The sequence below is a fragment of the Dermochelys coriacea genome, chromosome 13 (genome assembly GCF_009764565.3).
Source record: "Dermochelys coriacea isolate rDerCor1 chromosome 13, rDerCor1.pri.v4, whole genome shotgun sequence".
NCBI classification, from domain to species: domain Eukaryota; kingdom Metazoa; phylum Chordata; order Testudines; family Dermochelyidae; genus Dermochelys; species Dermochelys coriacea.
In genome coordinates this window covers 3,594,440-3,655,387 of record NC_050080.1, presented here as the reverse complement: position 1 = coordinate 3,655,387, position 60,948 = coordinate 3,594,440, and the positions used below count along the sequence as shown (strand labels likewise).

Here is a 60,948-nt window from a genome sequence, read left to right as displayed (position 1 = left end):
CACCACACGGTGGCTTAGTTTGCCTGTCTGCTCCATGGGGATCACATTGCCCTGCCTTGCAGAGGGGCCGCGAGGCTGCACTGTGAAGCCCCTGAAGCTTCTTGGCTAGAATATGCTTTAGATGTACAAAGCAGCTGTACTCAGCCCTGCAAATTCTTCTCCCCGACACCGCCAAGTGAGGGGCGGAGTAAAACTGGACCGTACATAGAGATGGGGGAAAGGGGTCTGAGAACCTGAATGACAGATTTGCCTCCCCGCTCCCCCAGGGTATCTAACCCAGGAAGGGTATTCTGGCTTCCTTATGGCAGGGGGCCCTGAGCACAGCAGCTGGCATCGACACACAAACAAGACAGAACTTTGAACTTTTTATTACAAAAATATCCTGCAAGCGCAAAAAAAAAATGTAGCAATCTGTACAAGCGGTCATTTAGTTGGTTTTGAAACATCCTATCTAGATCTCCTGGCTTCCCCTTCCTCCCCCCCTGCTTCCTGCAGGATCAAACAGCTAGAATACAATCTAGTTTCCAACATGTCTTAGTGCTAGATTATTTCTCCCTCTTCTGCCCTCCTTCAAAGGAATGGTACCACAAGTCCCACCTTTTCTCTTTAATACTGCTGAGGAAAGGAGGGCAGTGAAAGGGCTTTCGGCCATCACAATAACTGGGCAAGGGGGCCACATTCAGGCCAGGTGTAAACAGGTATAATCCACTGCCTGGAGCACCAGCTGCCTAGCCCAGCTCTTCCTGGCCCTGGAAATTCTGAAACCTGAATCCTAGGGATAAGGTGAAAATTGAAATGGTGCATTATCTGCAACCTCCCATGTAGAAAAGCAGGAAGACGGCTGCTTTTGAAATGTCACTTGCGGTTGCATTTCAGCTTTGTTTGTCACTTTTCTTCGCTAGGCCAGTAAGTCTGCCTGGCAGTGGGGAAGGCCAAGAAGTCAGAAATCCGCATCCCTCCCCCCAGCGCTGATGGAGGGTTACTTCCTTACCAGAACTTCACTTGACAGGGTTGGGATTATCACGCTGACTCTGACACTTAGTTTTGCACGTCTCATCCTAGTAATGAACACACAGCACTCCACCCATGGACGACACACAAGCATTGGCTTTTAACTCTAAAGATGAACAGTTACATGTCAAACAGTCATGGTGACGATGTTCTCCGGGGGATGCCCTCCACCTATACATGAAGGCTTTCTTCTTCCTTCCAGGCACCGAGGCCGGGCGTGCTGGATGAACTGGCCAGCAGGAAGTGCTGAAAGGCAGCATAGCCCGGGAATTAGCTTATGCTCTGGCAGTAGAGGTTGGCTAGCCTCTTCCCCCACCCCGGCTAGCACAAGCTTCTGTAGGAAGCCTGTTAGTTCCAATCTCATGAGGATAAGCTCTGTGGTTGGCAATGAGGACGCTCTGTACCAGGAGAATACAGGCCTGGGAGCGGTGGTACCTAGTAGCTCATGACTAATGTAGCTTGTGCATGGCTCCTGGGTCAGATCAAGAATCTCCGCTCTGCCCAGGGAGCTCCGCAGGCTGCGTTCCCCATCCCGAGGTGCTCTGGGGCTGAGAAACATCCTCACTTTGATCTGATTGCAGAGCCTGGCGCTCAACCCTCAAGGGCACGAGTGGGTCACTGATCTTAACATGCTGCCCCAAGGATGGGATGATTGGGAAGGGGGAACCTCAGGTGGAAACTTAAGGAATTACTTACGACACACTTAGTTTGGAGGGAAATCTGAGCCTAAAAATGAGCAGTCTTGTTCGGACACGGGTTCTGGAGCAGGAGGAGGGAGGAAGTCTGAGAGGAAGAGGGAGTAGTCACTCTGGATCAAACAAACAGTGTCTGCTCTTCACAGAGGGACTCCAACAGGCAAGCTAGCTAGCCTATGTTGCCTTGAGAACAGCAGTCCAGAGCCTGCTGCCAGACAGCTCTCTGCTACTACGTTATCTCCCAAAACAGTCTCCTCTCCTTCAGGTGGCTGATCTGCATCAGCTTGGCTGGTTCTTCCATGCACACAATGTACTAAATTGGTTGTAGAGAAACTCAGGTGTTCACTAGACTGACACAGCCCTTGTCTGGAGAGGTTACAAGATGGAGTAGGCCACTGCATCAGCAAAGCACTGAAAACAGTCTGTCTGCCTAACACATGCGAAAGGAAACTCAGTGCACCAAGCGAAGGACCTCTCCAGTCTTGTGACAAATCACCGGGGGGGGGGGGAAAGGAATAGCAGAGATACTGGTCCAGAAATAAAGCTGTACTGTGTGAGGATCTTAGTTCAGTCTGGCCTCTCCAGGTCTGTTGTGCAAGTTGGTATTAACTCAAGTGAGGACATAGTAGCATGGGGAGGCTTCCGTACGCTGTGTGAAGCATTCCAGGACCCAGGAATGCAGCTACCGTAGCTTGGCACCCACTTCCACTGGGATCCTGGTGCCTCCATTGAGATCCAGTGTTGGAGGACCAGGGCTCCATGTCCAGGTAGGGGCCTGCCAGACTTCACCAAAACCCCAGTGAGCCCTGGACTGCTTTTAGCCCTGATCATTTCTTTTGGATTTGGACGCTGGCGTACTCCGAGATGGCTTCCTCGGGCCGGGGGGCAGGTCTCTTGGGTGCTTTGCTGAGGTGGACCATGTCCAGGTCAGCGTAGGTGAGAGTGTCTTCAGCGACTGCCGGCTGGCCAGTCTGGATGCAGGCGTACTCCGACTGCGGGCTCATCTCCACGAACCGGTGCATGCTCTTCTTCTTCTGCTTGTCAAAGTTCAGATCTGCATAGGTCAGGTTTTTGGGATCAGAATCCTGAGTTGGGGGAGGGAGAAAACATGGAGTCAGTAGGGAGCCGTGTCCACTGCAGCTGGCATACAGATGGGATATGAGCTGTTCCTCCTGAGCTAAGAGTCTGGTCTAGTGGCTATAGCAGGAGATTGTGGCAAGAACTAGAATCTACTCCCAGCTCTGCTGCTGACTGACCCTGGGCAAATCACTTATTAGCCCAGTGCCTCAGTTTCCCCATCAGTAAACTGGAAATACAACTACTTCATTCATGACTAAAGTGCTCTGAGGTCCTTGGATGGACCCTGCTAGGGCAGCACAAGTATGATGTGCTACAACGAAAAGTCCTACTGCCTGAGACCTGGGGTCTGTGTTGATGAATTAGTGGTGCTGGATCCTGAGACAGGTGTCCCCATTCCAAACCAACCCCTCAACTATGTGCATCAATTGCCAACTGGCTGGTTCGTTCAGCGGAGAACAAAGATGGAAATGGCTCTGGAGACTTATCTACCATCCTGGGCAGGATTAAGGCATGCTGGTGGGACAGTATGGGGTACATCTAGCCAGCAGCAGTGCAAGCTGAACTTATTGGATAACTTGCTCTAGAACTGTCACTCAGGCTCCTGGGGACACTTGATAATTTTTCAAGAGGGGCAGAGAATCATGCTAGTCCACAGGGCCTGAGACTAACCAAGACACTCGCTTGCTACCTTCAGGCTTCTCCAGGCAACTGAGATGCACTATTACCATCCACTGCAAGAATTCTCCCTTAAATCTGCCGGCAAACGATGCTCACAGGGAAGAACCAGCTGGCAATACCGAGCCAGAGTCTGCAATCCCTTGCACCCTTATAGATCTGGAGATGCTCCACTGGAGTCAATAGAATTACTCTAGACTTGCAGCAGTGTCAGTGAGATCATGGTCTGGGCTGCTATGTCGAGAATGGATGAGGTCTTTCCAGTGTTAGGCCAGCTGTGTGCGTATGTGAACATGTGGTCGAGCTGGGGCAGGGGGACAGAGCTCAGTTCTGATCGGTAAATTACTCATAGCCGCATCACAGAATGCAAAATAACTAGAAATAGCTTCCCTGGCTTATTGTACAGCTGGCTCTAGTCACAATAGAGCCAGACTTGTTCTTTGGGGAGGGGCGGGGACGCCAGGGATGAAGAGAAGAGAAATTCAGTGCGATGGAGGCAGCTTCCCTATGCAATTTAGCGAGGGAGTGTTTGTCCTGAACTGTGTGTGTGTCTCCCTCCCACCAGCCACAGAAATAGGCTTGTATAGCTGAGATGCTGAGCACTTAATAAACTGCCATGATTTTAGCCTGATGCTTGGTATTTTCATGGTGTCTTCCGTCGCTCTCCCCTCTCCGGTTCCGCAAAGAAAGCTAGTTATTACATACCTGGAGAGCTGTGCTGGGGCTCTTCTTGGGCTCCTGTAGCCTACAGAAAAAGCAACAGAACAGAGTCAAATACTCCCCCTATTTTAAAATGGTAGCACTGCTGGATGACTAAATTTTGCAGAGGATTCTTTCAGGTTAGGATGGCTGAGAACTGACTGACAGTTGATTTCGGGACAGAGGGGAGAACCACTGGATACCAGTGTGTGATAACGGAGAACTAACTGCACCATGCAGAGTTTATCCTCACATAACACACAGACTTAAGTAACCAGCTGGCTATAGGATGAAGATTTGGATTTCCCCAGGCTGCCTGTGTGTGGTATGGACAATAAAGAATAAGTGAACCATAGAATATCAGGGTTGGAAGGGACCTCAGGAGGTCATCTAGTCCAACCCCCTGCTCAAAGCAGGACCAACACTAACTAAATCATCCCAGCCAGGGCTTTGTCAAGCCTGACCTTAAAAACCTCAAAGGAAGGAGATTCCACCACCTCCCTAGGTAACGCAGGTTTACAGCTGTTTAGTGGCTGGTTTACAGCTCAGTTAATGAATGTGTGGATGTACGCTCAGCCAGGAACCTCCGTTCAGCAATGCTATACGAGAACCATCTCCAGCGATGTCTGCTTGCTGGCTCGTAACTGTTTGTACAGAGAGCTACTTCACTGAGCAGTCTCTGGGTGGTAATTCTCGAACAGTCGTGTGCTGAGTCATGGCTCATGAGCTACTTTTGCCTTTACAATGGCTGAGGTGTTTGACCCCTCCACGTCACTAGAGCTAGAGACCATCTCCATAGCACGGATCTCCTCTTCCATCCACTAGTGACTGAGCATCACATCAACCGCCATGTACAGGCGAAGAGCTTTCAAAGTGAAGCGTAAACCATCCTAAACCATGTTAGCCTGCATATGATATAGGAATTAAACTTACAAACTTGACCCCAATTCATCCCTGGTGTCAACGCTTTGACTTCATTAGCTCCTGTGCCTTTAAATTCCCTCACTGATTGACCAACAGTTCAATGAAGAAAGTGGAAATTGGTGCTTACCTTACAGAAGGGGAGCTTTTTCCTGTTTAAAAAGAGAATCACAACTTAAAAAACCTTACTGTAATAATCACTCCTCCCCTCATCATTTCACATTACTTTATATTTTTTTAGCTCCTTTGCACACTATTTATGTTTTTTCTAACTTTTTTGTAGAAGTTGCTAGATCAGGTTTTCCAGAAACCCAATAACAGCATCTTCCTGCAAACTCTGCTGAATGTATTGCAAATCTCCTTTCCTTTCATTGCAGGACAAATCTTTGTGGGTGGAGTCTAAACCTTTCCTATTTTAGGAATGTCTTTTGCAAGACAGAAATTGCACCAAATACAATATTGTGGACAGCCTGGGGATTTTCAGAATGGACCTGCTTTATGAAGTTAAACATGGCAGCATGCTAGAGGAGTGATGGGAAATGGGTCAGAAGGCTGTAAGGGTATCAGAGTTCTGAGAAGGTCTTATTGCTCTTCCTGTTTAAAATGTTATCAGATCCCTTGATGAGATTATCCCCTGGTAATTCCCCTCCCCTCTTATTTTTGGGATGAATCTTCCAATGCCTTCCAGGCACAGTACTGGGAGCTGTGATTCCTCCAGCAATTGGCAGAAACTAGAGGGGGGGATGGGAGCAGTGAGATTTTTCCCATTTAGCCTTCCATCAGACAAGAGGGATAACCCTACTGAGAAACCCTGAGATCGCAACCAGTGCTGATGTTTCAGTGATGTATTAATGGGGTGCTGCATTGTTAGGCAAGAAGATACTGCAACAAAACAGTGCCTGAAACACCCTGAGCTTACAACAAATGTGCAAACACACCTGCATCCCCACATGGGCTGATCTGGACCCTGTACAATCTCTTGTTGGACCAGCTGGTTGAAGCACCTGGAATGAGGTCTTTAGTTCATAACCTGGCAGAACCAGTGAAGTTTATAGGAGTGGTATTCCCTCCATGCTGGGAGTGGGAAAAAGTGGTGCAGCTGCACTGGTCCTTCCCACAGTGCAGTGCTGAAGTTATCCAAGCATCTGCTCCTAGCAGCTGTGCGGGGCTCTATGGAATAGGTGCTAGGCTCTATGGGGTAGTGTTAGAATCTTAGTAGCACCAGTATATTCTAATACATGGGGGTGAGAGTGTCTCCATCCAAAATGGTGTGGCCCAATGGACATGCTAAGCCCATTGCAAGGACACACACTGCAGCCCATCTTTCATGCAGTCAATGCTTTCCTTACTTGGTGTCCATACAGCAGTGCCCTCTAGAGGGGGCGTTAAACCAAGGGTCCTTTTACTCCTCATCTGTCCAGGAGAAAGTCAAATATCCCCTGGGCATTTTTTGAGAGCACTAGGAGAGAACCCTGGTGTCCTGGCCAGGATTCTCCCTCACCTACAGCTTTTAAATTTCCATAACTGCCCCTAGAATCTATAGTCATTGCCCCTACATCTCTCTAGCTTGCATCTTCGGAGATGGGTTTCAGGGTCCCTAGATGGTATATAGAACTAAAAGAGCAATGTAAAGAGAAAAATACGAAGTGTGATACATACATATGATTTCCATGATGCATAACTTAAAACTATTCCAGTGGCTGTTACCCTTAAGCTATAATTGACTTTTCCCTATAGCTGCAAGTGAAATTCTCTTCCCCAGGTGAACGCTATCCAGTTCTGTTCATCCCATCCCCCCCGATGCTGGTGTGTTTTGTAAAGTACTGCCTGCCTGTATGGGAAGAGAGTGATCTAGCCAAGGCACCCCCCTGACAGGCACTCCTGGAAATAATTCATTTTTACCTTTGCGCTGTCGTACTCTGATGAGGTAGATGACCGCAATTACCAATACAACCAGCACTGCACAAACCACTGCTACTGCTATGTAGATCTTTTTTTCTTCAGATAAGTTACCCCCTGTAACAAGGGAGAAATTCAGGGGTCATAGGAGGCCAGTATCAGAATAGTCAAACAGAAAAACTCCTCGCCAAACTGAGTTAGTTAAATGCAGAACATCTGGGCTTATGCCTAAGGGAGTTAGGAGCTCAACTCATGGAAATTCAGACTCCCTTTGGCCTCTTTGAGAATCTCAACCAATGCTCAGGTCTGAAGTTTGGTACAAAGGGGAACTTCCCCGGAGTTTGATTGTACAGACTTGGGATTCCTGCTCATAGCTGTTGTAGAGATGACAGGCCTATTCTGAAGAAGAGCTCTGTGCATCTTGAAAGCTGTCCATTTCACCAACAAAAGTTTGGTCCAATAAAAGAGATTCCCTCCCCAACCTTGTCTCTCTCAGGCCTAGTCTGTGGTGTTTAGGGGAGGATTCAGAATCCAGTTCGCTAGGTGCTCTAACGTGTGTGGATATAGTGACTGCAGTTGGCTGAAGTTTTTCTGGCAAACAGTGAAGTCACCAAAAAGTGTGTGTGGTTGGGTTCTTTATACCAAAAGCCTTGTGAATTCAGGCCAAATTCAGCAAATCTTTCAGCTGAAACAACTAATATGGCTTGTTTTGGCCATTTCAAAATCCAAACTTGGCTCTTGTTTTATTTTGAAATGGTGTTTTGTTTAAATGTTTAGCTAAAGTTTTGTTTAACGTAGAAAAAAGGGTGAGACACCCAAAACAAACTTCCGTTTTGGGTCAAAATAAACAGTGTTTTGAGGGTTTTTTTTTGTTTTTGTTTTTATTTTTGCCCCTGCAGCAGAAAATCCATTATTCACTCAGCTCTAATAATAACCAGTCTCAGTCCATCTGCTGAACATATCTAGTGAAGACCAGCAACTCCAAGTTACCGTGTTCCCATTAGACTGTTCCATAGCTATAGAAAAGGGGTGGGGGAAGCCTTTGGGTCTGAAGTGAGCTGTAGCTCACGAAAGCTTATGCTCTAATAAATTTGTTAGTCTCTAAGGTACCACAAGTACTCCTTTTCTTTTTGCGAATACAGACTAACACGGCTGCTACTCTGAAACCTGTGAGTATAACTTCTGGCAGCACTAGACAGCAATCACCCCGAGTGGCACAGCAGACACTATAACTGTTCCTCTCAACCAACAGTGGGCTGGAGAGGAATATGGGAGAGACCCTTAACCCACAGACACACACAGTGGAGAGGTTATGTCATGTCTTGGGATACAGAGGAAGGAGAAAGATTCAAGAGGCAAGTGATCAGCTGTGCAGAATGTTCCTAGCGAAACCTCCAACAGCCGAGTCCCCAGGTAACACACATGGGCTGGTTCATCCCCAAACCAAACACACTGGTTCAGTCAGTCAACTGAACCCTGCTGCATTTGCCCAGCTCTGGCTGGCAGCTGTTTGCATAAGATACTAGCTGGCCACATGGAACCTCATCCTCAGCTCTGCAGGAGTGACCATGTCTGAGCCCCTCTCCAAGGGACATTCATGCCCCTGCAGGGCTGCTGTGATGATCTGCCCTGGGCACAGAGTGCTGCCAAAGTGACTTTTCCTGCCCTCAACCTTCCCCTTCCGCATCCAGGTCCCAGGAGAGCAGAGCTGAGCAATAATCCTGGAACAAGAGTCGCTGTTACGCTGAGGAGCTCCACTGCCGGAGATGGGCTGAAATGGCCCTTGGGTTCAGCAGAACAGACCTGGCATTTCCTAGCAATGCAGGGGAGGGTTCAGCTGCACATTTACCTGCATCAGATAAAGTATCATCTTTGCCTGGCTCAGGAGGTGGCTGGGAGATTCTCAGCATCTCGCTGGCACTGACAGGAGGCTGGGAATCATGCACAACTCGACAGGTGAACATGGACCGATTCCTCTGTTCAGTTGCTTTGACCTCCAGGGAGCTCTGGAGCGTGTACGTCCCATCTGGATTCTCGGCCAGGGGGGAGGATTTTCCAAGATGCGTCTCATTTCCGTTCTCCAGCCAGGTGAGATTCGCATCCTTCGGGTAAAACCCCTCCACGTGGCAGGTGAACGTCACGGACTCGTTCAGTGTGACGGGCGCTGCTGGGTCAGTGCCCACTCGCAGCCTGGGTGGAACTGAGAACGCAAATATCCAGTGCTTGGCATCTACAGAAATTCTCCTTTTCCTGCTGAGTTACAGGGAAATTTCTGGGGCTGGACAGACTGACCTTCCCCCTGAGCCCACGTTCCACTTGTCAAGTGATATTTTTTTCAAGGGCAAAGATCTTTGGTTATCTCTAAGTTGCCGTCCCATGTGTGAGAGCCTTGGCCCCTCACAGGAATAAACCCAGGGGAAGGCGAATGTTTTAAAATGAGCAGGCTGAAAAAAACCCAAATCTACCCAGTGTTACCAATTTCCCTCTCCTTCCCCCTGGAAAAAACCCTGACAGATCCAGCTTGGGTACATTAAAATGGAGAGTGGTGTCTTACCAGGGTTTAAACAAAATCAAACACCTTTTTCCTAACTCTGCCCTCCACTGGGCTGGAGTAGGGGATGTGCCAGCCCAGGGCGAAGAGTTTCAAAGTTTTAAGGGCACAAGGCAGAGTCCAGATCTGAATTTGGATTTCAGTGACTCCCCTCTTATCCCCCCACTACCCAGCCCAAAGGAACCAAAAGCTGAAGGATCCATCTCTGCCCCTCCCCAGTAGCGGAGCCCCCAGTGGTCACCCCAGCTGGGCTCCTACCTCGCAGGGCATCGCTGAGGTTGTAAGTCCCATGCAGGGGAGCCAGTAAGGTGCTGTGCTTTATCTGACAGGTAAGCTGGGAGTGGGCATCTCCTGGGGTCAGGCTCACCCCCACGGTGCTGGACATGTTGTAGGAGACGCTCTCGTGTTCAGGGAGAATGCGGGGCTCGGGGGCTGGGAGTTTGGCCCCATTTTTGAGCCAGGTCACAGTGATATCTCTGGGGGAGAATCCTCCTGACGTGCAGGTGAAAGTCACTGAGGGATCCGGCTCTGCCCTGCTGGGGGGGCCGGACACGGACGGGGCCGAGGGGCTGGCTGCAGGGAGAAGCGTTTATCAGTCAGATCCCTCTGCGACTGAGAGCCCATCCCCCTGCCCCATGGGGCCCACTTCCCCACAGGGACAGCCTGAGATCGGGGGAGCCACAGCCCCTGCCCCTGAGCAAATGCAGGGCTGGGGTGTAGGGAGGCTAGAGTCATAGGCAGAGGTGCTGAACAATGTGTATAGTGGGGGTGCCGAGAGCTACTGAACCAAACTGTAAACCGTGGATAAAATGGAAACCCCTTCAAGCTGGGGTGAGTGTGTGATATCACCCCTAGTTCCAGCACCTATGGTTATGGATAGGAAATAGCTCCCATTTCTTCCCCAAAAAGTGAGGCTAGATAAGCGCCTTGGACTGCGATCCACAAGATCTACCTAAGCTCATGGGAGAGGATCAGGACAGGCATGTGTGCTGGACCCCAGCCCTCTCGGGTGATCGGTGCCTAAGTTCAGCTTTCAGGGGGTGCCCAATTCTACGAAGTGATCCACGAATGGGAATCCCCGGCCTGGTGTCAGGCAGCTTAAGCACCCTAGGTGGTTGTGGTGTGAATAGGCAGGCGTGTAACTCCACACACAACAGCTGGAGATGGTGATGGGGGTGTGTCCCCCCCCCCCCCCCGTTAACCTGGGATTAGAGCACTCATCTGGGGTGGGCTGACCCAGGTTCAAGTCCTCTCTGCCTGAGGGGGAGAGGAGTTGAACAGGGGTCTCCAGGTGAAGCTGTTCCACTGGGGATAACTAGTCACAGAACCAGAGAGAGAGGAGGAGGCTGGAGTCTGCTGGTTTGGGCACCCAGGTTGGAGGTAAGAGCCCAGGGCCCAGTCCCCCTGCTCCAGTGACTCTCTCTATGCACAATGGGACAGCTTCAATGGAGGGACTAAGGAGCCCCCCAGTGGGTTCCATGGGTGCGGGGGTTAGAGCATTCCCTTGAGAGGGGGGGAGATCAATATTTAACTCCTCTAACAAAGGGGGAAATTGAGCTTGGGGCACTCGCACCCAGGTGAGTGCTCGAACCAACAAGTTTAAGGGAACAGGAGCTGCCTCCACCTCCTTCTCCTCAATTTTGAATGGGACCCAATGCACTAAGTGGTCTCTGAGCATAGCTACCAGCGGAGGGCAACAAAAATGATTAGGGGACTGGAACACATGACTTATGAGGAGAGGCTGAGGGAACTGGGATTGTTTAGTCTGCAGAAGAGAAGAATGAGGAGCGATTTGATAGCTGCTTTCAACTACCTGAAAGGGGGTTCCAAAGAGGATGGATCTAGACTGTTCCCAGTGGTAGCAGATGACAGAACAAGGAGTAATGGTCTCAAGTTGCCGTGCAGGAGGTTTAGGTTGGATATTAGGAAAAACTTTTTCACTAGGAGGGTGGTGAAACACTGGAAGTGTTGCCTAGGGAGGTGATAGAATATCCTTCCTTTGAGGATTTTAAGGTCAGGCTTGACAAAGCCCTGGCTGGGATGATTTAGTTGGTGTTGGTCCTGCTTTGAGCAGGGGGTTGATGACCTCCTGAGGTCCCTTCCAACCCTGATATTCTATGATTCTACCAGCTTTGGCCCTGCTCATGAGGTAGGCAGGTGGGTGCCCATCTTCCCTGGTTTGTGAATTGCTCTGGGGCTGAGGCATCTGAATGGCCAAGGGGAAAACTAGAGGCCTAGGGAAGATCTACCCTGAGTTCAGGCGCCTCCAGGCCTTGGGTGTTCCGTGGGTCACAGTGGACCTTACATCTGGATTGCGGTGCCTAAACCCAGCCTAAGGCCCCCAAGTCATTTAGGTGCCTCAGCATAGGTACTAGAACTGAAGTGGTTTCCATCATATGCAGGGTGTTTACAGTTTGGTTCAATGGCTCCCAGCACCCCCACGATACATATTGTTCCAACTCCGCTGTGCCTCAGTACCCTTGTGAAGCTAGCCCCAAATGCCTCATGACTCATTCACGTACCTGAGCTCAGGCCGGGGGACTGAGCTTCAGGAGAAGGAATTAAACGAGTGGGGGAGGGCGAAGTCACCCCAGGATTGCATCTGGCTTCAGCTCCAGTTGTGCACACAAGGAGCGAACTAGGGCTGAATGCTCCAGCCGCCCAGCTCCTGTGGGGCCTCCCCCCAGCTCTGTACAAGGCAGGGGAAATGGCCCTGCAGGTGGGCCCTGCAGGTGCGAGTGCCAGCCTGGTACACTGGCACCACTGGGGTGATGGCAGAATCAGCCTGCCAATGCCAGCAGCACCTGCATTTTTGTGGGGGAGGAGAAGGGAGGCACTAACCTGACACCTGCCTCCTCCCACCAGACTCCCCCTCCTGGTGCTCATCGCAATGTGAAGCCATCTTCAGAGGGCCAAGGTAGGAACAGAAATGGAGATTTTTGCCTGGTGCCCAGATTCCCCCAGGCCCATCTGTCATGGGGCAAATCTCCACCAGGCCTGCTTCAGCGCCAGTCTAGGTGAATCCCATGGGAATCCCAGCTCCTCGGTGAGTGTCTGGGCTGAGCGAGGTTGTTCCCCGCCCTGGTACCAGCCCCCGGCGGGCAGGGGCGTGTGGCTGGGATGGGAGCTCGCACTCACCTCTCACAGTCACGTTCGTGCCAGCACCGGATTCGATCTCCTCATCGGGTCCCGACGCCTTCTTAACCTTCACACAGCGATAGGTCCCGGCGTCCTTGGGGCGGGTGCCATTGATGTGGATGGTGAAGTCTGTGTTAGAGCCACTCACAGCCCGCGTCACCCGGGGGAATGATCCCAAATCTGCATAAACTAGCTGCCGGTCCTTGCCCAAGCCCTTGAACCACTTCACGGGTCCTACTGGAGCAGGGCCAGTCACAAAGCAGGTCAGTGTGAGGGTCTCTCCCGCTGACACTGACACAGCGCCCTGGGGCTGCAGCAGCTGGAACTTCTGGGCCCCAGCCCCTGTAACAAAAACAACCTTCATAATCCAGCTCTTTTACTCAACACACTCCCTGCCCCTGGGGCCAGGACACAGCCAGTGACACTATTACGGGGGTGACCTTTAGAGTAACATGCAGCACCATTCCTCCCATAGCCAAGGGCTGAGCCCATCACGTCTCCTTTCAGCAGGAGTTTACAGGATTATCCTGCATTACGGCAATGCCCAGAGCTATCGCCCCATCACTCTGGGGCTGAGCTGCTGCCAGCAGAAGACAGGTATGGTCCATCTTAAAAATACCTTCCAGTTTTATCAGCATTGACTGAAAATAGCCAGGCTGGGCCAAATCCACTGGCCAGTGCCCAACCAGGGGACTCTGGGCCTGTTGGTATCACACAAACCATTCCCATCTTCAGTACCCAGGTGATGGGCACCTTATACTTCCCCTAGTTAGTTACACACCTTCAGATTCTGTACCCCTTTAAATTGCACACACAATGAGGTGGAAATGTCAGTCTAGACAAACCACAATTTGTGATTATGCTGGATTATTGCCCTGGAGAAACGAACATTTAGTCATAAATTTTATATGCATGATTTGTCTTTGGGTATCTACAAGTGCCTTATCCCTTACTATAAAAGCCCAGGTGGGGACGGTTTTATCTCTTACTACCTGTCAGGTCATGGTGTTTTCTTTTTTCTTTTGCAAGAAAATATTGTAGGAGAAACAGGGACCCCCAAAACAATGGAAGTTACAGCAGTGCTACAGCATCACAAATTCTTCTGTATATTACTGATAGTAATTTAATTCAAGTAATCCACCTGGGCTGAGATGTGGTGGACATTCCTGGTCTTGATCAAAGAAGGGATCTACAGCACTGAATACACTTCCAACCCAAAACATGGCTGAGCAATCGGGCTGGGCCATCTTGAAAAGTTTCAGTGGTTCCTTGCAAGGCAAGAGGCCTGTCAGCAATAATCCCAGCCTGACATCTGTGGGGCTGGTTTGGGCTTTGTCCTAGTTGTTAGGTAGATGTAGCTTCCATCCAATGCCCATTGCCCGTTATTTATACTTTTCTAAAACTATTCCATTTAAAATCCTCCAGCCCCCAATTGTACAGGTTTGATTTCGGCACAGGAGGGTATCTTCTGTGGAGAGTAGTTATGTCACTTGAGTTACACCTGATGTAGCAGGTCTTATCCCCATATATTCTACCCAGAGGTCTGAATGGTGAAACGGTGGGAGGTTTTTCCAGCCACCATTTCCCTCACCCCAGCTCCTGTTGCCCCAGTCTCTGTACAGGGCTCCCAGGAAGAGAGGTCCTCCTGGCTCCAAACTCGGCAAGAGCAGTAGTAGTGCTGCTGAGTTACTGGTAAACTCCCTCCTGCAGGACTGGGGAGGAGCAGGAGTGAGGTGCCAAGCTGGAGAGCAACATCATCCTGCTAACGAATGAGACGGAGCCCAAGTGATCATCAACAGAGCAGCCAAACTGACGCCATACAAAGTGCTGCCAACACAAACTAAAGAAAATATTTGTCTCCTAATCAGCCAGTTAGTCACCTTATGAGTTTTTTTTGTAACGATATTAGGAAAATAAACTCCAGACAAGTGTGACTTTCCTGGTGACTGTTTAAAGCGATCAGTAGAAATGGCTGGGGTTACAATTAGAGGGGATGTAAGATTCACTTTTGTACTGACCTTTTCCTCATGGGTGACAGTGTTGTCTCAGCTATATTCTCCCGCCAATCCCAACCTGGCTCTGATGCTGCAAAGAAACTAGTTTAACACAGGGGAGGTCTATTCCTTTCAGTGGATAGCATTACACTTCTTAATTATGTAATGAATGCTCAGAGTGGGCACCTTAGAAATGGATCTTGTAACAACAGATGCTGGTTTTACTTGTAAACCATGTGGCATTTCCTTGATGGACCTGACGGTCCTCTTCCTCCCAAGAACTCCGTTGCAGTGGCTCTTCAACGATACTGGCACAAGAGAGAGGCAACTCAGGCCCCTGATGTCTATGGTGTAATTGCTCTAATGATTCTGTGCTCTGTACGTAGCTTCTTTACTCTTAAGTTAATACGGGAGAGTATAAAATACTCCTGCTTACTGGAAACTAAGCCCGTGTCTGCAGCATGTTGGGGTTACACCAAACCTTTCACAGGGTCCCCCTAATTAGACACTTGGTCCTGCAACCAGTTTTGGTAGCATGGAGGCCTGGGCCACGTACCATTGACTTTGTGGCAGTACATGGGCATGGAAGTCCCTGCTAGAGGAACTGGCAGCAGGATCAGAGCCTTCGTGAATAATAATAATCATCAGCACTTACAGCAAGCTTTACAATTCCAACCCACTGTACAAAGATGAATGTATTGATCTCTACGTTAGCCTGTGAGGCAGGTTGGTGTTATCTCTTCTCTATCAGCAAAAGAGCCATTTAAAAAAACACCTCACAAACTTAAGAACATAAGAACGGCCATACTGGCTCAGACCAGTGATCCATCTAGCCCAGTATCATGTCTCTGACAGTGGCCAGTGCCAGATACTCATTGCCCCGTTCTGTTCATTCCCTCTGAAGTAAGTGATCCAACCCTATCATCCAATCTCAGCTTCTGGCAGTTGAAGGCTTCGGGACACCCCAAGTATGGGGTTGTATGCCTGACCATCTTGGCTAACAGCCATTGATGGTCGTATTGTCTATGAACTTATCTAATTCTTTTCTGAACCCAGTTATACTTGTGGCCTTCACAACATCCCCTGGCAATGAATTCCACAGGTTGACTCTGTGTTGTGTGAAGTACTTTCTTTTATTTATTTTAAACCTGCTGCCTGTTAATTTCCTCAGGTGACCCTTAGTACTTGTGTTCTGTGAAGGGGTGAATAACACTCTTTCTCCACACCAGGCATGATTTTATAGACCTCTAGCCTATCCCCCCTCACTCGTCTCTTTTCTAAGATGAACAGTCCCAGTTTTATTAATCTCTCCTCTATGGAAGTTGTTCCACACCGTTCATCATTTGTTCCCCTTCTCTGCATCTTTTCCAATTTTAACGCAAGAGACAAACAATTGTAATTAATACAAATACAAGAATAGGTCTTATTTCCTGCATGTAAATCTTTATCTTTATTTGGCTTCTATTGAATTCAAATACTGAATCTTAGAATAGCAGACCGGGGTAGCACCACTTGGCACTAAGCAGATGTGATATTTATGCCAATTCTTCCCAATTAACCAGAAGTTACTATCATTCCCTGCCAATAGGCTAAGTCACTTCCCTAGGAGACATCCCAATAAAACAGCTTCCCAATTAATCAGAGTATGCTGTATTAGTTAATGCAAGTGGGTACTTTTGCACAGAATTCTCCACCTTGTGAGCCTGAGTTCTCATTTGCACTGCTTATCAAGGCTGTTGTCCATATGCACGTGCAGAAACAAATATTTGTACTGGTCAACTACGTGGGAACTTTGTCCGAGGTCTCTGAAAATGTCCTGAACATTCCGATTTACGTTCAAAAGGTAATAATAATAATTAATGATAAAGCAGCCTCAGATGTAACTTCATTGTTACCCTGACTTGCTGTGCTCAGCTGACTGAAACACTGTCTGGTTATCTAAAGTAAATTAAGTGTTGCAGTACCCAGGAACAATGGGGCAGGCAAGGTGAGAGCTCAAGACCACCAGAAATAATGAAAAGTGCTGTAGTCAAGACCTGTAGAAGCAGCAGGAGGAGCAATATAGGTAGAAATGCTCTGTAGCCTACACAGATATTTGATGTTTTAATTTTGGCAACACTTGTCATCCTGGTCATGCCAATATAGTTACTGAAACTGAATTGAACAAGATTTCTATCCATGCCATTACTTACGGTTACATTTTTAAATGCTGCATGGAGGGAAGTGTAATATAGTTGCAGAGCTTCTGGAGATGTTAATGGCACTCACAGCTAAGAGTAAATCACTGCATACTATATTATGATTGGGAGTCAATAGATGGCACTGAAACAAATGGTGTTAAGTTTAATCAAATGTGTAAGTAGTTAGCTCTTAAGGAAATGCTTAGTGTTCGCTGTGATGCGCTTTTTTAAAAATACCGAGCATTTCACGAGTAAAGACTGTTCTCTTTGCCTGAATCCAATAATAGTCTTTAGTGCAGCAGCTGCACATAGGTTATATCCCCACCATAAAATTGAAGACTTGGACTCAATATTGCCCTGTGAAGAATTTCCTTTGCATTGCTCCAGTAGTGCAAAAGGGTCTTACAACTGCTGTAGAGACCCAATGATTTTCTCAGATAGCAGTTGACATTCAGGGGATTTAGGCTTTCTCACCATGGTGTCCAATGGTGGCCAATATCAAAATGCTTCAGAGGATGGTGCAAGACACCCCTACTGGACAACTATGGAATGGCTTGCCATAGGGAAGTTTCTCCCTAGACCCTGTTAATTAGTGGCTGGTTGATGCCCTACCACAAGAGATTTTTTTATTGCTTCTAATTTCTTATCCCCTATAATGTAACCAATTAATGTTCTCTTCATCCATATAAATTCTCAATCCTTTGACACCTGAGAAATTCTTGGCATCAATTATTTCTTGTGGCAGTGAGTTCCACAGGTTAATTGTGCATTGTGTAAAAATATCAGTTTTAAGTTTGTTGCTTTCTGGATACTGTTTCTTTCACAGGTAAGTCCTGGGTTTTGATGTGACTAAGAGCACCAGGACACTGAAATTTCCCCCAAAATAGAATGGAGCTGATACTTGTGTCTCAGTATCAAAGTGCTGATTCTGTGTGTCCAAAGGACATTTTAAAGGTGGAAACTCCATTTCAGTAGGAGCTCAGTGGCATTTCAGCCTGTGCAAGCTCAGTCTAGTCTCCATTTCATCCATCAGTGAGTGGGGGCAGTCTAATAACTCTGGGCTCATACAATGTTAAATGTTACATTGTCCCTGAGTTTCTCAGATACCTGTTTACAGCAGTGTCCCTCTCTGGAGCATGTGCCTGGCATGTGAGAGAAGTTCTTTAAAGAGCAGGGAGTAGAGAGACTGGGGCATGTGTGAGCAGTGAGAAGAGAACATTAATCTCCACTGTGCACGACTGTGAAACAAGGCATTGCACTCAACTTCTAGACTCAGACGTGCCTCCATTAGTAGCACTGAACTATTCCTGCACCAAAGCAGCCGAGCATTCACAGACATTTGAATATGTGAATGCAAAGTGAGCCAAACTTGTACCAAGGGTCAGAGCGCCAGGTTTAAGCTGGGTGTTTGAGAATTCTCTCCAGAAGCGACTCTGTTTGGCTCAGCACGGAACGAGTGTGCCTTAAACCCGTCAGCAGAATCTGGCACAAGGCTGTGAAGAGCTGACGCAGATGAGCTATGCCTACTGGCATCTTATCTCTGAATGTAATAGATACAGATCGACCATTCCTGTAACAGAGCCCACTAAGCAGCCCAGATAAGGATCTGATCACATTGGTCATAGCTAAGACTGCACTCGGACTCAGTTACTTGTGTGCACAGGAGAAGGGAAAGTTAAACTTCTGCTCTGAACCTAGCCAGTACATCTGATTGCCTAATTTTTCTGGGTGCCTCAAGCAAGGTCTGTGCAACCCAGGAAGTAAGAGATCTAAAAGCTTTCTGCAATATCAGCTCTCGCCCCCTAACCTGCTGCTGCTTCCTGAGATTTAGAGCTCCAGCAGCTTCTCCAATCCCTCCTACACTCTCCCAGGAAATAGAACCAATAGCGTGTGACTTCTGATCATCTGACCAAACATAACAGCTCAAATGTTGTCTGTAGAATCCTTGCAGCAAATCAATCAATTCAAAGAGTATAAAAAGATGAAATTCATACAACCACCACATTGGAGGAAATCACAATCATTTCGGTAAGCACGAAGAGGCCAAGCTCATCAAGTCAACTGTTTACCACGAATAATTCACTCAGCTCTGTTCCACACACAGGTCTTGTTAGCTCCGGATTTAATTTTTGTAAATTACTGCAACCAACTAATAGCCTTGAAACACAGGGGACGGATGATAAGGAAAAAAACCTCACATCTCTCCCAGCTAATTTGCGGTTGTGTTCCTCATTTGGGTCGGTCTTACCTTTGTCAAAGAAGACCTCCTTTCCCTATGCATCTCCATAATGGGTGACATCAGCTGGGTTTCCCCTGTTGACAGTCACTAGATTTAAGTGTCACCTGTTGGTGAGTGTATGTTACAGATCCCTCTCTGTGCCCTATCCACAGAGGATATAAATCTCTAGAGAGCATTGACTTTTAGCTCTGGAGGTCTCTGGTTCCCATTTGTGGACCAAGCTGGTGGCCATCATATGAGCTCTTGAGGCATGGAGATAGATTATCCTTGGTAGATGGCTCCTTGCCATGGAATTGGCATCAGAGTCATTGTGTTGGCCTTGAAGGAATTGTGCCAGGGTTGTCATCTTGACTACTCGTTTGCTGGACTCTGGGCTCAACTCTGGAAGTGATTTCCACCAGGCGGGCTGGGACAGAGGACTGGGGTGAATGGCTTGTACTGCTGCCTAATGCATGCAAGGCTGGCTGATAGGTTTAGATATATACACTGTTCCCAGAAGCCATGGCCACAAGTGCACAATTATTACTTAGAATAATATTAGATATGGGCCTTGGCACATTGCACACTAATTGCTTGGAAAATGGATCTAATTGACTAGCAGAGCTGTTCTCTTCCATGATCACTTGGAAATAACAGGAAAGCAGCGTCTGCTGCAAAAATAAGGGCTTCTATCATATTGGTTTCATCTTTGGTAATAGAACTGCTTCATGAAAGAATTCTAGGACATTCTTGTCCATTTGTCCACTGCAATCCTCACTAGAACTGCCCAGTCCAGCAAGTCTCACTCAGGTACAACTCACAATGTTTTCAGTGGGAGTTTGCCTTAGAAATACTTCAGTCCTACCTAGGTTCCTGTACCGACACTCATCACTGTAACATCTCCACTTCCTGAGGATTGGGCCCTAAAGAGAACTTGATGGAGTGGAACTGAATGCTCACTACTGCGGGTGATTTATTTCTCCAACAAAAATTCACTGGGAAGATAATTTTTCCTTTTGCATTATGCTCACAACAGCAATGTTTGATTAAATTACATCTACTAAGAGAAAAGGAGTACTTGTAGCACCTTAGAGACCACAAATTTATTTGAGCATAAGCTTTCATGAGCTACAGCTCACTTCCCTGGATGCATTCAGTGGAAAATACAGTGGGGAGATTTATATGCACATACAGAGAACATGAAACAATGGGTTTTATCATGCACACTGAAAGGAGAGTGAGCACTTAAGATGAGCTATTACCAGCAGGAAGGGGGGAGGAAAGGAGGAAAACCTTTTGTGGTGATGATCAAGGTGGGCCATTTCCAGCAGTTAACAAGAACGTCTAAGGAACTTTGAGGGGTGGGGTGAGGGGGAGAAATAGCATGGGGAAATAGATTTACTTTGTGTAATGACCCATCCACTCCCAGTCTCTATTCAAGCCTAAGTTAATTGTATCCAGTTTGCAAATTAAACTAAACTAAAACCTCTCCAATGCATCATCAAGGATCTACAACCTATCCTGAAGGATGACCCATCACTCTCACAGATCTTGGGAGACAGGCCAGTCCTTGCTTACAGACAGCCCCCCAACCTGAAGCAAATACTCACCAGCAACCATACAACAGAATCACTAACCCAGGAACCTATCCTTGCAACAAAGCCCATTGCCAACTCTGTCCACATATCTATTCAGGGGACACCATCATAGGGCCTAATCACATCAGCCACACTATCAGAGGCTCATTCACCTGCGCATCTACCAATGTGATATATGCCATCATGTGCCAGCAATGCCCCTCTGCCATGTACATTGGTCAAACTGGACAGTCTCTACGTAAAAGAATAAATGGACACAAATCAGACGTCAAGAATTATAACATTCAAAAACCAGTCAGAGAACACTTCAATCTCTCTGGTCACTCGATTACAGACCTGAGGGTGGCTATCCTTCAACAAAAAAATTTCAAAAACAGACTCCAACAAGAGACTGCTGAATTGGAATTAATTTGCAAACTGGATACAATTAACTTAGGCTTGAATAGAGACTGGGAGTGGATGGGTCATTACAGAAAGTAAAACTATTTCCCCATGTTATTTCTCCCCTTCACCCCACCCCCTCACTGTTCCTCAGATGTTCTTGTTAACTGCTGGAAATGGCCCACCTTGATTATCACCACAAAAGGTTTTCCTTCTTCCCCCCCCCCCCCTTCCTGCTGGTAATAGCTCATCTTAAGTGCTCACTCCCCTTACAGTGTGTATGGTAACACCCATTGTTTCATGTTCTTTGTGTATATAAATCTCCCCTCTGTATTTTCCACTGAATGCATCCGACGAAGTGAGCTGTAGCTCACGAAAGCTTATGCTCAAATAAATTTGTTAGTCTCTAAGGTACCACACGTCCTCCTTTTCTTTTTGCGAATACAGACTAACACGGCTGCTACTCTGAAATCTAAGAGGGAGCTATTTCCAACATTAACTGTCTAAAAGCAAAACAAAATTCTGCTCTGTCTAGAAGAAGATCTCGGATAAAGTTTCCCAATAGGAATGAACCTGTCAATATCAGTAGCCGTAGGCAGAGAGAGTGTATAGGCTAGTAGAATGTACAGTGTGTAATGGACGTGAGAGAGCTCTCTTCTTCCTCCTCCCTCTCACCATCTGTCAGTCAATCTCTCTCTCTCTCTCTCTCTCTCTCTCTCTCTCCGAAAGGCAAGCACTGTACCCAGAGAGGAGGAAGATGGGGGAAGTGTCTGCTCTGGAATCCTGGGTGGGGTCTGAGGAGCCTTAGGAACAGATATCAATGGGTCTGGATGTGGTTCATCCAAGTTGTGTATATTATGCAGGCTTTCAGAGGGACAGAATCTGATCTCTGTTACACCAATGTAAATCTGGAGTAACTCCATGGACGTGAGTGGAATTACTTTGCATTTACACCAGTAAAAAAGAGAAGAACTTGGGCCATGAACTCTAACTGTTGGTCACTGTTGTTGAAACCCACTATCCATAGTCTCCAGTTAGGATGGCGTTTCCCCTCTCGGGCACCCTGCATCTTCAAGCTACTCAGCATGTACAGGAAGTGGCAGAGTATTAGAGACTTTCTTTCATGCTCCTGGAGCTCAAGCCCATCTGTGTTTTGAAGTGAGGATCTGCAGGCAGCTCATCCATATCATGCACTGGCTTGTCCAACCCTATTCTTGCAACATGTGCACATCCGAATGGCTGTCAGCTTCTAACTGAAGAGGAGTTTGTGGTTAATGAGTCTGTTCATTGTAGTCGAGTCCAATTGGTGACACACATTCTGCCACAGGTCGGCCAGTTGTGTTGCTGCAGCTGGTGAGGTCAGTGCACTAGATGTGGCTGTTTGTTTCAGATGGAGCTGGCACTTTGAGAAGAACCATCAGTGTAACTGTGAAACAAACAGCCAACAGCAATGATGGTGTGAAGCTGCCACTAGCTCATCTGGCGGCTTTGGTCTCCTAGTCATCTCTGTCAACATTGCCCAGCTGTACACTCTTTAGGAATATATTTCAAATGTTGCTTTTGCCCAGCTTGTATCAGCCCTTCTCCCCCATCCTCTCAACTCAGCCACTTCTCCATAACCTATGATGACCTGTTGGTCCGTAGATCAGACATAAGCTACTGCTGAACTCCCTGGGCTACTTCCCCATGGCCTCCTCCCAACACCTTCTTTATCCTCACCATAGGACCTTCCTCCTGGTGTCTGATAATGCTTGTACTCCTCAGTCCTCCAACAGTCCGCGTTCTCACTCTCAGCTCCTAGTGCCTCTTGCTCCCAGCTCCTTACACGCGCACCACAAACTGACGTGAGCTCTTTTTTAAACCCAGGTGCCCTGATTAGCCTGCCTTAATTGATTCTAGCAGCTTCTTGATTGGCTGCAGGTGTTCTAATCAGCCTGTCTGTCTGAATTGTCTCCAGAGGTTCCTGTTTGTTCTGGAACCTTCCCTGTTACCTTACCCAGGGAAAAGGGACCTACTTAATCTGGGGCTAATATATCTGCCTTCTATTACTCTCCTGTAGCCATCTGGCCTGACCCTGTCACATCAGTTACTGGATATTTTCCCCACAATTAAACCCCATCATCTCTTCCCCCTCCCCATTGTCTCCCCAAAGCAAAACACAAGCACTATTATAGGTGAGCTTCTGAATCCACTAGTATGTCAATGGGTTTAAAATTGGGCAATAATTCACCCATCCTTTCCACGAAGGCTCCTATTACACAGCATGGAAGCACTGAGTGGGAAGGTGTTCAGAAAGTTTCTTCTAATAGTCTGTGCAATACAGCTACTGACTCAGACACTGATCGTGTGATACACATACTGTACAGTGATCAAGATCATGAGTTCCTTCTGCCGCATCATACACATGGAAAAGAGATTATTTGCACAGCCAACTTCCACAAATGAAAGACAAGCTGTTCCTCCCAAGCAAACAAGCATTCGGCAAGAAATCCCTTCCCAGGCACAGCATTGAACACCTTTTCTTAAAAAACCCATTTTCTTAGGAAACTGGCAACTCGTGTTTTAGGACCCACCCTGCAAGGTGCTGAGCACCCTTAATGCCTTAAAGTTAGAATTAAGGATGAGTTAAGGAGGGTTAAGCATGTGCTGATCTCCGCAGGATCGGGCCCTTAATGCTCATCAGCTGCAATCTACTTAACCATGATGTTAAATTTCAGGGATAGTGAGATGTTGTTTTTAAAAGCACTGTACCTCATCACGTAAGGCAAGATCCCTGGGAGTGTGGTTATCCTCATACCGCAGGCCCAGAACTTGTACAGTATAGAATTCATAATGGTGGGGAAGTGGCAAAGGCTAGAGTGAATTACAATGCTCCAGGCCCAGCAAGGAGGCAGTATCATGCATAGTGTCCCGCAGCTCGGGCTCAGCATTGTATATCATTACATTGATTTTTGCTTGGCTTAGAAGAGCAGTAAGTTTTGTTATTTGTGGTTTAAAATTTCTTATTTGGTGAGTCATTAATTTTTCCCTTCTCCCCATTTTCAAGACACTTAATTCTAGACAGGTTGGAATAGGTTAAGGTTTAATTGCAGGAGAGCTGCAGCTCTTGCCTAAATTCTTGCCCACAAAAATAGCTTTTCTTCAAAAGCAATTTAAAGTAACACTGGAAGGAGCATAGTGAGTGTTACTAAGAGAGGACTTCACATTCGTAAAGAAATATGCAGCTGGTTTGAATATTTGCAGTCAGTGTCATTGTCACTTGTTGGAATGAGACAATTTCAACTGGAGAAGGAGCCCAAAAATAATTCACTAGGTACAATGCTTAAAATTCCCCCCAATGGGGATACCCAGTTAAGGAAATTAACAAATGCTTGCTATAAATGAGCATGGAATTTGCAACTCAGAAAAAAGAAAAGAAAGCCAGAGATCTATTTACACAGCGCTATAGGGAGCCCCAGACAGCATCTGCTGGGTTACAGGAAGGGTATATTTTACGTGGGTGACATCAGCAGAAAGTGTGTGTAGTTCACGAGGGTAATGTCATCTGCTTCAGCGACCTCCCCTCCCCCGCCGTCTCCCCAGCACTGACAGAACCACAGAACCATTTATCTGAATCTCCTACAAAGGGAGAACTTAGAGAAATGGGACCCAGAGCTAAATCAGCCCAGTTGTTCAGGAAAATCGGTGTCAGGGAGGTGGGGGGAAGTCGTGGCTTTGATTTGGCAAAACTCTAGTTTAAAGGCAGCTTTACCAGGGATCAGCTAGTGCCACTTTTTTGCAGGAAAGAAATATTCTGGGTTGTTTTGCCTTTTCCCTACCCTCTCAGAAATCTCTTTGTGGCAACCATCCCTGGAACCCGTCAACCTTAGACAGCACTGGTCACAGTCAGCATGGAAAGAACCCCACATACATTTTCACCTGAAAATTTTGCCCTTATGATTGGGACACAGAACCCCGCTTGGTAACTGACAGACTAGAGAGGTTCTCTCCCTCTTCCCCCCCCCCCAGTTGATAGTCAGTGGCATTTTCTGGCTCATGGACTGGCATTAGAGGTGGTTGGCATTAGCAGGAGCTGGCTACTCCAATATCTTTCCTGTGAGGGCTTCCAATGAAACACAGACCTTGTCTTTGGTCACACATGTGGCCTTACGTGAATTAGAGAAAGAAGGTTCACAATTGCTTAATCCCGAGATAGAAAGAAATAAAATTACTGGCAGCATTTCAGCTGCATGCGAAGCACCATTGAAAGCAGCCGCCGCAGGGCTCATTTCCTGGTGAAAGAGGGAGGTTTACTGATACTGATAGAGGGAAGGGAGTGAAAAGAGGGAAGTGCAAATGGCAGGAAGAATAAATAAAGAAATACTTTAGATGCACCACAATTGCATCTTTCATCATCGATCTCAGAGCCTTTTGCAAGCCTTAAAGGAATCATCTGGCAGAGCCAGGAATGTGAGCCAGGAGCCCTGATTGGTGCTCAGATACCATGGGGCGAACACAGTATAAATCTCTAGATTAGGCTCTGTCTACACTAGCACTTTTGTCGGCAAAACTTTTGCCAGTCAGGGATGTGGAAAAAACCACCCTCCTGGCCGACGTAAGTTTCACCGACAAAAGTGGACAGCACTATGACAGCAGGAGAGTTGCTCCCACCAACAGAGCTACCGCCCCTCGTTGGAAGTGGTTTAATTAAGTTCTCTCCTGCCGGCATAGAGCGGCTACACACGAGCCCTTACAGCGGCGCAGCTGTACAGTCCGGAGTGTAGACATAACCTACACAGGGTCAAACGGAGCTTGGAGTCAGTGTGTGCAACTTCCCTTGTGATGCAGACTTCATGTTGGGCGTAATTTGGCCAGAAAACTGATGCACAGTAGAGGAAGTTATACTGATTTGATGTTTGGTGATTGTGCAAAGTGAGTGAGATGTGCACACCACGCAGTGCAGAAAGGAGGTTAAGGAACAAGAAAAGCAAATGCCCGGAGTGGGTAAGAAAACAGCTATTTTATACCTGTGCCCATTTTACAGCATCATGAAAATTAATCTGGAATAAGATAGGGTGTGAATTTAAAACAGATCAACTATTCCTGATTAACTCCCTGTGTGGATGCTCTTCTTCTGGACTAAGAGCGTCCACACAGGGAGTTAATCAGGAATAACTTCTTGGGCTGACATGCCCTTAGTTGCCCTTCTATTACGCTGACTGTTTGTATGTAAATTACACCAATTCCGTACATCGCCTGAATGGCAGATTTATGCAATTTTGACAAATTCACCATCTACACCCATCTGCTGACGAGCTCGCATCAGCCATATGAGTTCAGACCCCTGCTGAATTCAGCCCCGGGTGCCCCTTTTTCACCAGGGCAAGGAGGAGGTGTTTACTTTGTAGCAGAATCCATGGATTAGAGAAAATCAAACAAACCACAGCCATGAGCCAAGTTACCTAGGGGGGTTATCCTGGGGTTCCCATAACCCCTGCGGGACGAGGGGGCCAGAGCCCAGGTTCCTACCGTCCATAGACAATCCCCCTGTCCCTTTAATTCACATCTCTGGCCCCCTCCCCTACAGTAATGCTGCGGCAGTTAAAGGTCAGTACACATCTAAATTGTGCATCAGACACTCCTGGAGGGAAAGGGTTTCTATAGGGGAAGGTTGAGGGGAACCAGACAGCAGGGAAAGGAAGAGATGGGGGCGGGCGGTGGGGGCAGGATCAAGACAGGACCCAACGATCCTTCTGCCAGGAGTAGCCAGATCTGCCAGCGGCAGGTGAGAGGCGGCGTCACTTACCCGGCCAGCCGAGCAGGGCGAGGAGCAGCAGGCAGGGCAGCCAGCAGGCAGGGCCGCGGGAACGGCTGGCGACAGGCTCCATCGCGGGCGCCTGGCAGGGACAGAAAGGAGAAGAGTTGCGTGAAGAGCAGGGTCCGGGGCAGGGCAGCGGCAGGAGGAAATTACGCCGGCGCCCCAGCCCGAAAGGAGGAAGAGGAATCGGACCGATCCCGCTCCTGCCCCGGGGAGCTGCCACCCACCTGCGGCGGCCGCTTGGTGCTGCCCCGGCGGTATCCAAATCCCCGGCGCGGTGACCCCTGCGAACCAGCCGCCTTCGTCAATCACATGCCACCCGGCTGCGACGCCCCCTCCGCGGCGGGGAGCAGAAAGGAGCCCGGGGGGCAGCCGCGCGCCCTCTGGGTCCCCGGGAGAGGCAGCTCGCGAACCAGGCCGCCCGGCTCCCCGCGGCTGCTCCGGCTCCCGCTCCCGCTCCCGCTCCCCGCGGCTGCTCCGGCTCCCGCTCCCGCTCCCGCTCCCCGCGGCTGCTCTGGCTCCGGCTCCGGCTCCGGCTCCCGCTCCCCGCGGCTGCTCTGGCTCCGGCTCCGGCTCCCGCTCCCGCTCCCCGCGGCTGCGGCGGGCGCTGGCCCCCGCCCGTTGCCTAGCCGTCAGGACTTGATGAGACTCTGCTTCCACAACGTACCAGAGCCGAGAAACAGCCGCAGCTTCCCGGCCAGCCCCGATTTAAGGTGGCTTGCCCGGGTGGTGCAGCGGAACCAGCCCCAGAAGGGGCCCTGCCTGGCCCCGCACAAACTTGTTTTTTCTAAGATCGTCCCTGCCGGCCTGAATCAGCCATACGGTGCTGGCTTAAGGTGGGCTGGGCGAGTTCCCTGCCCGCCCCCCGGGGCCCCAGGGCCTCCCCAGCTCACTTCGGCTGCTGCTGGGGCGGTCCCTCCGTCGCTCATGGCCTTCGCCAATCGCTTCCCCAGCCAGGGGTGGGAGTGGAGCCAGGAGCCCGCCTTGGTCTGCACCGAGCCTCTCCCAGATGCTCCCCACGGAGCCCAGGGAAAGGCTGAGGAAGAACTGGAGGGCAGGGAAAGCAGGAAGCACAGGGGTTGAGAGGACGGGCTGCCCAGTAGTTAGAGCACTAGTCTATGACTTGGAAGACTGGGGTAGGAGTCCCTCTTCTACCACAGCCTTCCTATGTGACCAAGGGCAAGTCTCTTGTGCCTCAGTTCCCCATCTGTGCAATCACAGAATCACAGAACTGGAAGGGACCTCGAGGTCATCTAGTCCAGTCCCCTGCACTCAAGGCAGGGCTAATTATTATCTAGACCATCCCTGACAGGTGTTTGTTCAACCTGCTCTTAAAAATCCCCCACAACCTCCCTAGGCAATTTATTCCAGTGTTTAACCACCCTGGCAATGAGGAAGTTTTTCCTAATGTCCAACCTAAACCTCCCTTGCTGCAATTTAAGCCCATTGCTTCTTGTCCTGTCCTCAGAGGTTAAGAAGAACACTTTTTCTCCCTTCTCCTTGTAACAACCTTTTATGTACTTGAAAACTGTAATCATGTCTCCTCTCAGTCTTCTCTTCTCCAGACTAAACAAACCCAATTTTTATAATCTTCCCTCTTAGGTCATGTTTTCTAGAACTTTAATCATTTTTGTTGCTCTTCTCTGAACTGTCTCCAATTTGTCCACATCCTTTCTGAAATGTGGCACCCAGAACTGGACACAATACTCCAGTCGAGGCCTAATCAGTGCAGAGTAGAGCGGAAGAATTCCTTCTCATGTCTTGCTTACAGCACTCTTGCTAATACATCCCAGAAAGATGTACACTTTTTTTTGCAACAGTGTTACACTGTTGACTCATATTTAGCTTGTGATCCACTATGACCCCAAGATCCCTTTCCACAGTACTCCTTCCTAGGCAGTCGTTTCCCATTTTGTATGTGTGCAACTGATTATTCCTTCCTAAGTGAAGTCCTTTGCATATATCCTTATTGAATTTCATCCTATTTACTTCAGACCATTTCTCCAGTTTGTCCAGATCATTTTGAATTTTAATCCTATCCTCCAAAGCACTTGCAACCCCTCCCAGCTTGAGATCATCCGCAAACTTTATAAGTGTGCTCTCTATGCCATTATCTAAATCATTGATGAAGATATTGAACAGAACCAGACCCAGAACCAATCCCTGCAGGACCCCAGTCATTATGTCTTTCCAGCATGACTGTGAACCACTGATAACCTGCTCTCTGGGAGCAATTTTCCAACCAGTTTTGCACCCACCTTATAGTAGCTCCATCAAGGTTGTATTTCCCTAGTTTGTTTATGAGAAGGTCATTCGAGACAGTAGCAAAAGCCTTACTAAAGTCAAGATATACCACATCTATCGCTTCCCCCCATCCACAAGGCTTGTTACCCTATCAAAGAAAACTATCAGGTTGGTTTGACAAGTCCAGGCTGACTGTTATTTATCACATTATCTTCTAGGTGTTTGCAAATTGATTGCTTACTTATTTGCTCCATTGGCGGTGACTGCCTCACAGGAGGGCAGTGAGGCAAAATACATTTCCAACTGTGAGGGGCTCAGAGACATCGGTAATGGGGGTAAGGTGACCAGATGTTCTGATTTTATAGAGACAATCCTGATATTTGGGCTTTTTCTTATATAGGCGCCTATTACCTCCCATCCCCATCCTGATTCTTCACTCTTTCTATCTGGTCTCCCTAAAGGGAAGCTCTGTGGGGCAGGGACTGTCTTGTTCCATGTCCACACAGCACCAAGCGCAATGGGGTCCTGGCCCAGAACTGGGGCTTGCAGGTGCTACCATAATACACATTAATAATAGTAAGCAGCTTAGATGGAAGGGTAGGAAGATGTGGGGGCTGGGAACAAATGGGAGAGAGGGGGAGAATAGAAATAGGGGAAGGGAGGAGTCTCTCTACAACCTACTGGAGAGAGCCCCTGGGAACCCCTTGTTAAATTCTGACAGCTAACTGAAGGGAGGGGAGAGGTGGCTTCCCTGCCCCAGACAGCACTGACCCCACTCTCATGCACAACCATCCATGCCAGACAAAACCCCTACTCCCCTGGTCCTCCCCCCAAAACTTGGTGTCCATCTCCCCTCCAAACATGCCCCAGCCACCGTACCCACTGCCCGGCCCTCCAACTCCTCAGGAGCTAACAGGAACTCTTCCAGCAAGTGCACTTAATAGGAGTTTGGTTGCCAAGTGGTACCGACTGCCTCCCTGATATGGCGATGAGGAGAGCTTTGTTTGAGAGGGAAAATGGATGAATGGATTCCCCAGCCGAGCGCCCCGCGCGACGTGCTGTTTGTCACAGGCTGACAAGGAATGTTTTCCATCAATGGAACAAAAGCCCAGGGTGGCGAGGGAGGAAAGAGGGGAAGTGGGAGGATGAGAAGATGGAGCTGATGGGAGGATGAAAAGTGGAGGAAGAGCAGGGCAGAGAAAGAGAATGAAGGGAGAAGACAGAGTTTGGTTTGCCCTTCTCACGCTGCAGCGTATTCACGGGTACGTCTACACTGCGATAAAAACCCCATGCTGCCGAGTCACAGCGCCCAGGTCAGCTGACTCTGGCTCACGGGGCTTGGGGCTAAACCTAGCAGTGTAGATGCATGGGCTGGCACCTAGCTCTAAGACCCACCCACTTTGTGGCGTGTCAGAGCCCAGGCTCCAGCTTGAGCCCAAATGTCCACGCTGCAATTTTATAGCCCAGCCCCCAAGTCAACTGACCCGGGCCACTCGCAGCCATGCCACAGGTCTTTGATTGCAGCTTAGCCATATCCCAAGTGTTGTGCGTGTTCCTGCAAGACACCAGACCCACTACGCTGGAGACTGCAGGCATGGCATTGCTACACTACTGCACGTCTCCTCACACACAGAGAGATCCTCTGTAGGGCATACAGGCAAGCACAATCTCCACCCATTCAGACCTTGGTTTTCTCTTGGCACCTGTGAACAAGGGGCCAGTTGTGGCCTGGGCACTTCTATCTGGAAATGAAGTTGGTCAACTCATTTAATAATGGTCAGCTGGTAACAATTTTCATTCACTACCAACTTGGGTCAGAACAGGTGGAATGACCTACTGTGTAAGGCTGTGGCTGCCCATCAGGTCCTGAAGGATTTCACCACTGTACCTGAGTCTACCCTACAAGCAATATGAATGTACAGCACAGAAGTCTTAGGGAATCAAAGCAGCCTTTACAGAGTGGGCTGGAGAGTGGCAGATATTTGGGGGAGTCTTCACTGCTGTTTTAGCTTCTTCTCAGAAAGAAAATCCTTGACTGGGGCCAGATAGACCAAATATTCTTATATATGCTCACACTGCATAAGACAGTTATCCGCACACAAGAGCAGGAAGAGTGCACTAGGCTTCAGTCAGAGGGTGGCTGCAGACCTTGCTCTGTGACTGCTGTCTAGAACAAGAATAATTCCAATGTTCTGGAGAACTTTGCTGTAATTCTTCCAGCAGCCTGGCTTGCTGCCTCCTTCCGCCCCCATTAACTGTAACACTCCACCCTTGGGAGGATGAGAGAGTACCATAGCTATTTTCTTGATTTATATTGTGCTGTAAACAAAAAGCAAAGCTACCTCAAGTGATTTGGAAATGGAACCCCCAAGCTGGGTGCATTGTCAGCCCATCTAACTTCATGTTCTTACCACTACAACCCCTCTCTGTTCTGTAGTTTGCTACACCCACGTGTTGCATCTGGTCTTAATTTCATTTGCATGCAATTGAAAGCAGGGAATGTGTTTTCCTGTATGCCTGTGCTGTGCCTTGCTCAGTCAAGCCTCACACCTGATTAAGGGGTTCCGGGTACTACCATAATGTAAATATAATCTTTGTGGCCAATATTATTCCAGTGGAAACAGTGGGTGTCCTATGTAAAAAGAAACTTGCTACTACCATTTTTACCTCCCCTGTCTGTCTGGCAAGCCTGTAAGTGAGCAGCAGGGAATGGGGTTTGTGAGCACATTGGAACAATTTTGTCCCATATTCATGCTTCATCTGGGGCTTTATGTAAGGTAAGAGGAGCTTGGTCTGGGTTTAAAACAATTCCTTGCACAGTGGTGGGCATGCAGGATCCAAATGGAAAGCAGGGTGAACAGGGCAGAGGGTTATTAAAATCCTATAGTTGATCCTATAGTTGATCCTCTTATAGAAGTATAAGACTTCCCCCCCTCAGATTTCAATTCATTGTCACCCCCCAGAACTGAATTCTGGAGCAGTTGGTGCTGAGCGGACCAGAAGAAAGGGGGAAGATATATGGGTGCGATGCATACAGCTGTTTGCGGCATTTCTCCACCCTGATGGTTATTTTTAAATGGAGCCAGAATTCCTGGAGGCCTATTTGACTTCAGCATGTCTGGGCTGTTCTCCTGTGCCGTGCTGAAGGTTCAGACAACCTGTTTTGAGGCAATTACAAAGTGGAGACAGCCCGTGTGCAAGCAGCAGCTACCGAATGGTTAGGAAGGAAAGTTACAGGGCTAAAAAAAAAAAAATTACAAAGAGGAATGTGCTGAAGCAAAGCAGATGGCTGTGGCATGAGCGCTGCATGGAGCTAGGCTGGTGTTGCTCCCCTATACAGAGCACATGGGGAGGCCAGTGGAATCAGCTATCTGCCCCCTGCCCCTGTCCTGCGTGCCCAAGGCTGTTTGGTTTGGTTACACAAGCTCCCCATCAAAGCGAGTGATGCTTTCTGGGGCCTGCCCACCCAGGAGGCCTTTGTGCCGTAGCAGGGGCTGAAGGTTAATAATCTGTTTGCGATGAAAGCGCCATTTCCTCTGGCTGCTGAGTGCCTGCAACGGAGCGAGAGAGACAGGAGACAGAACTGTAATTAGTAGTTTCCTTCAGAATCAAACACTCACCGTTAGCAGGCAGCTTGCTACGCTATTCATCAGGGGTGGGTTAGTGCTGCCAGACATTAAATACTATTATTGGGCAGCCAGGCTCTGCTTGGCAAGTTTAGTTTTTGCTTCTTAATTTAATCTGAAACTACCACTTGAGCTTGGGTGGAGGCACTGGATTTTAAAGGCCATCTTTCCCTTAGTTAGCCCTGCGGGCCTTTCCTATCTTCTGTAGCAACCATACAACCAGGTGGCTCGTTAATTTGCTTCTAAGCAATCCAGACCAGGTGCTGGGAGAACTCTGCATGTTCAGAGCTGCTCTGACAGGTTGCAATAATAAATAACTTGCTGCTTGCAGGGTTTCCTTGGCCGGTAGAACTGAAAAAGAGGAAGCACTGGGGTTTCAGTCTTTCAGGAGAGCTTTTCAGGAATAGGTTTGCTTTCACAGCTTCAAGGACTGGACCTAAGAGCTCCCCATGCTTTCAACACCTTTCTTGGGAAAGCATTACAAGGCCAGTGATAACAGTGTTGGATATTTGAGCCCTCTAAGTCTTTGGCTGGATCAGTCACTCTGTGGGCTTCAGGCCTTAGCCTTTTTTTTCAGTGACCCCCAACAAACTGACAGTCCCAATTCTCTTTCTAAGCAGTTGGTTGGGGTTTCAGTTCATCTCCCGTGCCACGGGAGCATGAATGAAATCTGGTAAATATCTCAGATTATTTCTGGACTCAGAATGCCTCCCTATTTTATATTATGCATTCTTTATGAAGAATGCATAATATAAAATAGCACCTACCATCCAAGGATACCAGAGTGTTTATTCATAACACTAAAATAAAGGCACGTGCCAGTGGCACCAATTAGGAGGGGCATCGGAAAATGCAGTTCTGTCAAAATCGAAATGGTTTACAATCACGTTGATTTTGTCTAAATTTCATTTTGTGGAGAGAGGAATTCTGGCAATGGAAAACATCCCTTTTTGACATTTTTGAAATGAACGTTTCATCCTGTTACGTATAATATAAAAGTTGAGATTAAAACAAAGTTTCATTTTTGTTGAAACAAAATATTTTAATGCAAATTTTCCTTTGGAGAATTTTGAAACTTTGGGGTTTTGTTCTAATTCAAAATGAAGCCAATTTTCCAAACCTCAGAATCCTTCACAAAATAGAATTATCATCTCTGCAGAAAGCTCTTGTGCATGCAGCTATCCACTATTAGAGGGAACTATACAGATGTGTACCATGGCACCTCTACTGCTAGTTGAGACAGGAGATTTCCCTCAAGCTTAAGTAGAAAGGGCTTGTGATTTTGTACTGGAAGATCTGAGTTCTAGTCCTGCAACTGCTATTCAAGTCTGTGTGGCACCATACTAACAAGGGACATCGGGGCTGACAACAGATTCTTGACAATACTTGATATTTATCCAGCACTTTTACATTTCTAAGAACTGTGCCAATATCAACACAATATCCTCTGGAAGTGAGTAAGTGGCACAGCCCCTAACTTACAGATTAGGACACATGGAAAGGTGGAGGGCAGCATTTTCAAACGTGGGCACTGATTTTGGGTGCCCAGCATGAGACACCTCAGGCCTGATATTTCAGGGATGCAGAGCTCCCTTCTCTGCCATCAACTTCAGTTGGAGTTGTGCCCGCTCCGTGCCATTGAAAATCCAAGCCCAAGGTGCCACAGGCCAGGAACTCAAAAAGCCAGTGGTGAGTTTTGAAGGCTGAAGCTATTTGAAATGCCTGCTCCCCGTTCCCCTACCCAGTGGTGTCAGAGCCAGGATCAGAGCAGGACTCTTGGCTTCTGAGCTCCATGTCCAGGCCAGCATAACAGTGATTTTCAGCCTTTGCTCCATCACGGCCCACTTTCTCAAAGGCACGGAGTCTGGAGCCCACCTTCCCATACACTAGAGACAATGTTAATAACCTATCCAGATGCTGGCTTCTTTAAGGCTATAGTGGCCTGTGCTCTGATGAATCTTGGGGACAGGCAGCAGCAGGTTTGTAAGCAGAGAGTTTATCCAGCTGGGGACAAACTGACCCACTAGGCAACCAGACAGTGACTTGTGAATCCCTCCTGCGGAAGGGGGACAGCATGGGCAGAACCCTGTGCCCACTGCCTGTTCCGCATGGAGTCCCTGTACTCCCAGCCTACAGTCCTTTGCCAGCAGGGCCCTAGGGCAGCTGACAGCAGATACCTCAACCCACATGCCCCCCCTGAAGGCTGAGCAGTAGCAGGGGCAGCACAGAGCAGAAAAGGAGATCATCTCCCTGCATGCAGTCCCAGCAGCAGACTCACTGCAGGGCCAGCCCTGTTCAGTCTGGGTGCATGAGAAGGGCTTTCGCTGGAGCTGGCATGAGCGCACTGGGGGATTTACCCCAGGCTACCATGGAGATTTATCTACTACTGTAACTGCAGATAGTAAATGCAGGCAGACAGGCATTTGAGACTAGAGCCACCAGTAGTGTGGCCAGGCCCCACGATTTATGAACCAAGCCAGTCACAGGGCTGGGTGGGCGACGGGCACTGCTATATAGATTATTGGCTGTATCGGCTACGACATTGCAGACCCCCCGGATTCTTCATGTAAGGGGGGCTAGCTTGGGTTCCTAGCATAGGCTGCCCCTCATTCGTCGCCAGCTTTGCTCCCCTGTTTTCTCGGTGTCAGAATAGACCGTTGAGTGTCTGTTGCCTAACAGAGAAGCACATGTGTGCTCAGAAAAGGAAAGAATTTTGTTTGGTGGGATTCAAATGTTAAAGTCTTTAAACATTGACCCCAGTCAGGTTTTCTCCTCCCCTTTTCCTCACGCTCCCCACCTGGCTTGGTTTCAAACAGCCAGGAGAAAGCTGGCAGCTGCTTCTTCTACACTGAGAGAGCAATTTAAAATTACACACAGATGTGGAGAGGTTTTCAGTTCTTGCGCAATGGGACCACCCACCGACAGTCCTGACAAGTTCTAGTTCTGTCAAAGTAGCACCGTTTTATCACTAATGGAAATATTCCATTCACTCTCTTGCTAGGGCTTTTTCTTTTAGAGACAAAAATTTTACAATTCCATTAGACAAAGCAATTTATATTATGTGTAACAGGGACCTTCCTTAGAGGTTAATAGCAGTCAGTCTTCAGCCATATGAAGCCATACCACCCAGCCTGTTGGGTCTTACAGCTTCATTAAGTCTCTTAAATCCCAGGCAGGTGGGAAAGTCTCTTAAAATTATAATCAGAAAAGAGGAAAGATACCACAGGCTAAGGTGCAGGAACTGAAATCGATGGGGAGATCTCCTTTAAAATCAATGCCACAAGAAGACCTCAGTCAAGGGTCTGATCCAAAGCCAGATGAAGTCAAATCAAAGATGCTCATTGACTTCAGTGGGTTTTGGATCAGACCCATAAAGTTCCTGGACCTCCACAACACACCAGCCAGCATGCATAGGAATTCCTCCACGCTTTAACAATGAGCTCAGATTATTTTAAATCAAATTTTATACATCAGGCTCTTTTTTTTTTGTTCCTTACAACCCAAACTCTCATACTCCCAAAGGAGGTTCACATTTCAATGACAGCTACAATTGCTGATCATGTTGATAGTTGGCCAAGCTTGCAAATCCCTTACACTCAACTCCGGAGCATTTCTCTGTCTGTATGTAAAGAGAACTTTTGAATGCTGCATCCAATCAACTCCAACATTTCAGGGGATGTTCTAGCCATCGATGGCCAGAACCCTGTTGAGTTTTGGGGAAAATGGAAAACAAGAAAGGGGGAACTGGGGGACAAACGGAGCCCTTGCCAGCTCTTTAGCACAGCAACACCCCCAACCTCTAGCGCTTCTGCAACAGTCTGTAGATCAAAGAACTGGTTGATGGCTCTCGTTAATCAATACCCCTGCTCATCTCCGCTTATCCAATAAAAGCTGTTCCCTCACTCACCTTGTCTCTCTAATATCCTGGGATCAACCAGGATATAACAACTCTGCAAATATCCTCTCAGTCCTTTCACATGCTGAATGACTTCTCTCCCAGTTAGAAAGAAGAAAGAGAGTAGGGGGAAGTGCACCCAGCTTGTGGAACATGAAGGGAGAATGTGGGACTCTCTGGTAGGAGGAATGGGGGGCAAACAGAGGCCCTAGCAGGGAAGCGACTAGGGGGAATTGCAGGGAGTCCCTGAAGAAGAGGGGGCTGGCAGGGTAGCAGACAGGGTGCTTGTGGGTGGAATGAAGGGCTACCAGGAGCCCCGGTGTGTGCAGTGAGCTCTGCCTCCATAAACTACTGAGTGTGCTACCTTCTAATAGCCCTCATTTTCAGCACCAGACACTGCGCAGATCATCAGATCTCTGAGCCAGTCCTCAGATTAAATTATGTTTGTGTTTTCCCACAACAAAACCCGGCTGTGAGCTTAGAATAGAAGCGATGCATTGCACTGCTCAGTCTCCTGCCCTAACCCTGAGAAGCTCTCTCTGACTCGAGAGGCAGGAGCCTGGGGCAGTTTTTGTTATGAGTCCTTTAAAAACTAGGTATTGTTATTGCACCATTGATATTTAGCATCTCCAGGGAGCCAAATGTAGCTTCAGCCTAGCTGGGTAGCCTGCCAAATTAATCCAAGACACCCAGTACAGAAGGAGCTTAAATTAGTTTTATCTGATGTTAGCTTGTACTAAACAATATGTTAACTTGATGATGGAAAAATACCCTTGTGCCAGTTTATAAGGAGTGATGCATAGAGCCTGCTGAGCCTCAGATGAGGGAGAACGTGATTTAGGGGGGAAGGGAGCAGGTGTTCGTATCTGTGTGAGGGTCAGACTCATGGGTTGCCTAAAGAGACCTTCTGACCCATTTTAACAGCCGCAGACCATGTCCTCCTGGCCTTCTCATTGCACACTCACTGAGCACAGCTGGCTTGTTTTACTCCACTGCAATAGGTCTCTGCTCTCATGGGTTTCAGAGTAGCAGCCGTGTTAGTCTGTATTCACAAAAAGAAAAGGAGTACTTGTGGCACCTTAGAGACTAACAAATTTATTTGAGCATAAGCTTTCGTGAGCTACAGCTCACTTCATCGGATGCATTTGGTGGAAAAAAAAAAAAAGAAAAAAATTTTTTTTTCCACCATATGCATCCGATGAAGTGAGCTGTAGCTCACGAAAGCTTATGCTCAAATAAATTTGTTAGTCTCTAAGGTGCCACAAGTACTCCTTTTCTTTTTGCTCTCATGGGTGTCTCACAGTCAGAGACAAGACTAACCGCAACCAGATTCTTATGTAGCCTAGGGAAACAAAGGGTTAACAAGCGACAGGTGCTGCATTAAGAATCAATTTGCTATCCCCCTACCCTTAGCTACTCATCAAAGAAGCAAAGGCCGTTAGGGTAGCATGGGTTAAAGCAGCCTTGTGAAGCAGAACGGTTGTTTGATGGTGGCTTTCTTCTGCGGGGTTCCTTCTCATGCTTTTCTGATGGGCCTTTCCTTGGTTGTGATGTGTCACTGCTCTCGCTCTATTTAAAGATGAACGGCAAAGTCAAGAAACTTGTGTACTGTGCTCTTTACTGTGCCTTTAGGAGGGGGCATCCAAGGAATTGTCTTTATTATGTCTTCAGCAAGGGTTTTGATCACTTGATTTGCTTTTCATAGCAGAAACCTCAGGTCCTCTGTGCTGGAGGACTCTGGCAGTCCTAGGAAGCTGTGGATGGTGACTACAGCTAGAGGCTGAAACCTGAGCTGTAGCTCTACCAGTCCCCAAGTGAAGGGGGGGGAGGACCCAAACTACTGTGTCTATCTGTATACGTCTACAGGAACAGTAAAACTGGGACACAACAATACAGCTTGCTTTACAGCTCAGTGTGAAGAGGAACAGTTATTATTGAAGTCTAATTGGGGAGCAGTATTTCTAATCACATTCAACTTAATTTTAGTAACACTCGTGCTCCGCTGGGAGAGTGTGGTGTTATGCCCTTGGTCAATGACTTCCGCAGAACTACTTAAGTTTGGTTGCTTAATGTTAAAACTTGACTCCCAAACTACTGTCTTCGGCCCCAACAAACACAGCCAAAATCCACCTCTGCTATTGAGCACATGAAGGCGGCCTTTACTCTATGTAAATACCAATTCAAACCCATTAAAACGTTATTGATTGTCTGTATTGCGGCAGTGCCCAGAGACCCCAATCAGGATCCAGCACCATTGCGCTGGGTGTTGCGCTCCCTGAAGCTGTTTCTTGGATCTGAGATGGTTCTGTGTCTCTCAGTGAGCTATGCAGTGACCCATCAGCTGCTTTCTGACTCTGCTTTTGCTGGAGTATGGCACCTGCAGCCGTGGAAACAGAGTAATTCATCCAGGCTTCCTTAACATATTCATGCAAGTTTCCTGCTGGGGAATTCCTATTGGCCTGAGTCACTGCAGGAAAGGTGGATATATCCTGGAAGCCTGTCCTATTTTGACCTGTATGGACTGGAAGTGGGACCAATGTAGGCTGCGTAGAGGTACCCTGGGGCTCGGGGCCGTGGTCTGAAAAACTGCTCTGGAACATTCAGAGTCAGGAAGGGGCAAGAAGCTGAAGGATCTCTGGAATTACGTCTGGTTAGTTACAGCAAGGAGTTAAACATCCCAGCTGGGCTCACGCCAGCAGCATCCCACTTCAATCTCTTCCCTTACTTCCTTGGGCCCTGTGCGCCTTTCTGCTGTGCAGAGCACTGGGACACACCCCAAAATCCTCAAGCTGGGAGCAGGAGGGGAACAGACCCTGGGCAGCAGACTTCCCAGCTGGAGTCCTTCTGCATGAACCCAGCATGGTTAAGGCTTCCAGGGCATTAGAAGGATGTGGCTGGCGAAGGGTGAGGATCAGGGGAGCTGCGCTTCTGTACAGCAAACTCTCTGGTAAAGCAGTGTATTTTCAGAGCCACATCTGCTTCGAACGTGCACCTTCTGCCCCAATTCGGTCCACGTCTGGAGCAGGGACCAGTGACCCAACGACCCGTGAGCTGCCCATGCTGCTAGATGGGAAGGGGACCCAGGGGTTTTCATGGAGAGGCATCATCTATTCTGACTATGTAGGGTTGGGGTTTTGAATGCTCAAGGGCCTGGTGCCAGGGGAGGGCTCTGTGTTCTTGTCAGCATGGGGATGGTGTGGTCCTAAATGAAGACCCTGATTTTATGACTTGTGCTCCAGTTTAGGGGCCAGCGTAAACCTAGTGGAGCCTCGCTGGCTTCAGTGGCATCACATCTAGAGTTCGCTGGTGTAAATAAGCCAGATTCTGATCTTCGTTGCGCAGGTGTAACACATTGAGGGGCTCTGGGATTACACTGGGGTAACCATGATCGGAACCTGGCCCAGGATCTTGAGTGAGCTGGTATTCTCAGGCCTGGTTCCGTGTCACCCCATTGTAGCTGCACTCAGTTCTGTGACGTTACTTCTACCTCAGGCTGCTGAGACCAGAATTGGGCCCCTAGTCCTATATGGAGAGCAGGTGTTTCCACATTAATGGCCCAGGACTTCAGGGAATGCTGGTCCCTGAGGAGTTTTTAGTGAAACATAAAATACTACACAGATTTGGCGGTAAAGCTTGTTTGTTCCCCTCTAGAAGGAACAGCTTCTGCTCATGCTCTCAGCAATGTGCTGGAGAGTTAACTGGCTGTCTTGCAGTAAGTCTGACCTACTGTCCATTATCTCTTCATCTAATTGTGCGGCTTGTATGCAAGCTCATCCTGGTGATCTCTGCAGGGCGGGCGTTACTATGAACACTGGCTGCAAAACAGGGACTTCCCAGCTTCCTTTTCTGCTTCTTGTTACCAGAGACAAGAAATACATAATCCACCCTTAGCCCTGGGACACTTAGTTCTGACGCCAGCTCCGAAACTCTGAGAAGCAGCAATGCGGGAGGACAGGAGTGCCACGGAGGTACGAGCTGCCAAACCTTCAGAGAGTTCCCTCCCCTCCCCTCTCAACTAGGGGCTCCGAAGAGCATGGAAAACTAATTACCAGTCCCTAGTTCCCAGCCCCCCTCCCACACATCAGGGCCGAGGTAGTGTTCTTGGCAAGCACTAGAAAGTGAAGCCTGCCTATGCCAGCAGCAAGGCGCTCCGTGCATGACCAGACAGAGACAAATATACTTGCCAGTGGTGTAAAGTCCTTCACTCCTCACAAGTCCTATTTCCCACAAACAGCACTTTATTGTTCCTGATGTCTAGCTGGGCTCAGTCTGTGCTCAGGGGAACGTGCTCTGCTGATGGCTGTCACATGGGGAGCAGGGCTATAAAAAAGAAAGAGGGCAAGCAGGAGGAATATACACATCGGAACCTAAGCTTGCTGTGTTTAGGGCTGAGGATTATTTCTTTCCATGGTAATTGTAAAATAAGCTGTGACTTCTTAGCTGATATTAAGAATGCAGCAGGAAATGGGGACTGGTTCGGGAGCGTTCATGTCCGCCAGAGGGCAAATGCAAGCTAGTAGGGCATGTTCTGTGACCCCCATCTCCCTGTGGAACAAACACACCTGCCTGTGCCATGGTATGGGGGACATAATAGCTGCTGGGCTTCAGTTTAGCAGGCAGGCATCCTAACCCTGAGAGGAAAGCACAAGGCCGCGAGCTGGATGCAAACAGACCTGAGGTTCTTGGCATAGTCTGGGCGAGGTGTGATCTGTCACATCAGTTCCAGGGTGTCTAGGCACCAGCAGCCCAGAGCTGCATGCCCTTCCTCCTGAGAGTAGTCCTGGTGTCTTTGATTCAGTGAGGAGGAGTAAAGAGCACGGTTGGAGCCTTTGATCTTGCTGAGCAGAGTCCTTTGAACTTTCCCTGGCTGGCTGCATTCTCTCTGTGGCCAGCGTTATTTTATCCCGGTGTCTAGCTTAGTTTCCCAGCACTGTTGCTCGGCTGCTGTCTGCACCTGATCAGACCTAGTGTCCCAGTCCCCCAGGAGCCTTCTTTGGGGATGTTCCCAGGCCCTGTGCCCTTCTCTATCTGGGCACTATACTTAGGGCAAAACCAGAACCTCAACCACAAGCCACCCTGTGTTTTATAAGAGGAAGGAGTCAGATCTGAGTGTCTGGAGCCAAACCTTCCCCTAGGATTCTGATTCCAGGTCAAGCCTGATTTCAGACAGGGGCCTGATTTCAGGTTTCCATTCAGAGGCAGCTAAAATCTTTCAGGAAGAGGCACTGAATAGGATTCTTTCCATCCTGGGCCAAAAGCTCCAGAATTCCTGCTCTTAGAGAATTCTCCCACATGGGGCCTGTCTCTTATCAGAGGAGACATAATGGGGGCTAACCCATCCTAGCCTCCGGTTCAGCCTTGACATCCCAACCTCACCCTCATCTGCATCCAGATGCTGCTTCCTGCATCTATTTATGTTCCAGGGGCTAATAAGGGAACTGGGGTCGTGCTGACGCCTGATGGATTTATTTTGCCCTTTCCAGATGCTGCTGAGCCCATCTCTGATTTGTGTTGTGTCCACTGGCGTGACCGCTGTGCTGAAAAGAGCTGCTGTTCCTCAAAAAGTAAACACGTGTGTGGGGGTTGTTTTTACGCAGCACTTCTCCTCCCCTGGGTATCCCAAAGCTCTTAAATCAGATGCTGACGGTGCAGCATCTGGGTTGGCTGACGTGGCAGTCATGACATGCCCTGGAATGGCTCCTTTGTTCATCACACCTAGTGAATGGGAAACCCCAGCATCCCCAGCACAAAGGGCCAGGGGGATCCTTAACTCCCCGCTAGGCAGAGGAGAGCAGGAGTGACCTCTGCTGGCAACTCCTCGAGCAACAGGCGATGAAAGACAGAACCAGAAATTTTCCAAAGGTACTTTTCTAACTGGCTAAAACTTGCCCCTGATCCCCCCCACCCTAAAAAGAACCCCTTTTCTTCTCCCCAGCCCAAACTGCTGCTAACTTAGAGCCTTGAAAGCCTGAACCTGCGGCTGCCCAAGAGGTTTAATGGGAGTTCTCTGGAGCTCAGTGGTGATCTGAATTGGGGGTGCCATTGGCTCCTGATGCCCTGGGCCAAATAGCACATCTTCAAGCAACTCTTTCAGAGCAGGGTCTCCCCAGGGGGCTTCTTTCCAGTGGAAATCGCCCGATGCAGCGTGTCTGAGGTGAGGGAGAGATTGTCTGGATCCCGAGAGAGAAATTAACAGCATCAGTTTGAGGAAATGGGCAGATGGTAGCACGCTCCCCCCTGCAGATGTGCTCACCTCCCACCAGCCGCTCCAGTCCTTGGCCTTGCCTGAGCCAAGACGATCCAGCGTGTGACGGAGTGAGATGGGGACTAGGATGAAACCGCCACCTTCATTTTCACTTGTGACCAACCAAAGGATTTGAGCCCCATGTCTAGAGATGCCATGCAAGGCCACCAGCCCTCTCTTGCACTTCGTTAGCTGAAGGAAATCAACTCTTGTGTCTAAGGCACAGGGCTGGGTTCTGTTCGCCTCTTGGCTATAGACTGCTCTGTGATCAGGCACCGAAACAGCTCTGTGCCTTCCATTTTTCCCGTCCATAAAATGGTTCAACTACCACTCGGTAGCGTCTGTGCAGTGCTTGGAGATCCTCGGGGGCAGGGTGCAGTAGAAGTTCTTAAATCCATCCATCCATCCCCTTTTGATGCCTCCAGGGTCTGCAGTGGGTTAAATCGCTCAGCCCTATACTGGATTATTCTGTCTTGATTCTTTTCACTCCCGCAGAACTCTGCCTTGATTGCAAAGTGAAAAGGAGTACTTGTGGCACCTTAGAGACTAACAAATTTATTAGAGCATAAGCTTTCGTGAGCTACAGCTCACTTCATCGGATGCAAAGTGTTATCGTGAGAGAACACCCAATGCGGAAACTGCAGATAATGCTCTTCTGCCTTCCAGGCCTAGGTGATTGTAGCTCATTGCTGGCTGGGCGGCCAGATAAGATCTCTCAGCTGTGTAGATAATTCAAATCGCTGCTGCTGGGGCATTTATCACATTAGTTTATCGCAGCCCATCACTTCCTGCTTGCCATGGTTTTCTGCTAAAGGAGGCTGCGGGACTTTGAAGTCCTGGCTTTGAGATGTCTGTTCTCTTTGGCATTTTTTAAAAAGAGCCAGGGCCAGAGAAGCCACTGGAATGGGTGGTGCGACACCCACTGAGGATGTGGCCCTGTGTCCTATATGTGTTGTGCTATGCTGCTGATTGTGTCCCAGTGCAGTGCTAAAGCACTTGGGTGGAGTGGAGGTAGGTAGGAGGTGTGATTACATCCTAGGGACAATGTCAACAGTGATATGAGAGGCTGTGATAACAGTTCTAGAGGTTATTTGTGCACAACCCATATCTAACCCATGCCGCAGGGAAGATGCGATTACACAATAGTTAAGGCGGATTGCAGATGCTAAAGTGATAGCTCAGCTTGTGTGAAACATGGAAACCTTGTTTCCGCTGATTCCCTCTAGGATCTAAACAGGGATTTTCTCCTGTTGGGTCCCGCCTCCAAGTTGGGTCTGATGGGGCAGGGACAGGACCCCGCATAGGAGTCTGGCTTTAACCCAAAACGTCTCCTGCTTAGATCTTCCTGTCCTCACACCAGATGAGATGCTGGCCAGTTTAGGCCAAAGAGAGACTTCCTGAGGCAGAGAGGTTGGTGTGCAGCAGCTCTGCAGATGTGGTGCTTCTGTGGCTTGTGAGCAATAGCGCAGAACTGTTTATTTCAGACCATGAGAGGCTGTTCATACTAAGAGATGTTCATGCTTTCAACTGTCCACTTTAGGGAAGGCTGCTACTGGCCCACTGTGGGAAATCCTTGCTGGAAATGCATGGGAGAGGGTTTTTCAAATCCTTGAATGCAGCAAAAATGCGGTGATTATTTCCAGCTCTGTGATGTCGACACACATACAAGCCCTCGGCTGATGCACTGATCCCAAAGCCAACCACTTTCAGGGGCCTGGCACGGCCTAAGTGATATGTCACAGCTGACAAGCGAGAATTTGACACGCCATTCACTTCGCTGACATACATGCCACAAAATGCTGAAGCCCCTTCTTCTGAAACCCGGCCTCCTCGTGCCAATGAGGATAACTAGGCAGAGGGTCTGTGCCCAAGGAAGTGGGGGGTTATTGGTTTCAGGGTTAGGGACCAGGGATTCATACTGCCTCTGGGCTGTGTACTGTGTAATCTAGGAAATATTGACCAGGATTAGCCATTAACTGTTGTGACCCAAGTCATTCCAGCACAAACATACACTTGCATCAGCCAGCGGTAGCTCCCAGCTGGGATGATGGTCTGTGTAAATTCAAGAGAGGGCCCCTTCTGTGCACCTTGCAGCTGCAACAAAGGTCCTGAACCGGCAACATGCTCTTACATCGGGCCCCCCAGCTACAGGGTTCAGCTCTTGGTTTAGCACTGACCATGTGTCTGAGCACTGTGGAGCACAGACCCTCGACCCCCAGAGACATCGGCCGGGCAGAGGGGCATCTGAAATTATAGTCACTGCCCAGTAGGCATGCAGAGATGTGGAGACAAAGATCTAGTCATGGAGGAGGAGGGGTCCCCCCTAGGCTGCGATGTGGGGGGCTATCTATTCACCCACTATTTTAATGGGGAATGAGCCTTTCCTTCGCCCACTATCATTCCTAAATGACTGACAGGTCCCTGCCTCCTGTGTGTAGATAAACAGCACCTTGCCTGTTGGCCTCTGCATCTGATCTATTATTTGGCCAGAAATATTTGTTTGTATTTATATGCATCAAAAACGAATGGAAAAATTAAAGAAACACGGCATGCCGGCCTAGCTAATAGAAGTTCTGCACATTCTCATCTCTTTCAAACATCAACATTCTTCCCCACCATGCGGTTCCGTAACTGACCCTGGTTTAGGGACGTGCCTGTTGCAGATGTTGGTTCCCCACTGAGATCAGATTTGTAGAAGAAAACTCAGGACTTGTATCGGGGTTATTAAAGTGTGTGTTGAGTGACACCAAACCGGAGGAGTTCAGCTAAAAATGATTCAGTGGGGAATTTTAAACAACGGCTAACCGTTCCTTTCCCCGGAGTGAGGGACCCTTGGATAAAAAGCCCCATATAAATACAAAATGTGATTAGTGACAGCCTTAGGGTGGCCATGCTCTCCAAAGAGACAGGAGAATGACAGCCCCCGTAGCAAAACAGAAGGTCAGTAATGTGAGAGGAAAAGAAATTCAATCATGTGAGTCTTGCCAATTAAATGCTACAGCGATCGCTGTGCTGTCACCACAGCTACTAATCGTGTGCATAAATTTCTGCCCAATTAGCTACATGTGAACTCTCTAAAGCCTAGAGGGTTAACAAATGAAATAATCATCATCTTAATGTGAGTGACCATCACCAAGCGTAAGCAGTTAACTCCATTAATTAGTCACTGCATGAATTTTAACCCAAACACCAAACCTTTCAAAACACTTGGGCACTGTGGAACTGTCTGATCAGGAAATGATTTAACATGCCAGTGTCACAATTCACAACCCGAGACACACCCTCCAAACCGGAGCACAATCCTTAGAGCACAATCTTTCACCACGGGTGATTAAGAATGAATAAACCTCTGAACACAGGCAGTTCCTGTGATGTTCCCCTAGTGTTATCTGGACCAGTGATCTGCTAGGTGACTCCAATCCTCAACTCTGGGAGCCAGCCTTACCCTGCTCTTCTGTGAGCCCCCACTCCCAGGCTGTTCACGCATAGCTTCTGGCAAGTAAGCTGCTCCCAGCGACGTGAGTGAGCACTTTTGGCTACCCACTGCTTGGATAGTGCAACCGAATGACACTAGCCAATATCTCCGATCCCAGACATAACCCTAGGAACCTCCGTCTTGTAGTGTCAACTTATCCCTGCTGGACGCTGCAAGCTTATATGGGTTTGTCAATTTAACAAAGAAATTGATATGTACCAGGCTTGTTATCCCAAGGGGAGTCTCTGACATGCTTCAAACCAAATGCACTGCTTCAGGTAGAATAAACAAACAAATTTATTAACTACAAAATATGGATTTTAAGTGATTATAAGTCAAAGCACAACAAGTCAGATTTGGTCAAATGAAATAAACGCAAAACATATTCCAAGCTGATCTCAACACTTTCAGTTCCCTTACAAACTTAGATGCTTCTCACCACAGGCTGGCTGGTTGCTCTTCAGCCAGGCTCTCCCTTTCAGTTGCTTGGTGGTGGTGTCTGTAGATGGAGGTGGAAGAGAGAGGAAGAACATGGCAAACATCTCTCCCTTTTTCATGTTCTTTCTTCCCTCTTGGCTTTGCCCTCCCCCCTACAGGGTCAGGTGAGCATTACCTCATCAGAGTCCCAAACTGACCAAGGGAAGGGGGGTGACTCACTCGAGAGTCTAACAGATCCTTTGTTGCTGCCTAGGCCAGTGACCTTTGTTCCTGTGAGGCTGGGCTGGGTTTGTCCCATACATGCCCTGATGAGGTGTGAACTGCCCCTCTGTTCCTGGAGAGTTTTGCCTGGCCTTGTTTTAAGCAATGAGGACACATTTTCAGCCGCATAACTACATACATGAAATTACAACCTATAACATTACTATAATATTACTATAACAACAATGCTCAGTACATCATGAGCCTTCCAAAAACACTCAACATGACAAACTTTGCATTGGATATCACACAATTATATTATAAGGATGAACACGGGGGTGCAGGGTATTCCGCCGAGATACAGAGCGCACAGTTCCCATTCCCTGTGTGTTAGCCAGTTATTACCTAAAGCAAGTCCATTTTCTTCCTTCCCTGCTAGCCCAAGTCTTTTTTCCTTTGTTATCCAGCTCTTGTTCACACTTCTTAGTAACAATCTGCTGTGCTCTCTTAAATAAGAAGTGAGAGGGTATTTTTCAAAAAAGCACTGTGCTTAATTCGTCTGTGGAACTCACGGCCACAGTATATTATGGACCCAAATAGCTTGGTGGGCTTCAGAAAAGAATTAACCATTACAAGTAATAAAAAATATCTGCCATTATATTAGGCATGATCAAAATGTATAAACCACCACAAGCCAAGCACTAATTGTTTCCCCCATGAGCAGTTGACAGCATAAGTGATATGGCTTAGATTTTTATTATTATCATTATTTGTATTATTTGTATTACCCCAGTGCCTAGAGTCATAGTCATGGATTAGGACCCCATTGCGTTAGGTGCTGTAGAAATGTTTTAGCTTGCATTTTATAGCTTATTCTGAAGCAGCTGCTACTGGCCATCATCAGAAACAGGATACTAGACTAGAAGAACCCTGGCTCAGGTCCAGAATGGCAATTCCTGCGTTCTGGATCATGTTCTGTAGGCAATGAACTAATAACACATTCACGAAATCTACTTTACATATTAACTTCCTCATGCACTCATGTGCACATTCAAAGCTATTCTGATCAGAAGAAAATGTTTTCTTATATCTAAGCAGGGGATTTCCCCTTGGGACTGATAGGAAAAGTAGCATTTGTCCCATCAGTTTCTTTCTCAATCTGCCATGGGCATTGCCACAGTGAGGGACAAAGAGCTGAATGTGCTCTGGCTATCTGAGCCAAGAAGCTATTATTAAGTCCTTACATCGAAAACTTCACTCTTTCAATCAGAGGATCTATACTTTGGTCAGTTAAGCTTTACTCAGGATGAGTTTCTCACAGATTTCCTGGACTTGAGATGGAAGTCTTCCTTCTTGAACAGTCTGTCCTCCATGTTCTTTTAGATACTTGCCCTTTTCATCACCAGGCTAATTGCTTCTCTTGGTCCTGACATCTGTCCTCTTACAGCGCAGTTCTCTTCTCTGAGCATAGCAGTTTTCTACTCCTCATGTCTGCTCCCTGGACATATCTAGACTCTGATCTTCTGACTGCAGTGACAAAAATAAATTCCCATTGTGTCTCTCTCCAGTTAGCCCTGCAGAGGCCACCCGGCTCAGAGAGAGTTAGTGGGATTTATTGCTCCTTGTTCATAGCTCACAGGGTGGTTTTCTAAGTTCCAATTAGAAGGCCCATCAGAGACATTTGTGCAAACCCAGTAAAGTCACTAAAGTTGCACAGGTGTAGCCTAGGTATACTTTGACCTACAGAGCCAAGAACCTTAATGACTGCTGACAATGCCCAAAAAGGAGAAATGAAGCCAGCTTGGCAGTCAGATCCTAGGCTGAGTCTGCAGGGCTGGCAGATAGCACAAACCCTCTTGTAAACTTGGCCGAGTCAGTCTGTAAGACGGTATAAATGTGGGAATCCCACAATGCCCTTTTCACAGAGTCACTTTTCAGATTAGAACCACTGCATGCTAAGCACCTCTCAGGAACAGCCTCTCATCCAGACCCTGTTCAGTGCAATGCCCGATTTCTGTCTGCCATGTTGTAGGAACCGGCACTGCACTCATGGGCGGGAGGACAAGATAGGAGATGCACAAGTGAGTGAAGTGATTTTGTTAGGAAGCGAAGCGCCGGGTGTGGAACATGCTGTAAGATGCCGTGTTCTGTTCAGCTCACCTTCGCCTTGCAAGAAAGGGGTGGTGATTATTTTTTTTGTATGTTTTGCTGCCAGAGTGGGCGGGCCAGACTCATCCATGTTTCTCACTTTTTTGCTCATGAAAATGAGAAATGTTTACCGAGACTTTGCTTTGCTCTGGGGTACGCTATTTTTACACGTTGCTATAGTTACCGATACCATTATAAAATTAAGCTTGAACCTCGTGGTAGAAATGGATCTGTCAGAAGAAATTATTTTAAAAGAGCAAGTTGCTTATTCCCCCGCCCCCCAGGTAACGTTGGGCTGTAATATATGCCTCGGGGGTGCATTCTGAGTGTTGGAAGTGGATGCAGTGATTGTGGAAGGAGCTGGGTTGTGAGCTCGGGAGGCTGAAGTTTGTAGTTTATCCGCAGAGAAGGTAAAGCCAGGGCAGCAGTAGGGCAAGCCTCATGTACGTGCTTCTGGCCTGAGCCAGAGGGATCATGCTGGGTGGGAGAAGCTGGTTCACTTCTGAGGTGCATCATTACTACTGTTATTTATTTGTGTTACCGCGGTGCCAAGGGTGCCTGTCCTGGTCCAGGACCCCACTGTGCTAGGCCCTGTATAAACATAGAACAAAAAGATGGTTCCTGATCCAGGAGCTTAATCCTTGGTTAGTTAATGAGAGCATTAGCCAGGGAGCCACTCCTATCCTGGGAACCGGGGGTGTTGGCACTCATCCCCTGGGCACTGGGACTGGGTTAAGCCCACAAATGCCTTTGCTATGGGCTCCTGAACAGGCCTGGCTTTGGGTCGCTGGTTGTCAGAGTGGTGTGAATTTGAGCCAGGCACCTAGAAGGGAAAAGTTTCCAGTCTCCCTCTTTGCATGTTTCCTACTAAATTCTTTCTACCCTCTCCTGCGTGTGCTTGGATACTCCACTATAATACAGCATCCACGTGGCATCCAGGAGACATTTCGATTTTGCATACTGCCTTCTGTTGGTGCCAAGTACATCTGTGTACACTCAGAGCCTAGCAAAAGCAGATTTGCTTCACCCGTTTGTGCTCTGAAATTGCTTTCAGCACTCCTCTTGGCTTCTTCCAGCAGTTTCTATTGCTTCATTCTCTAGTTCTCTAAATATTTTTCCTTTCTTTTGCACTTCCCATCAAAGGGTAGCTGTGATTGCCTGGTAGATGCTGCTGCCAACTTCCTGAGGTGTGCAGCCAAGCAGAGGAAAGTTTTAAGGAGGCTCCATATGCACGGCATGAATAGTGTTTGGGATTGCCACACGGTGATGGTTTCCCATGCACAAAGAGCAATGGCATACTCTCTTTCTGAATGGCTTTCCTTCAAATGAAGGAAACAAGAGAAAACCAAAGTACAGTCTTTGTGGAAGAGCCCAGTGGGTGTGCATCCCTTCTGTAACATGCTGCATCAAGGCCACTTCGCAAAATGATGGCTGCTCCTACAGGCTGGCAAACACCAAATCAATTTAAAGATACAGTACACCGAGAAATAAATTCACAAGTCCTGAGGCACATATGCCAGCCAGCCAGTTCTAGGGATATCTTTCAAAGGCAGCACTTAAGTCCTGTTTCCAACAGTCACTGGAAGTGAGGCAGGTCATAAAGAATATGAGATCATATAAAGACAGATATAATCATCTCCAAATTACAGGCGAGTTTGGTTTAGATTCCCCCCTCCCGCGGCTAACAAACAATAGTTCTCTTTTATTTGAAAGACACCCTTAGGAGAGGAAGTTAGGGCACTAGCCTGTGTATTGGAGACTGTGTCTTTAAGGGCTGAGCTTCTGTGACAAAGAGTCTGGGTGGGACACTGTGAAGTTCTTGCTAGGCACAGCTAACTGGAACCTGACTGAGTGCTCCCTGAGTCGGGGTCTCCCTGGCAGGGCTGGGGTTGTACACTGCTCCTGCATACACTGCTGCTCATGGGGTGGGGATGTGGCACTGAGATTTGGTAACTGGGGCTCAGCTGAGTTTATTTTTGGTTTTGGTTCATGTGGTTTCACACACTCTGGTTTCTCTCTCGTTTTGGAGACCGGATTCAAAGCCAGGTGCAGCTGGGACTGGCGAGTTTCATGTCATTTTTGAACAAAACCTCAACATTGCCCTCCCCTGCTGTACTTCTGGGTTGAGTCCTGAGTCTGTAACTGCAGCAGGCAGGTTTCGAGCAGTTTGGGGGTTGTAAGGAAAGGGTCTCACTCCTCTTGCAGGAAACTCGATCACGTGCAAAGCTCCAGCAACCAAAAAGCAGAAGTCCCCAGGACTAGTTGCGTCAGCAGGTCGAGGGAAGCCTCTAACATTGACAGGGGCAGAATATGGCCCTAAGTAGGAGTAACTGCAGCTAGGTGCCAGCCTGGATCAGCCCCCGGGTATCTAGCTCAGTAGACACTGGCCGGAAACAGGTGCCTCAGAGGGAGATACAAGAACTGCACAATAGGCAGATGTGGGTTATTTCTGCCCCTCATCCTGATCCCGAATTGTTCGAGATTGGAGTGAGGTTTTTCTCCCTTCCAATAGATATTTAGCATTTACTACTCTAGTTCTGGCTATTCCCATGACCCACATCGCCATCGAATCCTTCTTTGACTCTTGCTAAGCTCTTGGTATCAATGGCATCTTGTGGCAGTGAGTTCCACAGGGTAACTGAGCATTTTGTGAAAAAGTATTTCCTTTTGTCAGCACTTAACTTTCCACCGTTCACTGTCATTGAACATCCCCTAGGCCTGGTGCTGTGAGACAGGGAGAACAGCAACTCCTGATCTGCCTGGCCTGCACCATTAATTATTATATTTCGCTTCCTTAGCAAATAGAACAAACTCCAGGCCAGGGGGCTGTAATTCACAGTCCTGTGTCCGAACATCACCAGATGTCTAAGGTCCAATCTAACTCAGTGGGAGCCTCTCTGTTTGGGGTCAACGGGAGCTGGGTCAGGTTTCAATAGGATCAGATTCTTTCCCCCTTACCGTGTGGACAAGGACCTGACGCTCGAGGAATCCTATTGAAATCCAGTGGCATTATTCATGGAGTCAGTTACTACTCAGCCTGCATAAGAGTGGCAGAATCTGGCTGACAAAGAGCAAGGAGCTATAATTAGATGTTATGTTCAGGGAGGAAAATGGTGCCCTGTGCACAATACAGAGCCACCAGATTTGGAAGGATGTCCAGCGTGGCTGATGGACGTGGCTTTAGCCTCTCTGTTGTGTGGCAGAGGACAGCCAGTTCAACAGATCAAGTGTGAAGCAGAGAGCACAGGTGATAAATATAGATCTGCCAGCCGTAGATCTGGTGAACTTTGGGGTTTGATGTAATTTGTTCTTTTCAGCTTCCTTTTTCTTTCCTGCTTCCATCTCACAGCCAACAGAAAGGATAGACTCTCTGGGTGTGGGTGGATGTGTGTGTGTCCCAGAAACCTGCTTTCACAGCTGTCTGTGGAGACACAAATGGGAAATGAGTTTGCCGTCCTCCTTCCACTCCTTAAGGGATGTGTATCCACAACAGCACACCTCACCATGCGATCTATCAGGGCGGGCAACCTCTGTGCCAGGGAAGTTGTGGTGCTGGCATATTTGGAGTGCTGCAGGCTATGATTGTGGTGCATTGATGGACAAAGAATGCCTGCACATCACCCGTTCACCTGGGGGGAGATTCACCCTCTCTGTAGGCGTGAACTCTATCCACTGCATCTGACCTTAGCTGCTAGTATTAGCATTAACGCTCACCTGGCCAACTGTATAGATACAGACAATTATATTCATCTTAGGCAGGGCTCTATAGACCTCCCTATTTTCTATTTCTTGGACATCTTGCTCTGTCAAGGCCAGTTCATTGCACATGGATTAACAAAGCGGAGATGCCAGCTTTAAAAGGGGAAGGGGCTTGGGCGGGGGGGGGGTCTGTTTCACTGGCTCCTCTTTGTTTGATGAGGGAAATTTAGTCAGAAGTTTTAACCAAGTGCACCACAATTACTGTGTCAAACTGACTGGCCAACTTAATTAAGATCCTCTCGCTAACATGTGTTTTCACTCATGGAGGCCGTGCCTATGCAGTTGGAAAAATGTCTGTGTTGTGCTGGGGAGAATTGAATCCTTGCGCTAAATCACTAACGGGGGTGGGGTGGGGGGAAGAGAGAAATGTGTATCAGAGGCAAGAGCACCGTACCGAAACAGTTCCTATGACAACCCCAAATCTCAACCCTGTTTATCCTTTATCATAAAAAACCTACAATAAGCCACAAAAGGACATTTAATAACTGGCATATGGAAGAGATCAATAACACCATAAAATGTGTGACCCTTTTACTTTCACTTAGCTAATTTCTTCATCAGGAAAATGCTGTCTTAATAAGTAAACATCCGAGATTCATTGCTGGTTTGTCCTTTGAGTTTCGACTGCATCCCCTGAGCTTGCTGAGAAAAACACATTCCTGAGGAATAAGACTAATGGCCTTTTAGATACAGCTTCATTTTCCACCTCATGGAAACACGCACGCAGTGGCATGTACCTCTTGCTACTTTCGAAAGCAGGGGAATGAAAATAGAACTGTGCGTGTATGAGTCGTGCCACAGGGTGCAATGGGGTTCAGAAGTTAAGTCCATTTTTGCAAGACAGTGGCATTGTACAATAGATGATCTGAGTATCTCAGAGGAGGCAAAATATGATTTGAAGAGTCTATCAGAACCATGGATTACCATATGACAGCTGGCTGGCGGCGTGTGTAATGCCTTTGGGGGCCTCAGTCCAGTTCCTCCTGGATGTACCCACTTTACAAAATAACCACCCTCACAACTGACTCCTCGCTGGCAGGCTCAGAGGGGGCAAAAGATCTATCTGGCTTTAAGATTCTACTCGATAAGTTTATGGAGGAGATGGTATGATGGGATAATGTGATTTTGATAATTAATTGATCTTTAAATATTCAGGGTAAATAGGCCTAATTCCCTGAGATGGGATATTAGATGGATGGGATCTGAGTTACCCAGGAAAGAATTTTCTGTAGTATGTGGCTGGTGAATCTTGCCCATATGCTCAGGGTTTAGCTGATCGCCATATTTGGGGTCGGGAAGGAATTTTCCTCCAGGGCAGATTGGAAGAGGCCCTGGAGGGTTTTTCGCCTTCCTCTGTAGCATGGGGCACGGGTCACTTGAGGGAGGATTCTCTGCTCCTTGAAGTCTTTAAACTACGATTTGAGGACTTCAATAGCTCAGACATAGGTTAGGTTTTTCGTAGGACTGGGTGGGTGAGATTCCGTGGCCTGCGTTGTGCAGGAGGTTGGACTAGATGATCAGAATGGTCCCTTCTGACCTTAGTATCTATGAATCTAGGAGAGGCCAAGGATCGAATGGCCCGTGTGGACTGAACTGCCCTTTCCCCCCCCCCCAGATCCAGAGCAACGAAAGTGTCAGGGTTGTGCGTGCTTGATGCAAGGTTTATGAATGGAGCATGGACGAGGGTCCCTAACTGGGCATCATCTCTCTATTAAACCACGAATAACTAATGGTTGCCTGCTGCGCCGTACCCGGCACTGTGATCAGTGTGGGCTGGTGGGCCTCTTTGGGTCTGTGGCAGCAGGGCAGCATGGGGGAGCTTACACTGGTGCTGTCCTCTCCTCCGCCTGTTCAGTGTTTGCATGGAGCATCTCAGACTCCTGGCCCTGGAGTCTAACACCTTTCACAAGCTTTTTATGCTTCCCTTAAAGGAAAGCGAGAAGTACAGGTCTGGGAACACAACCCTCCCAGCTGAATGTGCACACCCAGCCTGTCCACAAGTATCAAAGGTCAGCAGCGCTGTTGAAATGTCTGCCCTTTATGCTGTAAGAGTGAATTTGGCCTGTGATTTGGAATAGTTCAGTACCAAGAAGGCTCTGTATGCCCCACACTCTGAAAATACGCCTGTGAGGAGGAGAAAGTGACAGCCCCAGTGACACACAGACGTGGAAAAACGTTTCTGCATTGGTGTGAGATAGCCTGGGACTGATCTGGGGGCCCAAAGCTACCTTTCTGTTCTCCCCACCTGATCCTGGAGTCAGCCTGGGCCAGTTGTGCTCCTGGCACAGAATAGAGCAGCCTGGGGGCTGCTCTAAATTGAGCCTGGCTGCAGTGGTCCCCAAGGGGCTGTTCTGCATCCAGATATAGTCAGAGCCTTGCAAGCACTGGTGCCACACTTCCTTTCCCAACACATGCTCCCTTGGCCAGCATAGCAGCCCCTATGCCACCTAAAGAAAAGGAGGACTTGTGGCACCTTATAGACTAACACATTTATTTGAGCATAAGCTTTCGTGAGCTACAGCTCACTTCATCAGATGCATTCCTATGCCACCTAGGGATTCCTGTAAGTCAGAATGCTCCCAGAACCAGCTACGCCAACTCCAATGCTGCTTTCCTCCAAAAGAACAGGGTGGAGCAGCCTTCCCAGGGACCAGAATCTGGCTGCAAATGTTTGAGCCAAAGTATAAAAGCCAAGCAGTGTTCCCAGACTTGTCTCCTGGTTTCTGTCTCCTGGAGTGGAGGCCAGCACAAGCCCTTGTTTCCAGGCTGTGCTGGCTTTCCTGGGGCAGGCTGTGGATGGACTCCTTTCCGTCGACGCTGGGCTTTGAGCAGGGTCAGGTCACCCATATGTGACAGAGCCAGCTGAGCAAAGCAACCTGTTCTCCCTGTTCCCACCCTGCAAACACAGACTTGTCAGGGACCTTGGGTACAGTGTGGCTAGCCCCGAACCCTGCTGACCTCTACAGCAGAACACAGCGAAGGCAGGAAGGGGCTCCATGCACCTTGGCTGTTCCTGGCTGCCCGGGGTAGCAATAAGGAGAAAGTATTTCTATTTTAACCTGCATATTTGATCAGCCGAGTCCATTTTCCACCTGCTGGTGTGAACTTGCTTTCTGCCTTCACATGTGCTTCCCAAGCAAATAAAAGGGACACTAAGGTATATTTGCTCTCTTTAGTGGGGGGGATTATATGCGGGAAAGAAACTCAACTCTCGCAGCCTACAGATCCAGCCTGCAATTAGGCGGTATGGGCATACAGCGATACAGCAGTGGCATCAAACGCTGAAGACTGTCCTGAAGCAGAGGCAGCAGGGGGCTTTGGAGACATTCCTGTGTGTTTGGAGAGAGGCTCGCCCAGCTGGTACCATCTTTCTGCGAAAGGAGAGAGGCAGCACCATTCAGCTACTGTAGGTGGCCAGCTGGGCTTATTCAGCTCTTGAGCTAGCGATTATCTCCTGAAATGTCATCTAAATACTATTATGTCATGGCTAAGTCCTTAGTATCTGTCTAGTCCCCATCACCATAGTAGCTGAACACAGTAATTCAGACAAGAGCCCCGTCATGATGAGAGATTAGACTGCACTGAATCCCTCTCCCCCCCCCCAGCACTGCGTCAGAATCCATCCTGCTCCCATTAAAGAAGGTGGGAACTTTGCCATTGACTTCAGTGGAGGCCGGCGTGACCCCATGGTTAGGGTTAGGGTAAGGGTTGGTGTTGGCACTGGTTTCCTCGTAGCTTTTACACAGCCCTGGGGCTGGTGACAGTAGTGTATCTTTGCAGCTTGTCCTTGGTCTGTGGCGAGGCTGGCAGTGGACTGGGGTGACAGCTGATGGGCTTGGGTTCAGATGATGCTCTAGCCATTCCTCTCCAGTGCTCTGTGGGCGGCTGGTGTCTCGAGCCTGACCATGGTTCTCAGATGCAGGATGACACAATTTTTATTCAGACAGTGCCTTTCACGGGAGCCGCTTTGCTGAGAGAGAAAGATTCAATTCAGGAGATGAAAGCGGTTGCTCGGTCAGCACTGGATGAAGAGACCAAAGCTGGGGCGGCCTGGGAGTGAGAACAGAGAAGTGGGAAGGTATATGCAAGGAACAGCCTCCCAGCTGAGACAAGCTCAGCTCAGCTCCTATGGCGGAGGTCAGAAGGAGCTTCCGTTTTAGTTCACTGAGCTGCACTGCTGCCTAGGGACCACAGGAGTCCTGGTGGAAGCCTCAGCAGGAGTCTCATCTGCAGGCTGCACACACACTGAATGGGCAAACCTGCTTGTTCCAGTGTCTTGGCCCTCCCAGCTGGCAGACTCGAAGGAAGCTGCAGGTGAAGTGGGCTGGGGTGTTGTTTCTGTGTTTTGGGCCTGTTTGGCCTTCTGTCTCGCCTGGCCCTGGATGGCTGCAGAAGCAGCACCCCTGGCCGTGTCGTGGCAACGGTGTATTGGCCTGGGGCAAATTGGAGCAGCCTTGCTGGGCTCCAAAAGGCTCCTCTCAGCCGGAAGGAGAGTCTCTGAGATGCAGAGCAAAGGAAAATGGCGGGAGGTGGGGAGGGGGGCAACTCTGTACCGCTGAATGAAAATAGTCCAGGACATTCTCTGGAGGGGGGATACACATCAATGTGCTGTAAGGTACCAGCATTAACTGCAGCCCGCAAGATTTCAAAGAGCTCCTGAGACATGAAACTGCCTCCCTCTGAGCCGTCTTTCCCTGGAGCAGTCCAGTGACGCCATCTGTTCATCCATCTGAGCCAGAGCCTCTCCTGTCTGTGAAGTGCTGTGAACTCCAAACACACCGTGTCACGGGGCAGGAGGAATCGATCCCGGCAGCTGAGTGCTGCTCTTCTTGGAGCTCACCCAGAGCTCCAGCACAAGCTCTTCTTTGCATTTCTCCGGCCATCTCTTCCTTGCCAATTTTTACGAACCCGAGTCTCTTTTCCAGGTCTATAGGGAAGATGTTTCCCTAACATTTGGAGTTTTCTTAATTGCTATGGTGACTTCAGCGGTGTCCCTCCCTGGGGTAACTGGCTCCTTATAGTGGGATTCTCACTCGCTTGCCTCTAATCTTTGCCAGGCTGGACGGCATGATACTCTTTGTAACAGTGTTAGAGGTTCCAGCTTTGCAGATCCATCCTTAACCCTCTCCGTATTAACATATCTATGGAGGCTCGGAGCCTCAGTACCTTTGAGGATCTGGGCCAAAGTGCTTTACAAGCATTCATTAATCTAGCCTCACATCAGCGCTGCGAGGCAGGCAGGTTGTATTATCCCCATCTCATAGATGGGAAAACTAAGGCACAGAGCATTTACGTGACCTGCCCAAGGTCACACAGAGATTCAGTGGCAACACTGGGAATGAGACCCAGCCGCCCTGACTCCTGCTGCTGTGCACTAATTGAGACCGCACGTCCTCCCCTTATTAATTAAATCATTCCCTGATCTGTTCTCATCCCCTGGATTGTCCTCTTTTCTGAATCATGTTCTCTGACTAATTACTCGGCATTATTGCAAGCTTTCTTTCAGCTGGGTGTGCTTCCCTTGGCTGTTTGCGAGCTGTGTTCTTTCCTTGGTGGCTTTCATCTGTGCTAGGCACAGATAATAACCTGGCACTTTTGTAACTAGCTTGGGTAGCCAACTGCCTTTCCTTGGGTGCCTCAGAAGCTGTTTCCCACCTCCCGTTTGTCTGTTGGGTTCAGCTAGGTGCATTGCATGGAATTAGTGTCACTCGGGCAAGGCTGGTCTTCAATCACAGCATTTATCTGTCTGGCGAGAAACCAGCCCGAGCTTTCCGTGAACAGGCACAGGGTCCCATCTTGTCAGCATGTGTGGGAACATGGTGTATTTGTGAGCTAGTTAAGAATATTTATGAGCTAGTTAAGATCGCGGTGAACTTTTAATGAACCACTGAGAAATAGTTACAGGCTGGAACGTGACCCAGGCAAACTGGCAACACCAGACCTTGTTGACAACAGACAGCGAACAGCTGTGCTCCAATCAAAAGAAAGGACGCACGTGCATAACCCGTGCTGAGGCTGCTCGACCAACGAGATGTCTCCATGATCGGGTGATGGACTTTGGAGGGGGTTGAAAATATTATGTAAGAGGAGTGTATAAAAGCAATGAGAAAATAACAGATAAACGGCTTAGCTACCAACCATATTGGCTGTTGTGCTTTGTCCGGCTCGCATGAAACCCCACAAATGGTGACCCCGACGTGATCCCTTCTGAAAAAGCGAGGATTCTAGCCGCGGCAGGAGGCACCGGCTTTTCGGCTCCTGGGCGTCCGAGAGTGACGCAAGTGCGCACAGGTGAGCGGCTTTAAGTAATAATGGGTACCGCTGTATCAGCTGAAGAGAAAACCGTGCATGAATTTTTACTTCGTATCATAGAGAAACAGGGCGAGAAAGTAAATGCAGAATCCTTGTCTCATCTGCTGAAATGAGGACAGAGGAGAGGGTTTCTGAAGAGGCCAAACCATACTTTTGATGGACAAATGTGGGAGCGATTGGGACAGGATCTTTGGGACTCCGTTGCCCATGGGAATAAGGAGGCTGTGTCCCTTAGCCAGACCTGGTGCAAGGTTAAGAAAGCTATAGCGGCCCTTGCAGCTGAGGCGGAGGTGCAAGCGACGGTTTCTGAGATGTTCCGCCCCAAACCTAAGGATGATCCCCCACAGGTTCTTCCTGTGGGGGAAGAACCTGTGGGGGCTTGAGACTTTTTCGGTGCCCCCGAGACCGTGATTCCTGTGGCTCCCTCCGCGCCCGTCCCGGCGCCAGACCCAAGTACTGTTCCGCTCCCACCAGATGATGTGCCTATGGATGCCACCGAGCATGTCGACCGTTCTTGGGTTAGAGATATGCCTACATATGACCCCCACCCTGTCGTTTCAGATATGCTTCAGTGGGATCCGGGGCAGTCAGTGCCCTCTGCAAATACTTCTCCCGCTGTTGTTCCCCAACATGCCTCCCAGCCTGCCTATCCCGATCTTACTAAATTGACTAAATCCGACGCGTTTCTGCAGGAGATGCGCCAGCAGGGCCAGCAGCTGACTGACATGCTTCGGCAGTTGGCCCTTATGGCAGGCGAGCCGCCTCCTGGCCCTTCTCAGGTGGCGAAAGTATTAAGGACTCGGGGTGGTTCGCCCCCACCCCCGGTCTACTCCTCTGATGAGGAGAAGGAATCCCCTGAGTTCCCGGGGCAGAAGAGGGGAAAGGGCCTCCCAAATCCGGCGCGACGCTGGCACGGGGTGATAAAGGATGCGATTATCGAAGGGGAGTTTTTCCCTTCAGCGTACCCAGTAGTGCTTGAGTCGCCCGTGCTTTACCCTGTTACTACGGACGCCAACGGGTGCCGAAGGTGGGCCCCCCTTGATTGGAAATTGATTAGAGAAGCACAGAAATCCGTTATGGCGTATGGCTTAGATAATCATTATGTCCAATCTCTAATTGAGCAAGTGTTCACTAGTCAAGTTATGTGTCCTTATGACGCGCAAAAATTTGCAGATATGCTGTTGACCCCGACCCAGCGCCTGTTATGGAAGGATAGCTGGCGTCGCAGGGCTGAGGTGGCGATTATTCGTAATATGGATCAGCCGGACGACAGCCCCTTACGGGCGGTCACCCTAGATGTTTTGATGGGCACTGGGGAATATACTAACCCTCAACTCCAGGCCCGCCTAGACCCTGGTGTCCTGCAGCAGGCGCAGGGTCTGGCGTTGGCGGCATTTAAAGAGGTACCCCAGATGGGAAAACCTTCCCCTCCTTATGCAAAAATTGTTCAGGGCGCGTCGGAGCTGTATTCCGCCTTTTTGGACCGCCTTCAGCAGGCCTTAGAAAGATCCCCTAACTTAACGGAGGACGCCAGAGCAGCGGTGGGAATGGACTTAGCAACGCAGAATGCTAACCCTACTTGCCATCGCATTTTGGCCTCATTGCCAAAAACAGCCTCCTTAATGGAAATGATTGAGGCATGTAACCGTGCCACGGTGGTTGAGGAGGCGGAAAAGGCTACTATTCATGCGCAGGCCCAAGCGACAGCCTTAGCCGTCGCTCTTAAACCACTCATTGGCCGTGCCCCTGGGGCCCGCGGGCCCGTTCGG

At 48.5% G+C, this 60,948-nt stretch overlaps 1 protein-coding gene and 1 long non-coding RNA gene across 4 annotated transcripts in view; one reads left to right on the top strand and one right to left on the bottom strand.

Annotated features, from left to right (window-relative positions):
• Positions 1-352: 352 nt before the first annotated feature.
• On the bottom strand, positions 353-27,781 carry LOC119842111 (tyrosine-protein phosphatase non-receptor type substrate 1-like). Of its 3 annotated transcripts, none has more exons than XM_038370035.1 (9): positions 27,731-27,781; positions 26,826-26,916; positions 12,670-13,011; positions 9,790-10,104; positions 8,830-9,180; positions 6,984-7,097; positions 5,212-5,233; positions 4,167-4,206; positions 353-2,791 (listed from the first exon to the last, which is right to left on the bottom strand). In XM_038370035.1, exons 1-9 carry the CDS (start codon positions 27,764-27,766, stop codon positions 2,534-2,536), a joined length of 1,569 nt encoding a protein of 522 aa, XP_038225963.1. In that variant the 5' UTR covers positions 27,767-27,781; the 3' UTR covers positions 353-2,533. The 3 variants fall into 3 exon arrangements, with proteins under 3 accessions (XP_038225963.1, XP_038225964.1, XP_038225965.1); XM_038370036.2 differs by lacking the exon at positions 27,731-27,781 and adding an exon at positions 27,065-27,667; XM_038370037.2 differs by lacking the exon at positions 27,731-27,781 and adding an exon at positions 27,505-27,667.
• Positions 27,782-58,990: 31,209 nt separating this feature from the next.
• Positions 58,991-60,948, top strand: part of LOC122456503 — a 7,226-nt gene continuing 5,268 nt past the window's right edge. Inside the window, exon 1 of the long non-coding RNA XR_006275424.1 lies at positions 58,991-59,158. This is a non-coding gene — a long non-coding RNA (uncharacterized LOC122456503). The remainder of the gene's footprint in view (positions 59,159-60,948) is intronic.

What these genes read in the sequence shown, in the direction of transcription:
- LOC119842111 (XM_038370035.1), bottom strand. Translation starts at nt 27,766, where the DNA reads ATGAGCGACGGAGGGACCGCCCCAGCAGCAGCCGAA. An exon ending in TGATACTTTATCTGATGCAG is followed by an intron (nt 7,098 to 8,829) that starts GTAAATGTGCAG and finishes CCCTTGTTACAG; the next exon opens with GGGGTAACTTATCTGAAGAA. An exon ending in AAAAGCTCCCCTTCTGTAAG is followed by an intron (nt 4,207 to 5,211) that starts GTAAGCACCAAT and finishes CTTTTTCTGTAG; the next exon opens with GCTACAGGAGCCCAAGAAGA.